This window comes from Trachypithecus francoisi, unplaced genomic scaffold (genome assembly GCF_009764315.1).
Source record: "Trachypithecus francoisi isolate TF-2019V2 unplaced genomic scaffold, Tfra_2.0 Contig01440, whole genome shotgun sequence".
NCBI classification, from domain to species: domain Eukaryota; kingdom Metazoa; phylum Chordata; class Mammalia; order Primates; family Cercopithecidae; genus Trachypithecus; species Trachypithecus francoisi.
Window position 1 is genome coordinate 29,437,407 of NW_022681431.1, and position 71,533 is coordinate 29,508,939.

The 71,533-nt window shown below is 48.2% G+C and overlaps 1 protein-coding gene and 1 non-coding gene across 2 annotated transcripts; one reads left to right on the forward strand and one right to left on the reverse strand.

The window, feature by feature from the left end:
• Positions 1–9,663: 9,663 nt before the first annotated feature.
• SFRP1 (secreted frizzled related protein 1) lies at positions 9,664–56,602 on the reverse strand. Its single transcript, XM_033232055.1, has 3 exons — positions 55,679–56,602; positions 50,695–50,772; positions 9,664–13,185 (listed from the first exon to the last, which is right to left on the reverse strand). The coding sequence occupies exons 1-3, from the start codon at positions 56,220–56,222 to the stop codon at positions 12,863–12,865; spliced, it is 945 nt and encodes a 314-aa protein (XP_033087946.1). The 5' UTR covers positions 56,223–56,602; the 3' UTR covers positions 9,664–12,862.
• Positions 45,302–45,406, forward strand: LOC117096045. Its single transcript, XR_004442325.1, has one exon. It is a non-coding gene; the product is annotated as a U6 spliceosomal RNA (small nuclear RNA).
• Positions 56,603–71,533: the final 14,931 nt, after the last annotated feature.

The window sequence follows — 71,533 nt, forward strand, 5'->3', positions numbered from 1 at the left end:
TGGCTCCCCCCAAGTCAAAGGCTGTCTGAACAAGGTGACAGAGAAATGCAAGGAGGACGGACAGCCTCATCTGGCTCTGCCTTGGAGGAGGAGACAGCCTGGCCTCCCACAGCCGGGCAGGTTCCCTGTGTGCAGCGCCGCCTGGGAGAGGGTCCCCAGCATGAACTCCTGCTGTGTCACCCCTCAAAACCGGAGTCCTGTGACAAGGATGATATCTTTAGCTATGAAGGGGAGTCAAGAAACACTCCTCATTTCTCCTTCCCCCAGCCCCTGGCAACCTTCAACCTATTTTCTGTCTCTTTGACTTTGACTAATGCAGATACCTCACATAAGTGTAATTATATAGTATTTGTCTTTTTGAGACTGGCTTATTTCACTTGAACCCAGGAGGCGGAGGTTGCAGTGAGCCGAGATCGTGCCACTGCACTCCAGCCTGGCAACAGAGCGAGACTCAGTCTCAAACAAACAAACAAACAAACAAAATGAGAAACAACAAGATAAAACCATGCCCTGATGACTATAAAGTGTGTGCACCCCTATCCACCAGTATTTCAGCCTAGCCTCACCGGAGCTCATTGACCAAGTTAGGACAAAATCCACCTCCTCTGTTACCTTCCCTATCAGAGTCTGTATGTGAGGTTCCCAGAAATTCCTTCTTTGCAGATCTATGGCTTTTTTGTTGTTTCGTTGTCTGGTTGGGTTTTGTTTTGATGTTGGTAGTGTTTTGGTTTGTATCTCTGCCTTCTGACTATGGTTTTTCAAGTCCTGCAGCAAGGAATCTTGCAGAATTAACTTCACATAAAAGATTCAAATGAACAACTTATTCAGAAGAAAACATCCCAGGTTTGCTGGCCAGCTCAGCTCTCCACACTTTGCACTGGCAGGGATCATTCTAAAAAGTGATCCCAAGGGGAGTGAGCCAGATGCAGACATTTAACTGTTCTGCAAGATAAGGACTTGAAAGCATCTTATAAGTGAGTGCTCAGCATTCAAGGTCCTGGCTCTAAGTTTTATGAGCCCTAATTCTGATCCAGTGTCAGCCGCTGGATTCTCTGCCAAAGAAATACTGGAAAACCAGCTTTTCTTCAGTTTCATTGGTATGTCAGCCGCTGATGGACATCGTCTGTGAAGCCAGACCAACCTTTAAAACATCCAAATATACTGGAATGAGTGCATCATTTTCCTTTCGTAATGGAAAAGCAAAGTTAGTTTAATGGAAGACGACGTCAACCCAATAGTGCCAACAGGGGGTGGGGGAGAGGCTCCCAGGCAGGGACAGGAAATGTCCTGGAGTGCTGTCCAACTCTCCCCACTTTAAAGTCACTTGCCTTTCCCCAGGGAGCCCCACCAGGCCATGCTCTGCCACACTCTGAAGTCCAATTGGTTCAATTCATTCCTCTTCTTTCTTAACCACCCCGTACAAGTTTCTTGAATTTAAGGCAAGTGCAAGGCACTGTACTGAGGGCAATGGCAGTGGGGAGGGAGACACAGAGCTCATATTACACATGGCAGCTGCCCTCATGGTGCTGACAGACAAGTGGAAGCAATGAAGGGACGTTCAAGAAAAAGAGTGATCAATACAAGCCGGGCAGGGGGTGGTTTACATCTGTAATCCCAGCACTTTGGGAGGCTGAGGCAGGCCTCACCTGAGGTCAGGAGTTCCAGACCAGCCTGGGCAACATGGTGAAAACTCGTCTCTACTAAAAATACAAAAAATTAGATGGGTGTGGTGGCGGGTGCCTGTAATCCCAGCTACTCTCAGGAGGCTGAGGCAGGAGAATCGCTTGAACCTGGGAGGCAGAGGTTGCAGTGAGCCGAGATCACACCACTGCACTCCAGCCTGGGCAACAGAGTGAGACTCCATCTCAAAAAAATAAAAATAAAAATAACAAAGGTGATCAATACAATGCAGACTTGGTACCACAGTTTAACATTCCACTCTACCCCAAGTATGGTAGGGGCTTCCAGCAGAGGGGCCAGTGAGGAGGGGCAGTCCCAGTGGTCTGGCATGAGAGCTACATTGTACACACAGACACCAACGTAAACACAAGCACACATCGCAATGCCAGCACCCACACACGCTGACACTGATATGCACCCACACGCATAAACACGCACCCTAAAACAGGGATGTGCTCTTCCCACACCAGTGCAGGGATACATTTTTTTGTTAACATTCCTCTCCTAAAAGAAACGATAAATGGTTTGGGCATGGTGGCTCGTAACTGAAATTCCAGTGCTTTGGGAGGCCAAGGCAGGAAGATTGCTTGAGTTGGAGACCAGCCTGGGCAACATAGCAAGATGCCATCTCTACAAAAAATACAAAAATTAGCCAGGCATGGTGATGCACTCCTGTAGCCTCAGCTATTCAGGAGGCTGAGCTGCGAGGACTGCTTGAGCCCAGGAGTTTGAGGCTGTAGTGAGCTATGATCATGCCACTGCACTCTAGCCCGGGGCAACAGGGCAAGACCTGTATCTAAAATAAGTAAATAAACAAATAAGAAATGATAAATGGACAAAAGCCCTGGGCTTCCTAAAACAGTTTGGAGGCCCAAGAAGACAGCACGGCTGAATTTATAACATATCACCGTCTTTTGCCCCACTCTAGACAGGTTTCACATGCACCTTATAAAAAGTACACCGCAAGTTCCTGGAAGGGGTGGGGTTTTTAAACGAGTAGATTAGTGTTCATGGGAGGTAGCTGCTAGAATTCCAGGTGAAGAAGAGAAGCACCAAGCTCAGAGTGTTTTTTGCAGAATTCCAAGTCCTCTCTGCAGATGTTCATTTATTCTTGTAAGTGGATGCTGGGCTTTTGTTTTATGTACCCTGGCTCAATTTCAGCACAGGTCAAGTTCAAATGCTTCATGCAGTGTGGACAGTGATGAGCCTTGAGGAAGTCCAGGTGGTTCTGATTAGGTCTGGAAGCACATAACTCGTCCAATAGAGAACCCAATCAATTGCAAAGGTCTGGGTCCCTGTTCCTGCCTGCTGGGTCCAAGTTTCATTCCTGTTGGAATGTAACTTCCCAATCAAAGACAAAATCTTTGATTCCTTCTTCCCACCTACGCTCCCCACAAAAAGTCACCAAGAAAGAAAAAAAAAAGCTGGCTTGGAATTGAGGCTCCAGAGGTTTATTTGGACACCACCCACCCTTTGTAAATCAACATTTTAACGAGTTAAGTGCACATGAATCAGAAACACAGGGTCACATTTCCTCTGAAATACTTGGGGGTGGGGGTGCAAAATGCACTCCAAATTTGGCCCAGTCCAGAATCAAGAGGCAGGCCAGGCCCTTGTCAAGATTCTGTCATCCCAGCGTTTGGCCCAGCTGCCAGGACCAGTACACCCAGCCGTCCTCAGCTGGGTCAGGACTGAGCAGAATGGTGTTTACATGCCCTGCCAGCCACACCACTAGGATAATCCATGCCAACCCCACAGAACGGGAGGCAAGCGATACTGAGAACAATGAAGGGGTCTGACATGGAAATTTCAGTAGGAAACAAGCAATTACATGAGAACAAACATTCCCAGTGCCACTTACAACAATTGGAACACAACAGTGATTATAAAAATGAGAGCAACATATTGAAAGCTGGGGCAGATTGCACCTTAAAACAAATTGTCCTCCTGGGGCAGAGCTACGACCCTCTCCCTGGGCAACTGTGTGACTGTGTGTGTGTGTGTGTGTGTGTGTGTGTATGTGTGTGTGTGTCTAACACATGAATTTTATTTGACTTGACTTAGAGGCTGGATCTTTTATCCCTGCATTAGAAACCACTTCTCCTGAGCAAACTGGTTTCCATCCACCAGGCAGGGAGGAAACAGTGAGAAAACTGGAGAGGATTTTCTCACTGTGGGAAAACATGCACAGCAGGGGAAAAGGCCTGTCTTCTCCAACTCAGGGCAGAGGCAGGTTTTCAATGAAGAGGGCCTAGGAAAGAAATATTTTGCGTGGAGCCAAATGTACCAGGACACACTGGCTTTCCTTGTTTTCTTCATCAAGATCCACAGAACAGTCAAGCTAGTTCCTAAGGTTCGAAAGGTAAATTATTTTCTTCCATCAGTTGAGTGAAAATTGGTGCAAGTCTCTGGGTCCTCGTGCACATCTACTCAGTCTTCATTATGGGATGACTTCCTTATCCAGCTCCAGCCTGTGTTTCTCATTCACAGCTGTTGGTTCTGGCACTGCAGGGAGGCGGCAGCCTGGGGAAGTCTGGAGAGAATGCAGGGAGTTTCTGCGTGGCAGTGGTTGGCAAGGGGTGAGCAGAGCTAGCAAGGCCTCACACTGACATACATTACAATTTACAGGCTGGTGCTTATTTTTTTCTCTAGGCAACTACTGGCTGCCTCTTGCTCCTCTTCTTCTGTAGGGCCCTTGGGGCCTCCCTCAAGCCTGGCCCAGTTCAGGGCCTGATTTGTGCAGCTAGGAATCATTGAGCAACCTGTCAAGACTAGCAGCCAAGTTTGGATTCCCATGGCCTTAACTGCTGGCCTTGGGAGGGAGCACTGACCCCAGAGGAATCCAGCTAAATCTGTGGAACCCACCCTGGTTGTCCTTGGGCCACACTGTAAAACAGGCATTTGGGTTGTGGGTTGGGTTGTGGCATGTGATCTCTTTATTCCTTCAGATGATGGGCCTACTCATCTAGGTGATGGGACAAGATTACCCAGATCTACATAAGCCCCCCCAGAGAACTAGGCAGCAAAAATGGAAACTGAGGCCCCTAAACCACCCTTCTACCCTCAATCCATTCCCGGGTACAAACAGTAACAGCAGATGCTAGTGTAAATCATTAAGAGGTGCAATAGATGGCCGAGCATGGTGGCTCATGCCTGTAATCCCAACACTTTGGGAGGTGGAGGCAGGAGGATTGCTTGCATCCAGGATTTCAAGACCAGCCTGAGCAACATAGTGAGACTTGTCTCTACAAAACATTTTGAAAATTAGCGCGGCTTGGTGGCTTATGCCTGTAGTACCAGTTAATCAGAAGGCTGAAATGGAAGGATTGTCTGAGCCTGGAAGGTTAAAGCTGCAGTAAGCCAAGATCACACCACTGAACTCCAGCCTGGGCGACAGAGCAAAACCCTGTCTCAAAATAAAAAAATAAAATTAAAATAAAATAAAAAGTGGAATAGAGATGGGGATCATGTGCAAAGCATTTTAGCAGAATCTCCTGTTTTCTTTCTAATTCTCTTCCTTATAAGGAAATTTACTGTGCAGTTCTGGTTTTTTTTTTTTTCTATTTCAATAAATTTAGGGGTACAGATTGCTTTTTATTACATGGATGAATTTTATAGTGCAGTCTGGGCTTTTAGTGTAACCATCACCTAAACAGTGTACCTGTCCCAATAGGTAATTTCTCATTCCTCACCCCACTCCCACCCTCTGCTCTTCTGTGTCTCCAATATCCATTATACCACTCTGGTGCCCCTGTATACCCACAGCATAGCTTCCACTTAAAAGTGAGAATATGCCAATATTTGGTTTTCCATTCCTGAGTTACTTCACTTAGGATAGTGGCCACTAGCTCCATGCAAGTTGCTGCAAAAGACATTATTTCATTTTCTATGGCTGAGTAGTATTCCATGGTGTATGTATACCACATTTCCAATATTCACCCATTGGTTGATGGGCACTTAGGTTGATTCCCTATCTTTGCAACTGTGAATTGTGCTGTAACAAACATACAAGTGTAGGTGTTTTTTGATATAATGACTTTTCTTCCTTTAGGTAGATACCCAGCAGTAAGATTGCTAGAGCTAATGGTATCTCTATTTTTAGTTCTTTGAGAAATCTCCATAGTGTTTTCCACAGCGGTTATACTAGCATTCCCATCAACAGTGTATAAGCATTTGCTTTTCACTGCATCCGTGCCAACAAGCTCTGGGTTCTGATTGCTTTATTTATATTTAAGCCTGACACCCAGGGGTCTCAGAGGAGCTGGATCCCTGGATCCTACCTGGCCAGCCAATGGGCAGGCTTCCTGAGGGTTCACAGCTGTAGGACTGTGGACTCAGGCACTCCAGGGAAGCAGGAGATAAGAACTTCTCCTTAGTGCTTAACTTACAATTGCCACATCAGAACTTAGCTGAAATCCCAGGGATCGGATCCTGAATCCTTCCTCACCAGTCCCCATCCACCAGTCCTGTTGCTCAGATGATAGGAAGGTCATCCTAATGATAACCATGTGGTGGGTTTCAGCTGTGGAAAATTCCTGGCCCCTTTCTTCTTCTTCTCACCTCCTCCTTCTCCCCTTAAGCACACACACATGCAGCTTTCCCTTCCTTTATTTAAGCAAACAACTCTCCATGATTAGGGACAGTGGACAGCCCCTTCTTATCTAAATAGTCTGCAGATATATGAAGACACAGGTGCTTTCTGTTCCTATTCGGAGCTTGTTTTGGTGCCAGTCTTCTCCAAACCTACAACAAGAGGCCTCCCTTAGACCCTGCTGACAGCAATTCCTACCACCTGCTCCCCTAATAAGTCAGCCCAGGAGGCAGGCTGTCCTCAGTGTATCAGGGGTGGGATTTTCCCTCCAAAGACTTCAATTTCCCCCCTCTTTATTGGCTCCTCCCATAACCTGAGGTTGAAACTGCCCGGACATGATCAAATGGAACAGGAAAAGTCCCAATTCTGTTGTCAAATTCCTATATAACTTTAGCTGTCCAGGTAAATACCACCAGTTGGTTAACTCCACCAATCCCTGGTGGGTCTGGGGATGGGGGTTGGGGACTGGGAAGTTTGGTAAAGGGCACAGTCCAGAATGCTAATGGGGGGGAAAATAGGAAGGGACCTGTTGAGTTTCCATAATGAGCCAAGTCTGAAGGAAAAGAATTAACTCTTAAGGTCTGGGACAAGAATGAAATCTAATGAGTGGGTTGAAAAGATAAGCCCCAGCTTTGGGTGATTCTCAAAGTGTGACTCTCTGGTTTGATTTTCTTCCCATTCCAAAGCATGGTTAATATTTTGAGTCCCTAGGAGATGGGCTGTGCTTATTATAGAGATGGTGATACTGTAACAGGGGGTGAGGACGCGCCTGAAACCATCAACCTGTTAGAGCTTCCCTACACAAAGTACACTCTGCACACTGACAGCTTCACAGCTTCAGCCTCACCCAGGTACTCAAGGAAACATGGTACATATACACTATGGAATAGTACACAGCCATAGAAAATAACAAAATCATGTCCTTTGCAGTCACATCCAAATGCCACATGTTCTTACTTATAAGAGGGAGCTAAACAATGGGTCCACATGGACATTAGGATAGAGAGAATTAACTCTGAAGACTCCAAAAGGAGGAAGGGCAGGGGTAAGAATTGGGAAATTTCCTGTTGGGTACTATGTCCATTATCTGAGTAACAGAGTCAATAGAAGCCCAAACCTCAGCATCAGGCAATATACCCTTGTAACAAAGCTGCACATGTGCCTCCAAATCCAAAATTTATATTTAAATTTTTTAAAGATTATTCAATTGTTAATATGGCCAACTAGTAGTTTGCAAAAAAAAAAAAAAAGGATAATTATATGAAGTAATCTTTGGATTAAGAAAAATAACCTCTTTTGATATTAAAAGCATTACGAGTCATGTGTGCTTTAGGTACTTATGGATTATTTGACAAAGCTCTATTGGATAGGCCATGTATGTCTTTATACAAATAAAACTGGGAAAAAATGAGGAAAAAAAAAAAGAAAGAAATGCAGAATTCAAGCCTGCCTCAGACCTACCCTTCAGAATTGGCATTTTAACACTGGTGCTCAAGTGACTCACATACATATTAAAATATGAGAAACACTCCTTGGACAGCCAAATGTACCCAGCTTTAAGGAAAGAGGGCTCATTTCCCCTTGCATTTAACTTCCCTCTATTAGCTGATGCCAGGTAAGATGAACTCACAGAGCTTCAGAAGGGACTGCAGCAATATGAAGTGTGGATGTGGGGAGAAGGAGATTACAAAATAATCTCCTGCCTCTCATCCCCAGGCCACGCAGGTCCTATGAGAATGTTTTGCAAAGATCCCGTGGACTGCTGCCATCAGAGAAACCTGGCACCTTGGTTCTAGAGCCCCTTTGCCAACCTTCCCAAACTTTCCCAATCAGAATGTCTGGGAGTAGGAGCCAAGACCCGCATATTAGCAAGCTCTCCTTGGTGATACTCACATAGGCTGAAATTTAAGAACAATTCTCCCTCTGCCCTTCAATTGCTATTGGATGATTAGTACAATGTCCCTCCGTCAGGAGCAAAAGTGAATTGCTAGCATTTCTGGACCCAAGGTGGGGAGACAGCTTTTGAAGTTAAGACCAGCCTACCTCTGTGTCCCTTGGTCTTTTATACCTCCTGCCTAGGGGAGTGCCGAAATTGTTCATTAAAGAGGTGCAGGTGCCATGCAGCTTGAGGACAAGCCTGTGGTTCCAAGTGCTGCCAGCGTCTCTGAGGCACAAGCCTCAAGCAGTCCTGACCCTTGGGTACCCCAAACTCCACCACAGTGACTCCAGCAGCTGGAGCTGAGATACCTTTGCACACACTTCATCATCCTTTTGCAGATTAACAAAAAATGGAAAGGGTGGGTCATGGTGGTGAGCTTCAGGGTGTGGGGGCGGGGGCTGGCAATGACATCTTCACCCAGCCTGAATAAATTTTCTTTCTTATTAACCACAGGGGAACTAAAAGGAAATATGGACATTTTTCGTAGCTGGGCTAGTATCTCACTATTTCACCAGTCAGATACATTAGTATGTGAGAATCTTTCTGGACTAGAGCATGACTTTGATAGAATGTTTACAAGTCCTCATACCACATCTTAAAAAAAGTTGTGTTTCTGTGCTTGGGCATGGATTTGGGTAACTTGGGAATATTTTATCACTTCTGGGTAAAACTGCCCATTGTCTGTGGTTTGGAGGTGACTTATTGATCAGAGAACTACGTCCATTGAAGTTGTCACTGTAATTGCTTGCAGAATTAGAAGTCACATGGAAGAATTCCTTAGTCAAGAAGCACATAACCTAACATGAAACAGCTTGGGCTGGGTGTGGTGCAGCACTCTGAGTCCAAAGGGAAGCTCGGCAGGGAGCACAGACATCACGCCTACGCAAGTGGGATGCAGGAGCCCTGGGTTATAATTCCAACCAGGTGAGTGACCTGGGAGTCCCAAACTAGCTGGGAAATCCCAGCTATAACCCCATCTTATTATTAAGGGTGCATATGTTCCTCTCCAAGGCCTCCTATGTGTCTAAGACCCCAGATACGAACAAGTTTTCCAATTCTAGTTGGTAATTCTAACATTGAGTTGAGCCGGAGGGGAAACAGCATGTTTCCATGAGAAACATGGAAAAGAAATTCAGGCAGGGCCGAAAGCTACATTCTTGTAGAGCAAGCATTTAACCTTCTCTCTGATCTGAAACACACACAGCCAGGAGAAACACTTCTGGAAGTTATTTCTAGGAGCAGATGGTAAATGGGAGAGGGGGGCGTGGGTAGCCTGTGGTGCCTCCCAAGTTCTCCTTCAGCCCACCCACACCCAGTTACCATTTGCAAGCTGTTGAACTGGGACCAGAAAGCATCACTGAAGAAACTCAAGAGGAGAAAGATACCTGTGCTTCACTGGAGAAGGTGAGAAGTGTATGGCTGAGTGGGAAAGAAAAAGTCACAGCTCACAGTATCATTGATTAATTGAATGATTTTAGTCAAGTGAATATTGATACATGGCTGAAAAAGCATGAAAATAAAATGAACACGTATGGGAATTACTATTAACATAAGCGATAACATCAAAACATCTGGTAAAATGCAGTTAATAAAACAACACAAGTGAAATGGAATGTAAAATATTTTCACAGTATTCAAAGCTTTTGTAGAGACTTAGGCTCTAAAAGAGGAGTACTACAGGAAGAAACCAGAGGAAACAGGAATTTCATCCATGTCCTGTGTATCTGCTGGTGACAGGTCAGAACGGCCAGTATGTTATTCCCTGCAGGCTGCCTAGGGTGCTCTCCTGAAACAGATCGCCTGAGCCTCCTGCAGCTATGCAGTTATGACACAGCAACCGGCTACTCGGAGTCTGATGAGAAAAACAGATTTTAGGTTTGGGAAATGGGATTGCTGTAATTCACACATCCAAATGCAAACTGGAGCTCTGATTGAATTCTGCCCTGGGGAGAACTTGGTGCTAACCCACAGGCACCAAGAGCCAAGTGTTACACAGGATATCTTAAAAAGAAAATGTTTTTGGAATCCTCACCCTCCATGCTATCTTCTAAGATAACTACAAATATTCTTCAAAGATTTAACTGAGTTCTGCCAAGGACCTCCCAGGACTCTATCCAGAATGATTATTGTAAAGCTTTACAAATCCCACCTTGGCCCTAGTGATAATTAGCAAATCACATGCAGACCTCCTCTCTCGGAAACCAATGACCAGGCCAATCAGTCTACACATTGGTTTTGTTAGATACTTTGTGGAGAAAAACCGAGGTTCGTGCGAGTGCAGCTCTGGGCCTACAGATAGCCTCCCTTTTGGTTCTGAAATTGCTGATGTGATAGAGACAAAGATGCTATGGGTCTAAAACCTTCAATAAAGTAACTAACGACACTCAAGGTCCTGGGACTCTGAGGAGGTGGTAAAACCTGCAGCTGCAATTCACATTTCCAATTCATTCTGAGCTATTTCTGAAGCTGTTGCTTCCTACCTGAGAATTCCCATTTAGAGAGCTGCACAGCACAGTCACCTGCTCTTCTGTATTCTGTGGTAACTGCTAATGTTCCAGGTAAACCCCTCCACTAAGGACACTGCTGCAGAGAGAGGGCCTGGTTGCATGAGGCACTTTGTCAAAATGAGCAGATACATATGAGCACTGAACTCTTGAGTGAATCAAACAGAACTAAGACCCATATCCATGCACTCAGGAACTTGCTCTGAATTTCAGTTTGACAACAGAAAAGTAGAATATTTCTAATTAGCTAATATATATACACATTGTTTAATCATCCAAAATTACAGGCAAATCACTTAAGGTCCCCAACACTTTACAACGAAAGGTCAGAGAGAACCCCACAAAAAAAGGTGTTAAAAGAATAGGATCACTAAGTGTGACAGGTTAATTATATCAGGATAACTCTCAGGTAGGTAACTAGGCAGGCATGCTGATTTTCATACTGGAATCTTCAAGAGTTAACAGAATCTACCATCCTTTCCTCTGGGTCAGGCTAGGGCCGCAGGGGCCCATTTACAGCCTCACTGCAGCATCCTCACTGGGTATAAGCATTGGCCCAGAGGGACAATCATAAAAGTCCTCAAAGTATTGCAGAGAATTGAGAATCCGGCTTTGGGGGAAGAAATTAATATGCATTTTTTAGAACTACTTCCTGTACATTGGACAAAAGAGGTAAGTTGTCTAAGTGAACTGGCTTATATACATCACTGATTAAACATAAAGGCTTTAAGAAATATCTCAGGGCACTTGCGAAAAACTGCAGAGATGTTTTGCTTTTGAAACTCTCTCACTGGATGGGGACACCCCACCCATGTCAACTTTCTGTCTGCAGAAATGAAAAAAATACATGTAAAAAGTGCAGGGGGACAGACAGGCAGACTGTTCTGAATTTCTTTGATCTATAGGCAATCAAGTTCAAAGGAACTGTTTCTTTACAGGAAAGAAAAGAACGGAAAGCTCTGTGAGTTTTGCTACGGGGTGTTAGGTTCTAGGGCAACCAAGGACTCTTCGGGAAGGAGAGCCGCACGGCTACACTACCAGGGAAATCCACCTCCCTTGGCAAATGCCTAGGGAGAGCTGCTCCTCTGGGAAGCAGCTTCCGACGGATCAGGAGACCTTGCTCTAGCACACCTTCTAAATGCTCAATGGAGACTGTTTTAAAACCTTGAAAAATAAGTGGATGTTTTTCATTGTTCTTTTAAAAATGCGAAAAGGAAAAAACATGAGATTAGAATCCTAAGCTCTTCACCCAGTTTCACAATTCACCCTGACTAGCAATTTGCTGGACTGTTCTAAAAATTTTTTTCATTTGTTTCTTTTTTAACTATGTGTTTTGAAAACTACAGCCTTCTCAGCCCGAAAATCGTCGTCTCTCTCAGGCTCACTGTGGTTTCCTTTTTCTGACACGAAGGCAGGTACAGGCTACCCCTCCACATGTCTTGGGGATAAGATCATACCCTGGGCTCATAGGAACCAAAACTTTGGGGCATCTGAGACTGGCTGATTCAGATCCAAAGGCAATCACACGGAAAGACTGGGCAAAGCCGGAGATGTCTCTCCCCCGGTCCCTTTGCTGTCACTATTACATAATGGACTTGCACTGTTCCTCCCTGCACTTACCACTTTCTGGGCTTGACCTTAATTGTAAGTGTGGTATGGGTCTGTTTCCATTTAAAGCAGACAGAAACTACTCTGGACCTGAAAGCAACGTGACTTGCCAATTATTAGAATTTTCTAGTTGAAAGGCATAGATCAGCCAGTAGATCCACACCAACAAGTTGCAAAATGCAGTTTTTGCTGCTGGCTCTCACTTTCTGCCCAATCCCCCTTTTAGTATTTTAGTGACTGCATCGCTGGTGGAAATGGTTTGTCACCTCCTCCTGTGCAGTGGCTGCTGCCCCATACTGTGGATCTTAAAAACCTTCCTAATCTAAATGACCCTTGCCTTACCTGGCCATGGCTACCCTGGGGTTTGGAGCGTGGCTATGGAGGGAAGGGAGCGGGAATGCTGCAAGAACAAGCCGACTGGATTACAATGTCCACTACTGACAGGCGCAGTGCGTGTGTGAGGCCCACAGGATTCCCGGGGCACTGTACCCCTGCCCCCACCCCACCCGAGGGTCCCTCCCCGCCCCGCCCCCGTGAGAATCACTTAAACACGGACTGAAAGGTGGGGCACTCGTGGTTTTTCATTTTCTTCATGAAGTTTTTGAACTCTTTGTTCTTCTTGTCCCACTTGTGGATGGCTGTCAGCAAGTACTGGCTCTTCACCTTGCGGCCCATGATGAGGAAGTGGTGGCTGAGGTTGTCCAGCTGGTGGCAGGGACAGTCGGCCCCATTTTTCAGGTACAGCACGAGCTTCTTCAGGTCCTTCTTCTTGATGGGCCCCAACTTCAGAGGCTTCTTCTTCTTGGGGACAATCTTCTTGTCACCATTTTCTTTTTTCACTTCTTTTATTTTCATCCTCAGTGCTAGAGATAGAGAGGACAGAAGAAAAGAGGAGAAGAGAAAGCATTTAGAACACAGCTTTTCTTTTTTTGAGCCTCCAAGTGATTGCGTTTTATCATTTTATTTTATTTTTTGCTTATACTTTCTTCCTTCAAATATATATATATTTAATTTTAGATTCAGGGGCACACGTGCAGAGTTGGTTGCATGGGGATATTGCATGATGCTGAGGTTTGGGCTTCTAATAATCCCATCGCCCAAGCAGCAATTACAGTGTCGGTCATCCTCCCTCACGTCTTTTGGACTCTCCAGTGTTTACTGTAGAACAAAGCTTTTCATCTAGAACAATGACCCAAGTGTACAGCTGAGGTGGAGGAGAAAACGAAAGGCAAGTAACAAGTCAAGAAACCGGCAGTTTTATCCATAAAAACCAAGGTCTGTAATCCCAGCACTTTGGGAGGCCAAAGCGGGTGTATCACCTGAGGGCAGGAGTTCAAGACCAACCTGGCCAGCATGGTGAAACCCCATCTCTACTAAACATACAAAAATTAGCCAGGCACGGTGGCAGGTGTCCATAATCCCAGCTACTAAGGAGGCTGAAGCAGTTGAATTGTTTGAACCTGGGGGGCAGAGATTGCAGTGAGCCAAGACTGCGCCACTGTACTCCAGCCTGAGGGACAGAGCAAGACTCCATCTCAAAAATAAAAATAACAATAAAGGTCTCAGTTACCCATTCTGCCACTGCCTCCACCCCCTATTCTGTGATATCCAGTGGTATCTCTCTGTAATGGCCATCGGTACCAGGAGATCCTCAAATAAACTTCAAAACTAAATCACATTGCTCTTTTTAAAAATACAGTGACTCAGAATATCATGCACTGCTTTAAGAGAAAAAAGGGTCCTATAACCCAATTTAATCCACACAATCTGATGCTATTGATCTCAATATTCAAAAACAAAAAACCCTGAGTGTTTTTGCTTTTTGTTGATGTCTTTGTGGAGGCAGGGTCTCACTCTATCGCCCAGGCTGGAGTGCAGTGTCTCGATCTTAGCTCACTGCAGCCCCAAACTCCCAGGCTCAAGCAATTCTTCCACCTCAGCCTCCCAAGTAGCTGGGATTACAGGCATGCACCATCATGTCTGGCTTTTTTTTTTTTTTTTTTTTTGAGACGGGTCTCACTATGTTGCCCAGAACTTCTGGACTCAAGAAATCCTCCCTCCTCAGTCTCCCAAAGTGTTGGGATTACAGGTATGAGCCACCATGCCTGACCATGAGGGTTTCTTTTTGTTTGGTTTTGTTTTAAAGAGCAAGTTACTGGTTTAGTATTTTAACACTGAAAGACCTACAATTCCTTGAAAATTGAGTCCTATAAAATGACAGGCAGAACTATGTGTGTGCACTCAGCAAGGGAAAGTTAAAGATTGCTTCAAATGGTCATGCTTCCTGCATTAAACATCAACGTCCAACCACAGCATGGGAGAAATCAGTTTCTACTACTGGGTCTCTATGATGGTAAGATAGCAGGTACTGCTAATATCAGTCAATCGCTAATCAACCACTAATCCCCACTGACAGGCAGTACTAATCTTCTGCCAACTGAGAAGACCTACACAAAATCCAAATCTACTTTGACTTCCTGGCTGATTAGAGCAAGCCCTGGTGAAGTCCTAATTGATAAATCCAGGTGATGAGCTCTCTTCAAATCCAATATGGTACCAGGGCTGCTTCTGTTCTCAACTCCCAGGAGAATGGGAAACCGGTCCATTCACCAGCTCTGCTTTCTCTTTTCTCTGTCCCAATGGACATTGAATTAACAGTGTTAACCTGTGAGCCACATCCTGTAGCAGTGGCTCCACAGGGGCTACTGATGAAGATAAATGAGCGTGGACGCGCTCTATAAACAAAGCAGACTGAACACACAGTGTCGCTGGTACAATCAACTCCCCTTTAAGACTGGCCAACCCCAGATATTCCCAAAAGAGTTGGAAATCACTTTCTAGGTGCCAGTTACCAGGTAATTTGCATCTCCTCTGAATTCTTTTTAATAGAAAATTACCAAGCCCCCTCTTTTTAATGACGCAAGGCTTCCACCCACACACCCTGTGGAAAGTCTTGAACCTGAACTAAATCACAGTGGCTAAGAATTATGAAAGCATGTGACCTGCCAGGACACATGCTAAGTATTTTCTGTGCATTTCCTCAAGTCAATTCTAACAATCCCAGGAGGAAGGCATAATTATTTTCCCATCTAATAGATGAGAAAACTGAGGCATAGGGGGTTAAGTTGGCTTGCCTAAAGTCACTAATCCTAAGTTGAAACCCATGTCTAAATGTGCACTTTTAATCTGGATGTTGTCCATGCTGACTCTATGGTTCCAAAATTCTTTAGAATGAATGGCAAACTTGGAGTACTGATTAAATAGACCAAGAAGATCATGGAGAGGAGTTCAGACCCTCTTCCCAGTTTCACCTACATTTCAAAATGACTTCACTTATGAAATGGCAAAAGAGTGCTTCCTGGTTGAAAGAGACTTCTCTGGCAAAGGAGAAACTGCACTTGTGAAAGCTTTATTATTTAATATTTTAATTTATTTTATTTATTAGAGATGGGACAAATCAATACACACTCCAGCTGACAAGGCAGGCACCCTCTTTTCTGCAGAGAAGTGAGCCATCATAGTACAGTACCCACCACGTGCTGGGCTCTGAAGATGAGAATGGGATATGTCTATCTATGATTCCTTGTTTAATACTCCCAGCAACCACGTTAAGAAGGCATCAATAGTACTTTATTACAATCAAGGACAAGGACTCAGGTTAAGTAACAACAGCATGAGGCCACAGTTTGTAAGATACAGAATCAGGATCAGAAGCCACACCTAACCCCAAAACCACTCTCTCCTGCCATACATACCACAACCCGGTTAGAAATGATATTGCTTCAGTGGAAACTACTTCACTCTTCTGATTGTGTTGCTTTCAATCACAATTCAAATCAAAAATTAATGTTCCTTTGCCATGACCATGTAAAGGAATGTAGTTTACATAGGTGGGGGAGCAGTGAGGGAGGAGAAATCAGAGTATGGGAATGTGTTACACATTAGATTTTACTTCTTGTCTTGCCACTTGGCCCCTTTCTTTTTTGAGGTGGGGAGAGCAGGGAAGAAGGCACATATGGCCAGAAATTACTAACATCTTTCTGTCTTTCAAGGGTTTGTCTTAGGGGTGCAGATCACCAACAATGTTGAAAAGATCATGAGCTGTCCCAGGTGGATTTTTCCTCGTGGGTGTGTGTGCAGACTCCCACCATGCTGCATCCCATGGCTGCTGGGGCGAGGGCAGGTGCTGGCTCAGGAGCAGCCCGGAACTGATCACCACCACCCCATCCCATCTTGCTCACAGGGCCCCAGTGATGTTGCCCATGGACTGAATTTGCAATGTAAATGGTGGTAGTGGACAAACAGAAGCCCAGAAGGTAACAGCTGGGGCAACCACTGGATACAGTCCCAGGTCCTGGGTTCTTCTTTGAGTTTCAGTTCTCTGTCTGTATGCAGGGCACCATACGACTGCAGGCCTGGTGGATCAACCATCTGAGGAGCCCCTGCTGGGTACTTCCGGGAGACGGCAAGGCTTATCTACAGCACTATCCCCACCCTGGGCTCCCTCCATGCTTCCCTCATTGGGCTAAACTACCACCTTGGGCCCTGGATCTCAGTTCCCTGTAACAGCTAGACCCTGATCTAAAACCAAACAACAAAATTTAAAAATTATGTGTTTTTTTTCTTAAGCAAAAATTTCAACATCCTCCAAGGATAAGACATGACTCCCACCTAGGCATCGCTGCCAGCAAGAATTCAGAGACCCAGAAACTTTGAAAACTCAAAATCTGAGGCTGCAACAAGGGCCTATCTGGGTCTTTCTCGGGAAATCTTAAAATAATCCATTACATTTGAGTAAGCCATTATGCTTTCATTCCACCTGCAGTCACACAAACCATTTTTGCTCACAACTTATACTTCCTTGGTAGGCTCCCCTAAGAAGCCTGGCCCTATTTGGGAAGCTGAAATGAGAATGAGGAAGTCATCACACACCATCCCAAACCTTCACATTCTTCAAAGTCGTCTCTTCCTCCTGACTCCCTGCTTCTACAAATGGTGCCTCCAACCCTCCCAAGCCTGAGACATCCTATCGATGACTTTGAACATAAGGCAACCATTGGCCCAGAGCCAGTCATTTCATAACCAGTCCTGTGGAATGGCTGTAGGAATCCAGGAAGGGTCTGTGGGGAAAGGTGGCATGGGGTTGCATTAGGAATCAATCTATAACTCATCTGAGTGCAGATGATAGTAGTAATGAAGGGTAAAGTACAGAGAGAAAGAAGGACACCAGGGAGCACCTTCGTCAGGTGAAAGGAAGAAGAGTTAATGTAAATGCCATGAGAGGCCCCGCTGGGAAACCAGTGTCATGAAAACCACAGGGTCCATTTAAATGGAGGAAACACCCGTCAACCCTAAGGGCCGAAGAGCTTAAGAATGAGTCTGAAACTAGACCACTTAACTGGGTGACTAGGGGGCTATGGCAACCCATAGGAGGCCAGGATCCAGAGTGGTGAGGGCAAATTCCAGAGAGCAAAAATCCAACGGGAAGGGAAAAGAAGACAGAAGCCATCCCACCAAGCTTCCGGACTGAGTGTGAAGGAGCATTCCCAGGCACACTAGCCACATGGATTAGACTGAGCACATGCAATCATTCCCACTCTTCTTGAACTCAGTTTAAAATTATAGTCAAAAAAACAAGTTACAAACACATGCAAGAAAGTGGTAAAGGAAACAAGATCGTATCAACAACATTTTGTATGATAGAAAGTAAATGGATGGTAGAATCTAGCTTAAAAGGGAGAAGAAAAGTTAAAATGCAGACAGGGATGCCAGTCAAGTACAGAGAAAAGAAGAAAAAGAGGGACAGACAGGGACGCCAGTAAGAAACAAGCCCATCTGCACAGCAGGTCCCACAAATGCTCCTGAACTGGGGCCCCTGGACACTCCTGGGATTGGCAGCAAGTTCACATAGGGACACTCAGACCCACTCCCCTGGGCCTTGAGTCCAGGTGGCTGCCCTCACCAACTCCAGCAATAGCCACGGGCTTCATTCCATACAGAAGGCCTGTAGTCCCAGCTGCTCGGGAGGCTGAGGTAGGAGAATCGCTTGAACCCAGGAGGTGGAGGTTGCAGTGAGCTGAGATTGCACCACTGCACTCCAGCCTGGGTGACAGAGCAAGACTCCATCTCAAAGGAGGCCTGAACCTGCAGACAGCCTGCAGCTGGGGTATACTAGACACAGAGGAGGACAGGACAGGGTGCTGCTGTGTGAACACCAAAGAGTTACATGAACGTCAGCAAAGTGAAGAATGAGACACTCAGGTCTTAGAACACTACATTTATATGCCTGTGTCAGAGGATTGGGTGGATTTTCTCTAAAGAAATTATTAGGCTGTTGCAAAAGTAGTCGCGGTCTTTGCCATTACTTTCAATTGCAAAAACCATAGTTACTTCTGCATCAACCTAAGAGTAGTTCAAAAGAAAAGGCCTATGGGCCCTCCACAAAATTCTCCAGTGAGGCCCAACAAATCACAGGCCCTGCATGTACACAAAGAGCTTCCAACTTCGTGTCTTGCTGTTAAATTCAAATGGACAGTCAAGGTCTGGCAGGTATTTGAGGAAAGCCTCCAAATGTGAATGGCAAAGACCGAACATTCAAAACAGAAAAGGAAGAAAAGGAATTCAGAGATAACAGAGACAATGCAGGGAGTATTAAAAAAAAAAAAAAAATCGCTTTTTCCCTTGTTGCACTCCTAAAAGCAAGATGGGTCACCAGTGGCTCTCCTGGAGTCACCCAAAAAAATCAGGCCAGGTTCTCGCTCTTATCATTACGGCCTCAACATGTGCTGCCAGTGTTTCCATCAGTATGCAGAGGAGGTAGGCTTCATTAAGTTAGACTAAGTGAGCTTCCTTGAATGGATTATCCAGCACATCCACCAAATGAAAGAAACCATAGTAGCTCTCTGTACATAAAATAAAAATAAAAATTAAAAAAAACTTAAAAAATTGATAATATGGCCAGGCATGGTGGCCCACACCTGTAATCTCAGCACTTAGGGAGGCTGAGACAAGCAGATCACTTGAACCCAAGAGTTAGAGACCAGCCTGGGCAACATAGTGAGACCCCATCTCTACCAAAAAAAAAAAAAACCATTAGCCAGGCATGGTGTTGCATGCCTGTAGTCCCAGCTACTTAGGAAGCCGAGGTGAGAAGATCACCTGAGTCTGGGAGATTGAGGCTGCAGTGAGCTATAATTGCACCCCTGCACTCCAGCCTGGGTGAGAGAGTGAGACCCTCCCTCAAAAAAATTGTTTTAAATGATAATAAATTAGATAAGACTTTTGTATTCCTAAAACAAGAACAGAAAGCTATTAAAAGGAATGTTCAGAGACTAGGAAAGATTACTCGGAAATTTAAAATATAAGAAGAAATGTAAAATTCAAGACAAGTAAAAAGATGTAAAAGAAAGGAAATAAATATGCAGTACACTACATGGCTCAGCTGCAAATAATATTTACACAATTCTAATAAATTAAACATTCAATATTAACCAAAAGTGTGATATAACTATATTGGAAAGATAGTATAAAAGAGATAAATCTTTAACTTCAATAACAGAAAATCAATAAATAATGGTTTTAAGATAAGGTTGAAGAGGCCAGGCATAGTGGCTCATGCCTATAATCCCAGCACTTTGGGAGGCCAAGGCAGGTCGATCACTTGGAGCCAAGAGTTCAAGACCAGACCAGACCAGCCAACATGGCAAAACCCCATCTCTACTGAAAATACAAAAATTAGCCTATGTGGTGGCATGTGCCTATAATTCCTGCTAATTGGGAGGCTGAGGTAGGAGAATCGCTTGAACTCAGGAGGCAGATGTTGCAGTGAGCTGAGATCACACCACTGCACTCTAGGCTAGGTCACAGAGCCCAACTGTCTAAAAAAATTTTTTTCAAGAATATTTTTAAAACGTTTTTTAAAAGATAAGGTTGAAGAAATTTCCTGAAAAGATGAACGAAATGACAAAGAGATGGGAAATAGAGGAAAGAAAAAGAGAATCAATCCAAGAGTTTCAACATCTGAGAAAAGGGTATTATATAGCAAGAGAGAACCAAGAAAACAAATGGGAGAAAATACCAAAGAAATAATGCAAGAAAACTTTCCAGAAATGAAGAACATGAGTCCTCAGGTTAAACAGCACCCAGCTCAAAGAATCATGACATTTAGAAATATGAAGGACAAAAAGAACTCTTAAAATCTTCAAGAGAAAAGAGTAGACATCTAATACAAAGGATCAGTATCCCAGTTGCACTGGATTTATCAATACAGACACTAGAAGCTGGAGGATAATGAATCAATGTCTTTAAAACTGCCAAAGTTTATATTGGGACAAGCTATCAATCAGCATGCAAGAGTAGAATAAAAACATCTTCAGGCATTAAAAAGTTTTAAAACATCATCTCCCATGTGTCTTTTCTTAGGAAACTACTCAATGATGTGCTCTACAAAAATGCAGAATTTTTAAATTTATAAGATGTATTATTAACCAGGCACAGTGGCTCACACCTGTAATCTTAGCACTTTGGGAGGCCAAGGCAGGCAGATTGCCTGAGTTCAGGAGTTCAAGACCAGCCTGGGCAACATGGCAAAACTCTGTCTCTACTAAAAATACAAAAACTTAGCCAGGCATGGTGGTGTGCACCTGTAGGCCCATCTACTCAGGAGGCTGAGGCAGAAGAATTGCTTAAACTCGGCAGGCAGAGACTGCAGTGAGCTGAGATCATGCCACTCCAGCCTAGGCAACAGAGTAAGACTCTGTCTCAAAAAAAAAAAAAAAAAAAGCATTATTAATGTTACTTTTGATTGAAAAGCAATAATTGTATACACTTATGGGTTACAATGTGATGTTTTGTATATAAGAAGGAATGATTAAATCAAGCTAATTAGCATGTCCATCATCTCACTTAACTATTTTTAAAAATGCAGAATTAAACAAGACACAGGATTCAGGACAAAGGTCTAACCTAAGAAAGGAAAAGGAAGGCTTAGGATGGTTTTTCCAGAACAACTGTGTGGCAGGCTGTGATGTGCTTAGATTGAGGGATGCTGAGAAGGCTGGAGACATGTGTGTGTCTGAGAGGGTGTTTCAGAGGAGACTGACACGTGAGTCAGTGGGCTGGAAGAGTAAGATTCAGACCTCAATGTGGGCTGGCACCACCCAATCAGCTGTGAGGGCAGTCAGAATAAAGAAGGGAGAAGAAGATGGGTATTCAGCTTGTGGAGTTTCCGCTGTCCCTCCCTTCCCAATAATGGCTGTTTCTCTCCTCCTGCCCTTGCACATCAGACTCCATGTTTTTCGGCTCTGGGACTTTGGAGCTTGCACCAGTGGCCTCCTGGGGGCTCTCAGGCTTTCAGCCTCAGACTGGGGGCTGCATTGTTCTGAGGCTTCTCTGGTTCTCCAGCTTGCAGACAGCCTATCGTGAGACTCTTCTGATCCTGTGAACCAATGCCCCTAATTAACTCCCTCTCCCATCTTCTGTTGGTTCTGTTTCTCTGAAGAATCCTGTCTAACAAACAGGCATAAAGCTCCATCAGCCCAGACCAATGGCAGGAAAGAGAACTCAGGCCGATTTCCTGATGCATATCTGCCAGAAAGGTTGGGGCTGAATTCATAAGATGAACATAAGTAACTGGGTGAATAAAATGGGGCAGTTACTATCTCCAGGAAAAACAAAACGATGTAAAAGAAAGGAAATAAATATGCAGTACACTACATGGCTCAGCTGCAAATAATATTTACATAATTATAATAAATTAAACACTGAATATTAACCAAAAATGTGATATAACTATACTGGAAAGACAGTGTAAGAGAGATAAATCTTTAACTTCAATAACAGAAAATCAATAAAGAATGTCTAAATATTAAAAATAAGAAATCAAATTATAAACATGTTATTTATTTGCTCCAGTTTGCTGAATATGAAGAAATCACTAAAATCCTTGAAAATTATTACTTCTAGGTCATAGGAACTAGAGGTGGGAAGGGAACTGCAGCTTTTGTTAAAAACCTTTGGTTCCAATTTAACCTTTTAAACTATATTTATTTTGAATCAAAAATTTAAAATTTAAAAAACTTACTCTCTAATAAAGAATGTCAGTATATATAAAATGTAAATGAACCACAAAATGTCAGATCATGAAGGAAATACAGAGATTTTACATCTCCAGACCCTTCACCCTCCATTCAGCTGGAGCAACTTGGCTATAGTTAGGACTTCTTAAGGGTTTTGAGTAAGAATTCTGCTTTCTCAACCAGCTTTTTGTTTCCTTTTTTTTTCTTTTTTGAGAAGGAGGAGGGAGGCAGTCCACTGATTTAGTCAATCCCCATCATTTTTCAGATAACAAAATCAACTGGGTTAGAATGCGATTATTTACTTAGAACTGGAAGATACATTAAATCTGGTTCAACCGATGCTCAAAAGTGAAGTCATTTGTTAGCTTTGCCTGGAACCTGCTCCCTGCCTCTCTGTCCAGAGCTTTGTGTTTTATACGGCAGTTCTTCCAGTAGGAGAGCAAGAGGGGATGAATCGGGGCCTAGCCATCTGGGATGACAGGGCAAGCAGTTGGATCAATTTTTTCCGAAAGGTGCTGATAGTAAAAAATCACCCAGAGGCAGATACCAGACCACACACTCTGATTCCTAAGAGACTTGCTTTTTCCCTAAATTGCCTTCTCTTTCAGAGGGGCCTAAAGTTCCCAAAGAGACAGATGACCTGAGAAGTAGAGGGCAAGTTAGTCACAGTGAGACTGGCAAACTCTTTTTTTTTTTTTTTTTAGACAGAGTTTTGCTCTTTCGCCCAGGCTGGAGTGTGGTGGCAGAATTTCGGCTCACTGCAACCTCCGTCTCCTGGGTTCAAGCAATTCTCCTGCCTCAGCCTCCCGAGTAACTGGGACGACAGGTGCACACTGCCATGCCCAGCTAATTTTTTGTATTTTTAGTAGAGATGGGGTTTCACCATGTTAGCTACAATGGTCTTGATCTCCTGACCTCGTGATCCGAGATGCAAACTCTTTAAGAGACAGGATCTCGCTCTGTTGCCCAGGCTGGAGTGCAGTGGCGCCATCACAGCTCACTGCAGCCTTGATATTCTGGGCTCAAGTGATCTTTCAACATCAGCCTCCTGAGTAGCTGTGACTACAAACATCCAGCATCACACCCGGCTATTTTTTTAATTTTTGTGTAGAAACAGGTTCTTGCCATCTTTCCCAGGGTGATCTCGAACTCCTGAGCTCAAGTGATCCTCCCACCTCAGCCTCTCAAAGTGCTCTCAAAGATGTGAGCCACCATACCATTCTGTAAAGTCTACAGAGTGGCTTAGCCCAGCTTGGTTGATTGGGAAGGGCCCATAGACAGGCACCCCAATGCACCAGTCCCGTGGGACTGCTCCACCCCTCCTACCCCACAGAGCCTCCAGGTGGAAAAGTCTGTTCATATACTAAAGCCTCACTAAACCGTAAAGACAGAGCACCGGTTTCTGCCTCCCAGCCCCAGATCACACATGTCTTGGGTAAGTAACCGAGGCCTGAGGCAGAAAGCACCCTCCCCAAGTCCAATTGTGCAAATGAGATTCAGTAACAGCATTTGGCTGAAAGCAACCACAACCTCCTTCCAACACTCAGCAGAGGTCTGGGCACCATGGCGAGCTGCCTTTGCGGCACTAGGGCCCAGATAAGTCCTACTGACAATGGCCTTGCAATGGCAGCTTAACAGACCCCTCTGTTCCCAGCAGGAGCCGATGTCTGGCATCATTAATTCGTTTAGCAGAGAAAGGGGCTTGTGCTTTGTCACAATAACTCAGCGTCTTTCCCCTGACCACAAGCCACATGCTGCATACTTAGATGCATTTGCTGACTACAAGACATACGTTACACACAAGAAAACAAAAAACTAAACTAAAAGAACAAGATCCAAAGCAGATTTTTTTTTCTCTCATCTCCAACAAACAAACAAACAAAAAATAGCAGATGTGGAAAATGCTCCTGAGTGGCTCATTTGGGACAAATTATTTAATTGAAGTTGTCCTGTTTTCTGGACCCCAGACACCTTGGGAAGGTGGCCAGGCAGGAGAGTAGAGATTGCAACTTTGCAGAGCCCTTTCCCCAATATTCACATATGAACACACACACGCAAGCTCGTGTACAGATGCGCACACACACGCCGGCATCATCAATGAATACACACCAGCAGAATCAGTGTCAGTCATCCAGAATCCTGCTGCTAACTGCTTGATTTCCTGGATTGTGTTAAATCCCCACTGAGTTCAGCTAATGGTGCAAAATGAAAACCCCATTTTGAGAGCAAAATGTTGCCTGATGTGGTTTCATCTGGGAAGCCACGCATCTTGGGGAGCAAGGGCTTGGGCCTCAGAGTGGATCAGAGAAGAACTGGGGCCCCTCCCCTTCCCAGTGTGCACCATAGCCTCTTCCACCCCCAGCCGCCCCCACCCCCCCACCCCCACCACCACCCTGCGCTGAAGGGAGAGAGAGAAGAATAGGAGAATCACGTAAATAAAGTCCATCACTAGGATTGATAGAATCTTGGCTCTGAGTCCAGCAAACCTGCCAAGGCAAACAGCTTTTCCTACCATGGGGTCACTGGCTTTTCATTCCTCTCCAATCTACCCCCTGGTGTTTGCCCAAACTGCAAGTTGAAATGTGGGATGGTCTCCTGGGAGGGAAAAGATAGGGAGTGGGCTTCAGAAAAGCCACAAACTATCCCTCGCTCTGAGAGATGCTGGAGTGAGCATCATCAGAATCACCTGGAGGATTGTTAAAAATGCAGACCGCTGGGCTCCACCCCTGGAGCTTCTGAGTCAGCAGCCATGAGATGGAGCCCAGGAATCTGCATTGCTTTTTATTTTTAGAGACCGCGTCTCACTCTATCGCCCAGGTCAGAGTACAGTGGTGCGATCACAGCTCACTGCAGCCTTGAGCTCCAGGGCTCAAGGGATCCTCCTGAGTAACTGGGACTATAGGCATGAGCCACCACACCACCTAATTAAAAAAAAAAAAAACTTTAGTTTTGTACAGATGGTGTCTCACTATGTTTCCAAGGCCGGTCTCAAACTTCTGGCCTCAAGAGATCCTCACCTTGGCCTCTCAAAGTGCTGGAATTACAGGCATGAGCCACTGTGCCTGGCCAGGAATGTGCATTTCTAACAAGTCCCCAAGTGATGTTAATGCTGCTAGTCTGGGGATCACACTTGAGAACCACTGGTTTAAAGAGTCTGAGGGTCGGGACAGGGTGCGTTGTTTGATTTGTCACTTTGGTTATTCACAGTGGTACATTTTAAGGACTCTTTCTTGGATGATGTCTAAATATCCTAGAGGCCCAGGACAGCCCCCCAAACCCACTGGAGCTCAGGTGGAAGCCAGCAAAATTGGCACAGGCCTGTCCAAGACACAGCGGAGCTAGGGCAAGGTGGTCAGCACTACTTACAGAATTGCTGAGGTCTATTCCAGAGCTGTGGGTACTTGCAAAGTCAAGAAAACAAGAGCTTGGATAGCAAGAAGCAGGACATTTCAGAGGAAAGGACCCCAAGTGGAGAGTCAGCAGACCCCAGCTGACCAACCCCACCACCCACGTTTTAGTGGATTAGACTCCACCATTAACCTTTAGCATAAACTTGGGTAAAATCATTTTACTTCTCTGGCTCCCAGCATAGCCATTTGCAAAATGAATATATTCATTCATTGAAATGGACCCATTCATCTCAGTCTCCCTTCCTGAAATGGCGATTTACAGCTGCATCTTCCTATTTCCTTTCCCTGTCTTTGAAATCCGGTAGAGAATCCCAGACCACACAATGGGAACATCCCACATCTCAGATGGCAACAATGCCCAAGCCGCTCCACCCCCAGAGGCCTTGCTGGTATATGCCTGAGGCCAGCCCTCCAGGGCACACAGCAGCACAAGAGCACCATCTTGGTCACAAAGTTGTCTAAACTCAAAGACAGCTCCCGAAAAACACCTGACACACTCCACACATAATAATCAGCAGGTCTTCGTGCCATCCCATTTGACAGATGGGGAGCAGAGGCCTAAGGGACTGCTGACCCCTTCCCTGAGAGACCCCTGACAAAGTTAGTCCAATGCCTCTGCAAAATGGCAGCAGGTGCACCTCACTCTTCTCCCTTTATCATGTTCTCGGTTTGTTCCCTCTGAAGGAAAGGGGTGCAGGTCACCTGTGCTTCAGGCTAAGATACAGACCATCTTCTCCCTGATGCCTCCCCAGCCCAGTCTAGCCTTGGTCTTCCTGGCTCTCCTTGCCTCAACATTGACGCAGCAGAGCTCTGCAGGAGAACGACCCAGGAGTGCTCCCACCTCTCCTCCTCCCCTCTGCGAGCTCATGTAGGACATGACCCACAACTCATCCACTCTCTGTTCAATGACTAGTGCAATGCCTGATGCATCAGGCGGCTCAGCTAAACACTCATGGGGCACACAAATGAACAGAGAGATGGAAAGAGCTCAGCCACTGCCTGGATGTTCATAGACTCACTCATGAGACCGGAACTCTCTGCACAGACCTCCACTTCAGCACTAACAACAACAGCAAGAGCCAGTGGTCACTGAGTGCTCGCCCAGGCCGGGGTCTGGTCTATGCACCTATCAGCAGACGCACTCTGGGACACCTCTAACAGCCTAGAAGGCAGATACTCCAATAATGACATCCAGTTTCTAGATGAAGAAACTGGTACAGAAAGGCTCAAGTCCCACAACTAGTCCATGGCAGAGCTGGACTTTGATCCCAGAAGCCTGACTCACAACATATAAATACTATCAGAAGCAAAATGAACCACATAAGCAGAACAGGAGACCTCTGTCTTGGGGGTCCCCTTTCTACTGGGGATAGCTGCTTTTCAGGCCTAGGGGCAGAGAAGGGTCTCACTGGCCCCTTTTCCCTCCAAGAGCTTTCTAGGTACAAAGGGATTTAGAGAGGGAAACATCCCTCTGATCCATCACAGACAGCTCCAAAATACAAAGCTAAGAAAGCACAAAAAATACCTATGTCCAAAATCCTTCATCCTCGCCATCACACGATTCTCTCCAAAGCAAAAATAGAGGCCTCGTCTCTCTGGACCTGATAGTGTCACAATCACAGTTCAAGTTTCTTGCTTATTCCCATTTCTGACCCCACCTATTTATCCAACTTTCTATACCTGAATAGTCTCTTTCTTTTTTTCAGCTTTCTAGGCTTTATGTCAACAGCAGGAAGGCTTGAAGACAGAGGCACCCTGGCGGCCTGCTCCGACTCCAGCCCTTGGTGGGCACGAGGTCCAGTCTGAGCCTGGGCCCAAGTTGCACACCTTCCCCAGCATAAGATGGGCAGCACCGGGCTTCCCTCCCAAGTCGGGGGGGTGCAGGGGGAGGGCTGACAGAGCTCATACAGTTTTTCTTTGTGGGGTGGAGGGTCGGGGGGCGGTGCAGTAAAGCCCTGCCAGAGGCACACAATCATCCAGTGAGATGGCAACGTACACCAAACAGGATGCAGAGGAACGCTGGCCTCTCAAAACTGAAAAGTGTCTTGGCCTGAGACAGGTCTGGCTGAAGCCAAGAATCTAAAAAGTTAAGAGGAATTGGCACCCAGTCCTATCTCAAAGCCGGCCTTACCTCTATTTTCTAGAATTTGCACTCCCTGCCCTACTCTGCTGGCATGCATTCAGGGCAGCCAGGTGGCATCAACCTCAAGCTGAATGCCCTGACTCCTGCTTCCAGGTCCTCGGACCCTCCCTGGGTCTTTCCTTTCTCTCAACCCATCTGGACCCTACACACAAGTCACAGGGCAGAGATTCTGAGAGCTGAAGGGAGCAAGCGGCAATAAAATCCCATAAGACCCCAACTCTGCACACCCTTTCTGCTTCTTCAGGAAGCCATTTCTTGAGAAGAAACAAATGAAAAACTTTCCCATGGCGGCAGGGGCTGCTGACCCACAGGGTCAAATTAGCACCCACAGAGGGACAAACAGCCCCAGCCCTAGAGGAGACCACAGAAGGCTACTGGATGGGCCAAGACTCAGGGCACACAGAGACAGAGCTTTGCAGGAACGAGTGCTCAGCCCGCAATCTGGAACACCTTCCCCAACTCCCAGATGCGCCCCTAGCATGCAGAAGGCAAGTGCTTTCTAAGTATCTCTACCAAGTGGCTTCACAACAGACAGATTCTTTTAATGTTCCAAGTAGTCTCCAGGGACCATGCTTCTCTTCCTACTGAAGACAGTCAACATCCAGGTTTGGGGGCCAAGGCTGAGTCCCGTGGGACAGGCCCATGAGCTCCCAGCAGGCATGACCACCTCTAATGTATACAGCTCCCTCTCCTCTATTTCCTTTTCCTGCCTCTCTTGCCGCCTGCCAAGTGCTCCTACCTCGTTCGTGGCCTTTCACCCTGTGCAGGGAGGGAGTGGGAGTCCTCTCTACTGCACCTCCTCCCCAAAGCCTCCAGTGTGCATCAGGGCTGCTATCACAGCCCACCTCACCAGCCTTCACCAGCAAGCTTTGCCCTGTTACGCAGCTGGACACACCCAGGGGGCCAGGCAGGCCCTTCAAGGATTTGCCAATGGAGTGGGAGTGCAGTGCCCCTCACTCCCTCAGCATTGGGGGATTGATGTTGCAGCCACAGACAGGGGAAAATAAAAGACAAATGTCAGCTCGCACACACCCATAGCTAGAGACAAAGTCCCTTTCAGAGCACAGAAGGGTTCAGCCCACGGCTGCCATCCAAAGAGTTCAGACACATTAAGGATGTGGAGGCAGCTAGTCAGTCCTCAGGAGCTATCCAGGCACCGTTGTGGCTCCTATCTCTTGTGGATGGATGTGTCTAAAGGGGCATAATATAAACAACAGTCACAGGGTCAATCAGTCATTGACTGAGGGCTCACTGTGAAGCCATCCCTCGCATACCGCCCACACCCTGGCTGAGCACGATCAGTAACCTGAGGAGGTGCGTGCTGTGCACAGGGGAAACCCCCACAGCCTACGGGGTGATAAATTTCATATACATGGCCAACTGGGAAAGGCACAGTCTCAAACTCTAGGATCCCCTTCCAACCTTGCTGACCGCTCTCTGGTGTTCTCACCTACCCTGACCATGATTTGCCCAGAGCACCTCTGGCAAATGCATATGTCGTGCCTCATGGTCAACAAATAAACAGCTTTCAAAGGGTCCTCATTTGTATGTAGAGCTTGAAATTAACTGCTAGGACAATTCACAAGACTTCTGGAGACCTTCAGAGCACTCAGGGCCAGGGGCACAAGAGGTGGCCCCTCCATTCCTCTCATCACCCTAGGACTGGGTTGCTAAGGGCCTTTTGGGTAGCTGGTTGGTTGCCTCCCACATCTGCCTCTCACTGTCCCTGGTTTGCCTGCATGGCAAAGGGACTCTCACCGAAGGTGTTCAGATGTGTGCACCTTGTAACTCTGTGCTTTGTAATGTTAAAAATTAGGTTTTGGCCATGCAGGGTGACTCAGGCCTATAATCCCAACACTCTGGGAGGCCAAGGTAGGGGGATGGCTTGAGCCCAGGAGTTTGAGACAAGCCTGGGCAACATAGCAAGACTCAGTCTCTACATTTTTTTTTAACTAGTCGGGTTTAGTCGTGTGGGTCTGTAGTCCCAGCTACTCAGAAGGCTGAGGTGGGAGGACTGCTTGAGCCCAGGAGGTCAGGCTATGATTGTGCCACTGCACTCCAACCTGGGAGGCAGAGCAAGACCCTGCCTCCAAAAACACAAAAGAAAAAAAAAAAATGCTTGTTTGGAAATCTGAAATAGAAATAAATAAATAAATTTTAAAATAAAATAAAAATAAGCTCAAGCATGGGAAAGCATTTTGAACATGGCAACATGTTCCTCTTACTTTTAATTCTGCATTATTTGGACATTTTTTATTTTATACAATGTGAATACATTGCCTTTTTGAAACTACATATTCAAAACTAAATTATATACACAAATACATGTACAGAGTTATATACATGTTTATCTATACTTTATTCATCCATTCATTTATTTTATTTTCCTAGCTTTCTGTCCAATTTTAAAGTACTGCCCTGCTTTCAGGAAAAGCCAGAGACATGCAAATAAAGTTTTTTTACACAGATCGGGCCAAAATAACTCCAGCTTTAGAAATTTTGATTCATTTCCCTATGTTCTTTCAAGAAGCTCTCTGTGGCGATCTATGATCTCATTCTTCTTCATTCCACTCCAAAAGAATGAAGATTCCAACGTATCTCACAGATAAGAGCACTGCTGAATTTAGATTCTTGCTTTTATTACATGACCTTGGACGACATGAGTCTCCATCCGGTTTCTTCCTTTCTTTCTAGATGTAGATTTCAATATCTTTCTTTATTAAGTTTCAAGTCAGTCATGTCTTTGTTTTTCCTTCCCTTTGCTACAGTAAAAAGCACTTTTCCCTGACAAGTGTCAGAATTAGACCACCAGGTAGGTGTCACATCTATCTCCTCCCCCAAGTCTCCTTCAGAGTGTGTGTGCCTCCCACAGAATGGGAGTAGGGTGATCTTTAGGCCTTGTCCTGCGAATAGGTCACGTTATCTGCATTAGACAGACCTGGTGGCCGGCTAAGAAACCCCATGAGACCATCTAGACAGAAAACGTGTAGGCCCCCGATTGCTGTTTCAGCCATGCTCAAGATTTACTTAAAGACAATTCAATGAAGTGATCAGAAGATCAGGCCAAAGTCAGCAGCTGAACTTGTAAAAATCATTCAGATCAACGCTATTTTTACAGAAACTAAAAAAAAATTAAACTCCTCCAACTTTCTTTTGTTTTTTTTTTTGAGACAGAGTTTCATTCTGTCACCCAGGCTGGAGTGCAGTGGCACAATATCGGCTCACTGTAACCTCTGCCTCCCAGGTTCAAGTGATTCTCCTGCCTCAGCCTCCCGAGAGTAGCTGGGATTACAGGCACCCGCCACCACATCTGCCTAATTTTTGTATTTTTAGTAGAGACAGGGTTTTGCCATGTTGGTCAAGCTGGTCTCTAACTCCTGACCTCAGGTGATCCACCCGCCTCGGCCTCCCAAAGTGCTGGGATTACAGGTGTGAGCCACCACGCCCGGCCAAACTCCTCCAATTTTCTTGTATCTATTGATGAGTTGGGCTAACACAAAGAGTTGATTAGAGCTTATTACTTTGCTCAGCCTGACTGTTCCATCCAACCTACTGCTGTACACAAGGTATCCTAGCTGGGCCAGGGGACCCTCTGGGGGATTGCCTACAGCCCCACCAGCATTACCTGTTTGCCATGGCAAACTTAAAGACTGTCAGCAAGTAGGATCCAAACCTAGGCAGGCACATCTAGAGTGGCTGACTGGAGCCTCATCACTGAATGAGGATGGGAAGCTAGATAATCCAAGAATAGTAAGAAAGAGTCTGGTTCATTAGCCCAGACTCAAATGGAAGAAGAGGAGGAGAACAGCAGCTCCAGGTGCAGCATAGTGGCTACTATGGAAACCAGCCACAACTGCAGGAAGAAAGTGCTGGGTAATCACACTGAAGAGCTCTTTCACTAGAGGCTGGGACACACCAGGGCCCAGAGAACATTGCTGGAGGGCCCCACCCACAGTGAACCCCATTCATGCGCTGGGCACAGTGCTCTGGCGGCACTGTGATGGCTGAGAGTGCTACAGGGACCCTCACGCTGGCAATGGAGCTACCGCTCAGGAGATGCTGGGCTGCAAATACCCAGGGACCTCCAGCATGGCTGACAGCAGCCAGGACAGCCGCTCAGGGCAGCAAATGAAGTGACCTGCAGGGACTGCACCTGCTCACTCCACAGAGCCCAGCCTGCAGGACCACACCTGCTCACTCTACAGAGCCCAGGGAGGGTGGCATAGGGGGAGGGGTCTCCCCTGCCTCCTCTGAAGAGCATTCTGGGGTGAGGCAGAGGCAAAGCCTCTGGGAGCAGCTAGAAAGTGCAGGCAAGTGCAGGCTGGCAGGCTGACATGGCCTGCCATCATGCGTACCCCCAGGCTGTGAGGCCAGGGCCGATGCCCCAGTCCAGGGAGAAAGTACAGATTCAGTGTCTCACTGAGTTCACTCTGCCCTTCTTCCCTGAGGTCAGACACTCACTCTTCCCCATGTCCCACAGATGTACCCCAAGAGTAAGTGGAGGCCAAGCCAGCCTGACACTTAGTCCCCTCTGCTTCCAACCTGGTGGCCTATGCTGCCTGGTTTTCCACAATGGAGTTCCAGGTGAGATTTCCTCTGAAGAAAAATTGTGCTTTGTGGCACATGAGTGTTTAAGGAACACGAGCCTCACATATAGATGCACAGAATATTAAAGCACAATGGGATTTAAGAGGCCATCTAACCAAAGTCTCATTTTACCGATTAGAAAACTAAGGCCCAGAGAGAAAATGAGGCCCCCAGCCCCTCAGCCGTCACCATCTGAGCTTGCACCAGAACCAGGACTCCCGACTCCCTGGAGCCACTGCTGTCCCCTGCCCCTCGTTCCCCACCCACTATTCCCTTCAGGCACACATTTCCGGAAGGGTGACACCCCAGCCCCTCGGGTTCCAGCCCCACAGGCTCAATCAGCCTCCCTCCTTTCTTCCACAAATGCAAGCAAGCCGCTCCCCACTTCCCTGCCAGAACAAAATGCCAAAAACCAGAGAACTAAGCCCCACTCCAGGCTGAAGAAGTGCATCCCCAGCTTACTATCAGATAAGTCATTTCCTGACAGAAATGCAACTGCAGTGAGGCAGGAAAGCCGGGAGCCAGGGACCCTGAGGTCAGCCCGCCTGGCCACACTCATCCCAGGACCACAGTCAGATACAGCAGCCGAGCTGTGGCCCAGCCCTCCAGCCCTTCCAAATCAGGAAGCACTGAACCCCTGCGAGTGTCAGGGAGTGCCCCTGCCCTGCCTCCTCTGAAGAGCATTCTGGGGTGAGGCAGGGACCTAGGACAGACAGGCGTGCTCCGTTAGCTCAAGCAGGATGGAGGCTCTACCGGATGGGATGGCCAGGTCCAGGCTGGGGTCGGGGGTGCCAATGATCCCTCCCAGCCGCCTCGGAAGTGGCCACCCTTTGGTGTTCTGTGTGGAGTTTTGGGGTGTGAGTCCCCAGGAACTCTCAGGCTGAGGGCTCCAGAGGAGGCACAGGTAACGTTTCCAGTCCAACTCAGGGTCCTCATTCTATGGAACCAGGCGGGGGAGGGCGTGGGTGGGTAAGGCAGAAGCGCAGAGTTTCCAGCTGGCCCAGACCTGATTCCTGGCACCACCCCACTCCCAAAGAGCATCGGGAATGGGGGGACAGGGATGGGGACGATGAACCCGAGAGAGAGAAACACTCTGTGTTCCTCCCTGGGCTTGCCTGTTCCCGACTTCGAGTAATCATCCAAAACAAGGAAACCTGCCAGGAGATACATTAAGTCTGTAAGCGAAGAAGGCTCCGGGCAAAGAGCTGTCAGTCACAGGGAAAACCCAGCACAATACATGGATTCTACTCCTGTTCCGAGGCAGGGGCGGTTCCCATTCAACCTTCCCACCGCCTCCCCCGCTGCACACACACGTGGACACAACTGTGAAGGCAAAAAAGGATTTGTTTTCCAAAGTCACCAGGAAAATCGACACCAAAGGAGGCAGAGCAAGTGTGGGGCCAGTGGCTCCTCCTTGGATGAAAGAAACAGCGGCAGGGGGAGGGGGTTCAGCCCCGGGCCTGGACTTCATTCCATGTCCACGGGGCCTCCTTGCTGGCAACTGGAGGTCCGTTCCCAAAGAGTCACGGCCACTAGAATGCTCCAGGCCATCTGGCCTTCCTCTCCAAGACACGCAACATGGAATGACTCAGGATTCTGTCTTTACATACCCTGGTATCATCTCTTTCTTCACTGAAGAGTGGGTCCACACACAAGGTCAGGGGCAGCTAGGAGCTAATTTCAAGGGTGGGATTGGTACACTGCTGGTGACCTAAAAAGATGGGGTCCCTAGTTGGCTCCTCCACCCTCCTCAGGAAGATCATCTTACACTCCACCAGAAGAAAGTTTCACCCACCAACACAGCCAACTTCTGGGGAGAAGTCACTAGCCAGAAAGCACATAGTGAGTGCCCTAAGTGTGGCATCTGAAGGGCTGAAGAAGAGTCCTGTGGGTCATGCCTCTGGCTTCCTGTCCAGTGCAGGCCTCCAGGTATCGCAGCTAAAAGGCCGCCAGGTCTCTGAATAACTTCCACAGTGGGACCCTACCAAGGAACAAGGCAGTCCGCCCCTCTACTGAACAAAGTTTCATTTCCTCAAGCCCAGTTCTGCCGGTGCCACACAGGAGTGTTCCCTTTGCGGGACTGCACAGCCTTGGCCCTCACAGCTGTTTTCCTCCTAACACCTGCAGTCCTAAGAGGTGGACATCCTGAAACACATGGGCCTGTCCATTTGAAGGGGGAACATGGGGAAGAGAATGGCCAGGCCCTGAGAAAGTGGGAAATGTGTAGGAATGACAGGCGTGCCAGCTCGTTTTCTCTCAGCTCACAGTTCCTCTTACACAAAATCTCTGCCATCGGCCGCCATGGCCGAAGCGATGCTGAGTGCCCATTCTAAATGCTGTCATCGGCTCAGAGGAACAGCATGGAGGGTAGGTAAGAGCACCAGGTCACGTACCACGGCAGGCTGGTGGCCCCGATGCATCCATCCCACCTGTACCAGGGCCTGCTCTGGGCTCCGTTCCCTCTTTGGGGGTGAGCCTGGCTCTACATCTCAAGCCTGGATTTTTCAAGCATCCTCTCTGATTTAATGCTTTCAATCTTGGGGTCTTCAGCTAATATTTGCTCTCCCTGTGAGTCCACAGAGAAGGTGAGGGGATAGATCGGTGTGTATTATAATAACCTCTGAAGTTCTTTTTAAACTTCTCTGAGAAATACATTACCTTTACTATCCTGGCTTCAATTTGGTATACCTATAAAATGCATTCACCTGTTATGGTTTAAGGAAAGTGCAGCATGTGTCACAAATGCTTTAAGGGAAGGAACCACAGGGCATCCTGACAGCCTTCTCATAAACAGGAAGCCCCTCCAGGGATGCCACATGGAGCTGTGAGAGGGCAGCTGGGACTGGCCGCCACGGGGTGAATGATGAGTTAGAGGAGAACTGCACTTTGTACACTGGACATGGTAGCTCATGCCTATAGGCAGGAGGATAACTTCAGGCCAGGAGTTCAAGACCAGCCTGGGCAACATAGGGAGAGCCCGTTTCTATTTTTAAAAATTAAAAATTTGGCAGGGCACAGAGGCTCATGCCTGTAATCTCAGCACTTTGGGAGGCTGAGGCAGGTGGATCACCTGAGGTCAGGAGTTCAAGACCAGCCTGGCCAACATGGTGAAACCCTGTATCTACTAAAAATACAAAAACTAGCCAGGTGTGGTGGTGGGTGCCTGTAATCCCAGCTACTCAGGAGGCTGAGGCAGGAGAATCACTTGAACCCGGGAGACGGAGGTTGCAGTGAGCCAAGATTGTACCATCGCACTCCAGCCTGGATGACAGAATGAGACTCTGTCTCCAAAAAAATAAAATAAAAATAAAAATTAGCCACGCATTGTGGTATGCACCTGTAGTCCCTGTACTTGGGAGGCAGAGGCAGGAAGATCATTTGAGCCCAGGAGTTCGAGGCTGTACTGAGCCGTGATTGTGCCACTGCAGTCCAGCCTGGGCTAACAGAGACCCTGTCCAATAAATAAAAACTACACTGCACTTTGTAGTTTCCAAGACTCTTCCATACACTCATGGGTCTACACACCAGCTCTGTGGGGGATGCATGACGGCCATCATTCGGCAAATGAGAAAACCGTGGTTCCAAGCACTGCCTTTGGCCAAAGCCATGTGACTAGTAAATTGTGGGCAGGAATGAAAACTCAGTTCTGAGTTTTAGAAAGTAACCGCTTCCAAACTGCTTCCCCAAAGGAGGCTCTCTCCTACCCTATGCAGGGGAAGGGGCTCCTATGACGTCTGTCGCTGGGTTTCTGAGAACACGGGAAGAAGCAGCAGCACAGAGACACATTCAGGAGAGAGGCTGCAAATGCGGGGACCAGCTCAAGAAGATGGCGCTAGGACCACGATGTCCAGTAGCTCCCAGCTCTGGTCAGAAACCACTGATTCACAGTTTATACAATGCACTGCCCTTTGCAGTGGTCCTATGCCCTCCACTGCAACCCCAACTCTACCCTTCAATGAATGCGTCCAACTCAGTTTTCATCTGCTCCACCCTCTCAGGCACATAGAGGCTTCTCTTCCCCATGCACTCAAGGTGAAGGCCGGTGTTCCCAGGGTCCTTGCCTGGGGAGCAGGAGGTGCCAACCAAGATTTTACACCTAGAGAGCAAGTCACAGAGTTTTTGCCACAGAACAAAACCACCCAACTGCAGAGCTGGAGGAGACTCACAGATCACCTATGGTGACCCCTTCAACGCGCTTAAGGAAACAGGCTCGGAGATTTGAGCTGACTGGCCAAAGTCATAAACAGTTCAGTAGCAGTGCAGAAACTAGGTGCCAGGACTCCAGAACTTGTGTTATTTTTTTCTTACTCCATATTTTATCTGCAGAAGTCTTTGTTTTTGTTTTTTAACGAGCGGGTAAACTGAGCCACAGAGTGCTTTGGTGACTTGCGGGCGCTGACACAGTAGGTGGTAGAACCAGGCACTGGGCTCATACCTGTACAACTCCTAAGGCTATACGTGTTCTTTCCAATGCACTCTTTAAATCCTAGGGATTACAGCACAGCCTTTATGCCAATCCCTGCTAACCGCTGGAATCAGCTAAGGAAGTGACTCCTGCCCAGAGAACCAGCAGTTCTAAATGGACTTGCTGCAAACACTGAAACCTAAATAAAAAAGGTCTATTTGGCACTCAAAGTAATAAACAAAATACCAAGACCATAGGAGTGTTCCCTAAACTTACAAAGATGGCACTCAGTTTGTATAATGGCATCACTGTAAAGAAACCCCTTCTGGGCTTCTCAGAAACTCTTCTGGAGGATGGTGGATTAGCAGCATGTTCTAGACAGTGTCTCTCTCAAGTGCTGGGGGATGAAGTGAGCCTCGGGCCTCACCAGTGGAAACCAAGTCCCTGGGAAGGTCAGGTCAGCTGGAAAAGGCAGCTGCTCGGCACAGCCAGGCTCACCAGGCAGATGTGCTATGCACACACAGACAGACGTGCAGGAGGGTACATGTGCACAGCCCATCACACCACACACTACCCACATCTGTCTACACCCACACTTCACAGACTGACCCATACACAGACAAACACACATGTGTGCACAGTAGGTGATCCCTTGTGTCCCCTGGCTACACACAGGCATCAACAGGCACCCACATCTCGCAGACATAGCCCCATGTACACAGAGGCATAAACACATACCACACACGCACCTCCCCTTGTCCCTTATTGTCACTGCAGCCTCTCCTGCCTCCCTCTTTCAGGGAAGCTCCAGACACCTGGGCTAACCCAGCCCCACAGGCCCTCATTCCCAGTGCAATGCTTTAGGGCTGGCTCCGGAGGCACTGTGCCTCCTGCCCCTGGTCAATAACAAGGTCTAGAGAGAAAAGCCCAGGCCATTTATGGATCCTAATGACCAACTGCTCTTGGTAACGGCCAGTTCTGCAGTGACCCATATATGAGTTGATTACAGGTTCTGACTCCCACACTGCACACGCAGAACGCAGGTGTCCCGGAGCACTGACCACTGCAGATGGCCCCTTCCCTGACAGCCAGGGCAGCTATGCTGACCTCATCAGCCACCTCCCGAGGGCTCCTTCAACTGGGTGGCCCTGAGCAGGCCCAGACCCAACAGGCACCACCCTGAGCCCTCTCCTCAGGGACATGGCTCCAGGGCTCCTCTCTCCCTCCCATCCTCACTCAGAGGCTCCCTGTCCAAAACGTCTCACCACTGGTGTCTGCAGTTCTGCCATTAGGACTTTATTATTTGTTTAATGAGGTCTTCCTCTTCTTGTCCTCCTCTTCCTCCTTCTTTTCTTTTCTTTCTTTTTTTTTTTTTTTTTGAGGTCTTTTTTAAAGATATAAGACAGTCATGTTTTAAAATAGGTTCCCAGTGTCTCTGTGTTGCCAACAAGGCCAAATCTCCATTCTGTAAGAAAGCAGTCAGATAGCTGCACAAGCTGTCTTTTGCCTGTTTTGTCATCATTTCTAGACACTCACCACCACAGCCTGATAAGCTAACCACAAAGAGATTCACCATTCCCCAGTGCAGCGTCGCAGCTCCTGGTCTGATCTCCGCTGGGATTATCTTCCTAGGCCCACCTTTGCTGCCTGACAAATGCCTACCAGGTCCATGGAGGACAGCACAGGGTCTCTCATCTCCGCAGCTCCCCTTTATCATTTCCTTGAAGACCAGCTCCCTGCTCTATGCTCCCGTGGCTCCCAGCTCTTCTCTATCACAGGCATCTGTGCATCTCCTGACCTCCCCTAGATGGTAAGTCCTGGCAGAGCAGAACTACTTCCCAGTCACACCCCATGACCATTTTCTGGACACTCACCAGCGTGGAGCCCAGCACGCACACCATGCAATTAGTCCTCTGACACTAACATGAGATTAGGTTAATCCAGGAGTTTCCTCCCCGAGGCAGGAAACACCATGAGGAGCAGCACAAAGGCATTGTGAGCCAGGGCGGGAGCATGGACAGAGGCACCTTGGCGAAGCCTGTGACAAACCCAAAGCTTCTGCCTCAAACAGGCCCCAGGAGTGCGGACAGCGAGGTACCCCAGTGTGGCCAAGGGACCCTCAATACAGACACCCTCAACCTCTCCTCCAAAACTCACCAGCCCCTGTCTGGCCAGCCCGAGGCTCACTGCAGGGCTTCACACTCATAACACACTTCAAAGGCAACACACCCCAGGCAGAATTACACCATTAAAAACCTCCGCTCCTGGACTCAGGTGTGCAGGTAAAAGCTATCTATGGCCAACAGAGTTTTCACCTTCCTTACCCAGGGCTTAACTCGGGTTCAGAGCACTTGGAGGGAGGAAACGGCTGCAGAATTCTTTGCAGCAAGGACCCCATAGCAGCCCTTTTTGGCTTTGATTATTGATATGGTTAGGATTTGTGTCCCCACCCAAATCTCTTCTTGAACTATAATCCCCAGGTGTTGAGGGAGAGACTTGGTGGGAGGTGACTGGATCACAGGGACAGTTTCCCCCATGCTGTTCTCGTGATAGTGAGTGAGTTCTCACAAGAGCTGATGGTTTTATAAGGGGCTCTTCCCCCTTCACTTCCTTCACACACTCTCACCTGCCACCATGTAAGATGTGCCTGCTCCCTCTTATGCCATGGCTGTAAGTTTCCTGAGGTCTCCCCAGCCATGTGGACCTGTGAGTCAATTAAGCCTCTTTTCTTTATAAAGTATCCAGAATGGTGTAGTATCTTTATAGCCGTATGAGAACAAACTAATACAATTATGGAGACTTCCCTCTTCCCAAGCCCTGGGAAGAAATGATATCAACACTTCTGTCTACACAGCTAAAATCTTTTTGGATGTGGATTCTAGTCAACAGATGTGGTATAGACTAAGCAGGACTCAGTAAAAGCCCAACGATTGTTGAATTATCTCTGCAAGAGTGCACACCTTCTGCAGGTGGTTAGATTTTCAAAAGAAAACACATGCACAAACACACATCATGAGCCTGTTTTTAAATGAATGTGTGTTAAGAGTAAAGACCCTGTAACCGCAGAGTTTGGGTGCCGGCTGGCATTTGACATTGTGCGGACATCTTGGCTTTTAGTGCCTCTACATCTCAGAACAAAGGTCAGGACTCTTTCCAGCCAGCCCTGCATCCTGTGAGTGGAAGCAGTGGCTGCGAGTTACGTGGAGATGAGAGGCCACTCTCAAGGCTCAAATCTTGCCTGTGCACTTCTCAGCACCTTGCCCAGGGCTGACAACAAGTACTTACCTGACTGAACTCCTTCCCCTCGCAGCTATGCACTCCCTGGGTGTCATCTCTGACTCGAGCCCATGGCCACAACCACAAGGGACCCCTGAAACACATGGGCCATTCATTCCAACTGCTGCATCCCAGGAGCAGGTGCAGTCTTGCTGGGACCTCTTCACCCTTTGAGCTGGGTACACAGACAGCTGCAAATCGGAAGAAGCAACTCCCCCTCCCATACCTCGATCCAGCCTTTGAGTCCCCACGCTGTGGGCCAGGGCTAACCAGAACACAGAACGGGAAGTGAGTTGTTATAACTGACAAATGACAAACCAACATTCTCCTCTGTATTTATTTACCAGCTTAGGTTTCATCAATTGAAGAATTACTACTTGCTTTGAGTCTTAACTCCCTTTCCCTGCCCTCATCTCCTGACACCAGGAATGCCCTCCTCTACTTTCTCCATTAATCTTCAGCCTGACAGTTAGATCCTCGTCTCCTCCAAGAAACTTCCCTGAATTTCTCCAGGCCCCACCGAAGACCCCTCCCTCCTTCAGGTCTGAGAGCTAGAACTACACACAAAGGCATCTGAAGATACCAAAGAACAGAGACAAACAAGCATGGCAAAGGCCTGTCTCACCCACCAGATTCTTGGGGGTTTTGTGGAGAGGTTTGTTTTTCTTTCTGTTTTGAGACAAGGTCTCGCCCTGTCTCAGACCCAGGCTGGAGTACAGTGTCCTGAACATAGCTCACTGCAACCTCGACCTTGCAGGCTCAAATGCATGTCCCACCAAGTAGCTGGGACCACCATGTGCCACCACATCTGGCTTTTTTTTTTATTTTTTATAGAGACAAGGTCTTGAACTCCTGGGCTCAATCTTCCTGCCTCAGCCTCCCAAAGCACTGGGATTACGGGCGTAAGCCACCACACCTGGCCTCCAGATTCTTAAATATGTCGAGGGCAAGAACAGGGTCCTCCATATGGTGCTGAGACCAAAGGTAAAGTGGAGGGTGCCCAGGCTATCTATGAGCCTGAGAGGCAAGTACAGCGGGCTGGCATGGCCACCCTATGGAGTACCGCAGGAGGGAACGCGCTCTCCAGGCACCAGCTGTTCTCAGGGTTTAAAGTGCTTATCCAGGCTTGTTTCTAGCTCTGGTGCCACCGACATACAGTTGGGGATTTCCTTCAGCCATAAGCCATTCCCCAAAGCTGAATGCACCCATTGCGGAAGACACCAGTGTGAAATAATTTTCAAAGAGCTCACAAAGAGAAGAGAACACATCTGAGGTAGTCCCAAAAGGAAATGTCCTGCGGAGAAAGCTGATGGAAGGGCTAGAGAAAACAAGAGAGAGAAAATCCCCCTCATAATCCTGCCTGAATGAGAAAGAACATCATTTAGGGAAGCTGGTTTCTCGTTTTCTCCCCACTGCCAAAGTACTATTTTGGCATCTCTTTACAACTCACAGACATCCTTTCAGAATTTGTAAATGATTTCCCTTAATTCCTGCCCTACAGAAAATACCTCTTTTATGCCTTCAAATAAATGCAAGTCAGTAAGCATCTACTACCTGCACATCAGTCCCTAAGAGCTGTCAAATAACCTCAACTCTCAAGCTCACAGCCCCCCAAACCTAACAGACCAACACCTTTTACATTTAAGACTCAAACATCTATATGGAAGCTCTGTACATGCACCAAGATCCCAACCCCAAAAGCCCAAACAGACACAAATGTCACCTTCTCTCAGGAGTCCCCAGTTCCTGCTCCTGCCCCTTTGAGGAGTTGGGATGAGAAGGACTCAGGGTGCAGCATGAGCTATGGGAGCTACCCCCAACCATCTTTAAACTCAGCCCTGCAGGAAGAACCCCAAGGCTAGTGGGACATGGAAACTCCAGCATCTGGGGCTGGCTGGGACTGTAAGAACAAGCAGTTTATAATCCAGCAGTCTCCCTGAAAAAACCACTATCATTCACTACAGGCCGGTGCAGTGGCTCACGCCTGGAATCCCAGCACTTTAGGAGGCCAAGGTGGGCGGATCATGAGGTCAGGAGTTCGAGACCAGCCTGGCCAACATGGTGAAACCCTGTCTCTACTAAAAATACAAAAGTTAGCCAGGCATGTCGGCACACGTCTGTAATCCCAGCTACTCAGGAAGCTGAGGCAGGAGAATTGCTTGAACCCAGGAAGCAGAGGTTTCAGTGAGCTGAGATCACGACACTGCATTCCAGCCTAGGCGAGAGAGAGACTCCATCTCAAAAAAAAAAAAGGAAAGGGAAAGAAAAAGAAAAAGAAAAAAAAATTAGCCGAGCATAGTGGTGGGTACCTGTAATCCCAGCTACTTGGGAGGCTGAAGTAGAAGAAACGCTTGAACCCAGGAGGCAGAGGTTGCAATGAGCTGAGATCACACCACTGCACACCAGCCTGGGCGACAAGAACAAGAGGCTGTCAAAAAAAAAAAAAAATCACTACAGTACCTTCCCTGGAAAGACCTGGAAGACTTCATTTCATTTCTTCCCCATCATCACCATTCATGTGTCCATCCACCCCCTCACTTAAATATGTGCTGCGGCACTCACAGAACTCGACTTACCTAATTCCCGAATGGGTCTCCCACAGCCACCCACTAGCAAAGCTAGAGACACTGGGGGAGTATCTGCAGCAATTTTTTTTTTTTTTTTTTTTGCCACTGTCATTAACACTCAGCAGAATCCAGAAGATGACTTCACTCCCTACCACCACGCCCTGGTCCTGGCTCCCAAATCAGTCAACATGTCCAGTCCCCTGCCAAGGTGGTTCAACAAATGTCTATTTTCAAAGAAACCTAAGCTGGCTGCTTCTGGTTCACTGTCCTCATAACTCATCACCAACTATTTGTGGGATGCGAAGGGGAACTGTCCTGAGCCTGCCCCCTCTGAATTAGGAAGTCCCCAGGTGCCAGCAGTAAGAGGCACTCAAACCCAGGGAGGCTCACGCTACAGGGGCAGCTCCTGCACACACTGACGATGGGGCAAGTCCCTCTTCTTAGTTGCCCAGACAGACAGACTGCGGTGCCAGGTCCTCTGAGCACGGTGGGAGTGACAAGCATGAGCGGCAGGCCAGACCCCATACACAGCAAAGCTGTAGTTCAAATATGTATTGTATGTGTCTGGTTTTCACACGGAGTTTGCAACCTGCCAGTTAGTAGTGTTTACCTTGGTAAAAATTCACGGGAAATCTTAGTCTGAACAGGCCCAGAGTTTATTTTACTGCCAGATAAACAACTTTCTTTGATAAATCATCCGTGTGACAGTGTTCCTGAAAGACTAAACAAAGATTTCAAGCACAATCTACAGGCCTTTGAGAAGCCTTCCAAAGCGAACGCATGTTTAATTGGCTGCCCTAAGGCCGAGGCAGGGCAATAGTCTGACATTTCCTTGGCCATTTGTTCTTCTTAAACACACACACACACACACACACACACACACAGAGATTGGGGCTTCCAGCACATTTCTGCAAAACTGGATGAAACTTACCAATATTTAAACGCTCATTCACCTTATAATGCATAGTCTATTTTTTAGTTAAAGGAAGTGAATATCATAAGGCAGGTGTTGGGGTTGGGGAAGGGAAAACTGCCCCAGAGATACTGCTGGGAAAAAAAGGAGGACAGAGGGAAGTAAAACAGCACAAAGGGGCTCTGAAGTCCCTCGTACATAAGTCCTGCTAAATTAGAAGGAGAACACGTTAGGTACAGGGTTTCTAAAAAACACACAAATGAAACTTCAGTGGCCCTATCCTGGAACACCAGGCAGTCACAGCTCCCACATTCAGCCCTCATCACTGTCTGGAGGCTTCCAGGTTTACCTTGACATAAGGATGTCATCTCACTAAAACCCAGCTCTCCTAACTTCTAGTTAGGGTTTGGCTTTCTGAGGGGGAGTTGTTTGTTATTGTTATTGTTAACTACAGCACCTTGAAGCTGCATAAAGCAGTTTTTTTGTGGGTTTTTTTTTTTTCTTTTGAGAAAGAGTTTCGCACTGTCGTCCAGACTGGAGTGCAGCAGCGCAGTCTCAACTCACTGCAACCTTGGTCTCTAGGTTCAAGCGATTCTTCTGCCTCAGCCTCCTGAGTAGCTGGGATTACAGGCGCCTGCCACCATGCCCGGCTAATTTTTGTATTTTTAGTAGAGATGGGGTTTTGCCATTTTGGCCAGGCTGGTCTTGAACTTCTGATCTCAGGTGATCCACCCACCTTGGCCTCCCAAAGTGCTGGGATTACAGGCATGAGCCACTGTGCCCGGCAGCCTAAAGCCATTAAAGGTCTTCCAAATGGGTTTTTAAAAACACTTCTTCAGTTGAATCCTCTGTTAACCAGAGAATTAACTAGCATATTCCATTCTTCTTCCTCAAAAACTTCTCCCCCAACAAGCTGATTTCATTAGTGCTAGAATTTTCCTTCCTAGGCTAAATTTCATCCTAAAACAATTCTTTCCAATAAGAAGACTTAATAATTATTACAGATTGAACAGCCACCATATTCCAGGAACTGTCCACACTTGATTAAATCCAATTCTCCCAACACAGTCATGTAGGAATTCTCATCCACAGTTGGCTGATGAGGAGCCAGGCTGAGGGAGGTTAAGAGACTTTCTGGTGGTCGCTTAGCTTAATGGGTTGGGATTTAATCCAAGTCTGTTTGGCCCAGAGCCTGTGTTCTTTCCATTCTGCTACACTGCCGGCTTTCCCACCAATAAGGGAGCCACTGATTGCTGAGCTCCTTCTGTGTGCTGGGCACAGACATCAGTCCATTTAAATTCTACAAACCCTGAGGGTAAAGGAGCACCTGATGCCCCTGCCCAGGAAGCTCCTCAACTACTGTCCACCGTGATGGGTGTGAGAGGCTGGGAAGGAGCAAGGGTGTGCAATCTGGCCTGGCTGCCAGGGAAGTGCTGGCGGGCAGTAACAGGGTTCCAGGTACAGTGCTCCTGGGTCATTGAATGCCTAACTCCTTTTTTTTTTTGTCTTATTTCCTTCAGTCAGTAAGGTGAGGGCATGGACTGGCTGATCTCTGATGTCCTAACCAACTCAACACTGCTCTACAATGGCAAAGTGGTAGCGGGGCTCGCTTCAGTAGCACACATGGTAAAACTGGAACAATACAGAGAAGATTCACATGGCCACCATGTAAGAAAAACGTGAGTTCGTGAAGCTTTCTGTACTTTCAAAGGATAAGATGTAGGATACAGTCTTCAGTAGTACAGCTAGGCAACTATAGCTAACGATCATTTACTGTATATTTCAAATTACCTAGAAGAGTAGATTTGGAACATTTCCAACACAAAGATCAGGATTTCAGGTAGTAGATATCCCAATTACTCAATTTTTTTTTTTTTTTTTTTGAGACAGAGTCCTGCTTTGTTGCCCAGGCTGGAGTACAGTGGTGTGATCATGGCTCACTGTAGCCTCAAATTCGTGGGTTCAAGCAATCCTCCCACCTCAGCCTCCCAAGTAGCTGGGACTACAGGTGTGTGCCACCGTACCCAGTTAATATTTAATTTGTAATGGGGATGGGGTTTCAGTATGTTTCCTGTGGTTTTGAGGCTGGTCTGGAACTCCTGACCTCAAGCAGTCCTTCTGCCTCACCCTCCCAAAGCACTGAGATTACAGATGTGAGACAGCATGCCCAGCCCCAATTACCCAGGTTTGATCATTACACATTGGATGCTTTTATCAAAATATCAAACGTACTCCATAAATATGTGCAACTATTTTATATCCATTAAAAAAATTTAAGTGGTACAGGTGAGCAACACAGCACCCAAAGAAATGGGCAGTTCGCATGAGCTGTAAACAGCCCCCTGGTCCCACTCATCCCTTGTCCCTTCTTCTCTACTCACCTCCAGAAAAGCTTCAGAAAATAAAGGTGAACTTGAGGGCAAATCCTTCTCTCCACTCCCCTTCTTATGAGAGTTTGTAATCATATCCAAAGATGAGAACATGATGCATAGTAAAATAAGCCAGATGCAAAAAGACAAACACTGGCTCGGCCTCCATCTCTTCACTGCCCGCCCACCCCCACCCCCCACCTCCCATGCACAAGAAGGCTGCTCAAAAAGAGACACAGGCTCTCAGCTGGGAGTCACCCCTCTAGTGCACTGAGCAATCGACCAATCTCAGGTTTTTACGCACATAAAACATCCTAACTGCTCCATTTCATACAGATCTGTGGATAGGATATGTATCTTCAGTAACAATAAAACTCAGTTGTTTTCCACTTACGAATTCCACTCCTGGGGTAACAATTCCTTCCATGTCTAATTTTATTTGACTGAATGAGATTCTGGATGCTTATATGCTCAGTCACCCAAAACAGGGCATGTAGTTTTCCCTGAACTTAATACACAAGTTGCCGATACCCACCTTGAAAAGAGCCTTCTCCTTTAAAAAAAAAAAAAAAGTCCATCATGCCTGTAATCCCAGCATTTTGGGAGGCCAAGGTCGGGGGATCACTTGGGGTCAGGAATTCAAGACCAGCCTGGCCAACATGGTGAAACCCCATCTCTACTAAAAACACAAAAATTAGCCAGGTGTGATGGTGGGCGTCTGTAGTCCCAGCTACTTGGGAGACTGAGGCAGGAGAATTGCTTGAGCCCGGTGGGGGCAGAGATTACAGTGAGCTGAGATCACGCCATTGCACTCCAGCCAGGGTAGAGCAAGACTCAGTCTCAAAAAAAAAAAAAAAAAAAAAATTCCATTCCACATCCAGTATCCCCTGTAAACACTCAGCTGACAAACTTTCATTTTATGTCCACCATGTATAAGACACTGTGCCGGGGACTATTTGAGTGCAAATAGGCCTTACTTTGTTCATTCCAAGACACAGGTTTTCTGCGCATTTCTGCAAGAAGCATGTTTTTTTGTTTTTCTGTTTTTTCTGTCAGTAGTGCAAACTGAATAGTGTGTCTCACAATTAACAGGCATCTCCCAGCAGGTAAAACATGGCATCAGACACAGAGCCTGCTCCCAGGCAGCCTGCAGGTGCTGCAGTGACTGTGCTAGCAGCCAGTTTGCTTCATCTTTGGGAGGAAACCCAAGATTTGCTTTGGAAAGGCTGAGCCTACTTTCTGCAAGAGCTCAAACTGCCCGTCAGACTAAAACACTGTCCCCCAAACAGCAGCACAGCCAAGACACCTTGAAAGAAGTTGGAGGCAGAGTGAGAACAGATTAGTGGAGGTACGTAGGTGCGGGAAACTCTGAAAATATTTCTACTAGGAAATACTCGCTAATGCTAACTGTGAAAGCTGATGTTCTTTTCCTTCCTATTTGACTAACCTTAATGTTGCATAGTACAGCTTTTCTCTTTATGAGGAAATATATAAATGGAAAAAAGAATCCTTCCAGACGGCAAGGAAAGTTTCTAGGGGCAAAGAAATCCTTTTCCATAAGGAGAAAATACTGGGCTGAAGAAATTGCCACCTGAACTCTCAAGCTCAAAACACTGAAGAAAGCAGTACAAGTGGAAGCTCTGAACTCTCCTAGCAGAAGTCTATCACCATGCAGATTTCCCCCACAAAAGCTTACGGGTGTTTACAGATACTGCAGAAGAAGCCAGAGAAAGTGGCCAGAGGCAGGAATTAACCTCACCGCAATTATAAATAAATCAGATCCTCATATCCCTGTAATAAACCAACCCAAAGGGAAGATGGCTGTGAGTGCTGAGCTGTTAACAGCAAGATGATTAGTGTGGTGGCTCGCAAATACTATATTGGGCTATTTAAGAGGCAAGAGTGGCACCCTGTTGTCACAGAGCAGGAAAAGCAGAGAGAGAACAAAAAACAGAGCCCTGCGAGCTGACAGAAGCCAGCAGGCAGGCTGGTTGCCATGTTCAATGCGGTGACTTTGCCCAGTCTAAGTCTTGGCTCCCACATCTGGTGCTTGATCCAGGCTGATCAGCTGCACTCCTGAGCATCAGCACCCAGGCTTTTCTGCTCATGTTTTTTCCTGTTGGGGAAAAAATGTGCCCTGAACTGAGGGGGCACAGTGCAGGGCTGGAGACACGAGTGACTAAGCAGATCTGCCAAGGGGTTTCAGCGCACTGCATGGGGAGAAGGTCAGGGATCAGACATGCCCAGCTCCACAGAGGCTGCCAGGGACCACAGATGCAGTGGCAGGGGGACAAGGGTGCTGCTTACCCAGGGAAATGCACCCCCTTATTCCCAGAGCTCACAGAGAGCCTTCCAGCAACCTGATGTCTTCCCACTGGGGATGTCAGGGCCACTTAATGCAAAGTTTGATCCCTGGAGGAGGGAGTCAAGCATTCTCTTTCTTCTCTGCTGTGTGTCAGCTTGCATTGTTCAATTTCTTTGTTTCCTAACTGAATCCCATCAGTGTGGCTGACTGCCTCACTTACTTGAAGTGAGCTGAGCTAGGAAACACGTTTCTCGACAAGGGTGCATTCTCTGAGGTGCTAAGAAGGGCAGAGCTAAGCTCAGCCCCTGCAGAGAGAGAGAGAAAAAAAATTCCTATATATTGTTTTATGAGAACATTACAGACAAAAAAACAAAAAGGTTTCTCCTGCAACCAGCTCAAAGAAGCCTGCCATACACCATATGCACACTAAGGAGGTCAGCGCCTCCGTGGCAAAGCTCAGAGGCTGTGCATCGACTCTTAAGTGAGGAGGCCAGGTGGCAGAGTGTAAAAGGACTCCAGTTGGGAAAGTCAAATTCCTTCTTTACCAAATAAGAGGACTGGATAAGATCTAGGTCTAGGAGGAACCCAAAAGTTCTGTGAACCCAAGAAGAAAACATTGTCAGGGCTAAAGGAACCCAATCCCAAACAGCTAATCACTCAGATTCCACAAACCCTGATTAGTTATCGACATGAGATCCTCCGTCCTCTTCTGTGTACAGGATGCTGGCTGATTTGGCAGTTGCCTGCTGCCATGGGAAGAAGATGTCCGTTCCAGGTGAGTTACCTGAGTGCCCCCTAGACCCCTGCCCTACACCTTAAGGTCAACCTTGCCAGATTCAAATTCTTTCCCAAGGCTTGCCTCTTCAGCCTATGTGGCAAAGGGTCTGAATCCTCCAATTTCTGTCTTTTTAAAAAAATAATACTCATGTATTACATTTACTTAGAGGAAGAGTTTCACCCTCAATCCGTATCTATAGAACTCAAAAAGCACTAGGTATACAGGGAATCCTCACTGACAAATTTGAGCTAATGCAGAAACAGACAAGTAACTCACACTGCTGCATCATAGAGAACACATCAATCTTCCCCATGCGTGGAAATAAGATACACGGTCTCCAGTTCAGCTCTGGTGGCCATCTACATCCAGTTTCCATCTTCATCCACAATTGCAATACCCTGAGAATGACTGTCATGAGGCATGATTCCCTCCGACTTGCGTGTGTCCTCCCACGTGTGTGCAGCTTACTTTGACAGGGCTCTTTGCAGGAACAAGACCCTTCCATGTACTTTATCATGTTTGATTAATGAAAACATGGCCCGGGATGCCTCCGAATGGACTCCCATCACCTATCTTGACACTTTTCCAGATAAGAATTCTGCAAGAAAGCCGATCTCAGGGACACAAGGCAGGAATTATGAGAAACACATTGTTCAGCATCACACTGATCCTTCCGAAAGTGTGGCTTGGCCAGAGCCACTTTTCTGCATTCATGTCAGATAGACATGCAAGAGAGGGAGCCGGCCCTCCAAAGGAATGCCGTATACATTTACTTGGCTCAGAGGAGAGACTCTCAGGGTGTGGTGAATTCAGGTCTTCTGCAGGTCAAACTATAACAGACCATCCCTGAAAGGCCCCAAGGCCCCTGGCATCTCTCCCACCTCCCCCTGATCCCCACCAGCTCCTCCTCCTCCTGGAGCTGAGAGTGCTGGTTCAGAATTCTCTTTTGATGGAGAGTGACGGGAAGAAGAGAGAAAAACCACACTACTGTGGGAATGTCCACTTTCTTTGCCTTGCAGAACCTGGTAAGGACCCTCCTCTGAATCCCCTAAGCATTGAAATCTCCCCTCCCTGGGAAGGCACCCGGAGGGCAGCCATTTAAATCCTGGACAGAGTCATGCTGACACCTAGGGGTAGATGTTAAAAAAAAAAAAAAGAGCCAGTCCGGAAAAAGCCGGGCTCAACCAGATGCAGGAACAGGTGGCAACTTGTACCTCCTGCAGCTTCCGAGAAGGAGCTGCTGTCCTTCCCTGCTCCTCTCGACCTGTCCCCAATTCAGACTCCCTGCATGCCCAGAGAAGATCCCCAAAAATCTGTCCAGCGATCCCCCACAAAGGAGGGCAAAGTATGGCCTTCATAAAAACTGGCTGGTTCTGGACCCTGTCTAGTCTCCCATCTGCCTGAGAAAAGCAGCTATTTGGAGAGGAATGAGGTAGAGAATGTAGAAAGCTGCAACGAGATACACCAGCAGGGCCTCCATCCGGCAGGGACACAGACCAGGAGGTTCCAAACCTTCCAGAGGCAGCTAGAAACTCTTTCTTACCAAACTCGCTGGCGCAGAGATGTTCAATGATGGCTTCGGATTTCAACTCATTGTCACAGGGAGGACATACCGTTGTGCCTGGGAAAGGAAGTAGGGAGAAATGGAACTGTAAGTTACAGAGCAGGAAGGGAGCAGCCCCTGGGGAAGAGATCGGCCCTGGGTCCAGGCTGAAAGTGACTAAAGGTCTTCTGGAACTTATGAAGGGGACCTGAGAATTGAAAAGAAGAAGCCTTGAGCCCAGGGTCTACAACCAGAGCAGGCACAGGTTTCTTGAAACATTTTGGCCCAGAGCTGCTAAATGTGACACAGTTATTTAAGCCAGCATGACCTGAGGCTGGGTGGGGGCAGGTCACGTGAATGATGACTTGTGGGACGCTGTGAGTGCCGGGAAAAGCTGGCTTACGAACTCACAGAGATCTCTTCCCGGTGTTTGTTTCCCATCCTCTCCCTTCTCCTTTCAATACCACCCTCTGATTCCTGCCCCCTTCCCATTTCCACACTCCCAGCTAGCCTGCTGATCCCTCTGACCAGATCTCCGGGAGCCAAGAGAGAAAGAAACTCAGCCAGACTCACAAACTCCAGCCCTCAGCCCCTGAACACCTCCTCTCCAAAAGGGCCACCGCAGCAGGAGGCCAGGGGCAGGCAGGCGGGGTGGGGCACTAGCAGGCACTGCCAAATGGGAGGACAGGGCTGGATAGGAAGGGGCCCTTCGGAGGCTCTTTCCTGGGCAACTGTGAAGTGCTTTGAAGAGGAGGTGTGTGGGGGCAGACGTGCATAACGCTGGGAGGCAGCTCCACTGCCTGGGAGGAGATATCTGAGGCCAGGGCAGAGGCCTCCTCCAAGCCAATATACTTCTGAAGTCGGAAGAGGTAAAGGACCCCTGCTTCCCAGGACAGAGGGAGAGCAGGACAGCACTTTCCTCCAAGAGCTGAAGTGGCTTATCATCATTGTCATCATCCTCACCTATCAAGCAGCCTGGAGCTTACTGACTGTCTAGGAAATATCATGAGCACATTCTAGGGGCACCCCACCCCCAGGCACAGCACAGGAGGCCAAGCCAGGCTGGAGCTGAAGAGCCCAGGAAAGTCACACCTGACACTGCACTCAGGGAGAGCAGGTGGGGCTTGGTGTGCTTGGAGCCCACTGTTCTTCATCCTCCTCCACCATGGCTTCCGTGGCAGCATCTCCCTCCCCATCAGCTTCCGCTATGGCTCAGACATCGAAATAGGCAAAGGCTCCACAAGTGGAAGAGAAGAGTGGACCTGCAGAGCACCCCCAGCTCAAGGCTGCCCTCAGGTCACAGGTGGCCCATAGACCACTCCCCACTTCCAAGCAGGGTCCCTGCAGGGCCCAGCAGAGACCCCATCCTTAGTTTTTATTGCCACATTCTTCTCCCACCTTTACTCTGCACCCAGGAGCAAACACCTTCCAGATTCTCAGTGCAGTTAAGAACCACGCTCCAAGCAGATGATGGCATGACTGTCCTTAGCCCAGATGCCGGAAATTTGCTTTGCACCCAGAACTTGAGATTGGGTTCTAGAGGTGGTAATTCTCACAAAGGAGACAAGAATTTTGCATTATGGTTTTTGCTTCCGCTTGGGGAAGAGGAAGTGTGACAACATGGAAAAGACCAGGTTACTTGCACAAGGAGAGGGAACTGTGCTTTTGGGTTTTCCTTGTTCAGGTTATTTTGAAAAAAGAAAAGTGGGATTTACACAAACACACATTGCAAGGTTCTGTGAATACCATCTTGACCAAATAGCGAAGTCACAGTGATCCGAATATAAAGGGCACATTTCTGCCCACTCCACACACTCACTGCATCTCCTCTGGACACTTGAAGTTTGCCTGACCCAACCGGCCAAGGATGGCACTGCACTTCTCAGGGACATTTTCCTCAGTCCAGTCAAATATGTTTTGACTTCAGTGCCTCTCAGAATGGCAGGAGCTCATTGGGGTGGGCTCTGTGTGTTTTTATCACGGCTTTCCCCTATCTCAGCTTTTCTAACGGCTGACTCTGGAGCAGCCTGATCCAGAGAGAGAAAGAGAAATGTGTGATGTGGTATTAATCTGCACCTCATTGGTGCACATTTATTAATATTTAAGGGGGTGTGGAGGAGACAGCCCAACAACTGAATCAGGATTAAGTGATTTTTGTAATATATCAATCCACACACACAAGTGCTCTCTCTCTCTCTCTCTCTCTCTCTCTCTCTCTCTCTCTCCTCTCTTTCCCTCTCTCACATACAACCCCCACAATCTTCCCTGGCCAGTTCCTGGGGGGACCAAAAAGGAGCCCTAAGGAAGGCTTTCTGGGGAACTGAGGGCTCTGTGGCCTCTGCCAGGCTGATTAAATGCACCACATGCCCAAACAACAACAAAATCAAACCCAGTGCGCTGGCTCATACAACTTCAACCAGCAAAACCAGGCAGAGAGGGAAACAACAGTGCATCAGCCTGGGAGTTCACAGTTCTAATGGAAGTGCCAGATTTAGAAATAACTTCCCTAGAAAAAGAACAAATGCCTCTTCCATAACAGAAGCTGCTATGGCTTGGGTATCAGCCTTTGTGGGGGGAAAAATGTCAAGTCATTTCTCATTATCAGGTTTCTCCTTAGTAACACATGACCATGGAGAGCTGGCCAATACCCCAAAACTGAATATGCTCAAGTGTGTGAAAAGAAACCAGTATGCAAAGATACAACACTGCTTTGAAAATGCATTTTAATTTTAAAGAATAAAAGCATAAAGAATAAATGAATAAAAGAGTAGGGCATGCGTACTTATTCTCATTGGAAAGTACCAGTTATTACCCCACAGCCACAAGCCATAAGGTTATGAGGATCAGTAGTCAGGTTTGTCTTGACCTGCCCTCTACACACCTACACACACACACACACACGCCCCACCCTCCCCTCCACAGGGACCTGGGAGGAAATCACGTGGGGCTCCCTTACACCAGGGATTGCAGTCCTGGGGAGGATGGTGTGCCCTCTCAGGGCAGAGCCCCCCCACCAAAACCACTGCGGGGAAAACCAGTCTCAAGCCCACTTCCGACCGGCCCTCTCTCCGCTTTTCTCTTTGTTCCTCAAAGACCTGTCTTGAGAGGGTGACTACCTGAGCGCTGCTGGGAGGAGAGTGAGGACGGTTCCCAGCCAGGCTGAGAAGGGCGCCGACTGGTGGAACTGCAGCCAAGGGGCAAAAGGTGTCCGGAAGACAGCGATTATGGGGTTTCCCCATCCCATCACAGCCTTTTGGGGGCTGGGGTGAGGATTCTTTCCTCTCTTCTGCAGGCAACCCGTCCAATCCCACCATGTTCCCTGTGGACTGCAGCACCTTTTCCGCAGCCAATCCCCCTAAGGTGTCTACTCACGTCTGCAGCCAGTCCCAGAAAGAGACCATCGGTGGCCACTGGGAATGGACTCCAGCTCAGGGCTGGGCACAGCCTCTCGGGGCAGGGCTGGGCTAATCCCCACTGGCTGAGGAAGGGGAGAAGGAAATTCCCGCAGGCTTCAGGGGATGGGTGCACGCCAACAGAACACAAGGCCCTTTGTTTGCTCCAGGTAACTGCTCAGTTCTCGCTCGCAAAGTGCAGATGTATCCGCTACCCTCACTCCACTCCCACCAGTTGACCCTGAGAGCAGCGGTGCCCAGACCTGGCCACTGCGGACAATCAGTGCCGTTTCCACCCAGCCATCCAACGTCAGTCACTGTGGACCCATCTCCTCCCTCCTTAGAATAAGCAAAAGCATCCAAAATTTGGGGTGTCCCTTTCCCCAACCTGCCCAAATCCTCACTCTGAGGAGCCAGGTGACTGTACGCCCCTCTTTTAGCATCAATAACAGAGGTTAAAGACACTTCAGGTGAGCTAAGTGTAGGCAACCGTTCTCCCCCACCCTAAAGGCCCTCCTCAAAAAGCCCTCAGGAAGCCTGTGTGTTGCTAAGCGCAGCTGGGGTACAGCTCCCCCATCCCTGACCCTCTCCACACCTCAGAGCCTAAACTTCGCTTCCAACGAATTCTGGGTTGAATTTACTGCTATCGAAGTCAGGCCTGTGATGTGTGTATTTTATATTTATATTTCTTTCATTTTGACTTCCCAGAATTTTTTTCTTCCCCCTCAAGAATAAGTGGGTTCTGAGAGGAACCTTGGGCCGGTCCCTCAGGCTGTTAGGCAAGTCTCCAATTTGCAGAGCTCCTCTCCCCGGGAGGAGATGAACAATGAGCTAATTACATTTTTATCTTTCTAATGAGCTGAGGATTTGTGTAAATGAGAGAAGCAGGGGGTACGCGAGAGGGAGGGAGAAAAGACTTTCCACCCCTAGCCCTGCGAGGGCAGAGCTGGTACCTGGAAGGGGTGGAGAAACAGAAGTCTCCATGGTTCCTAAACTTTCTCAGCCAGTTCTGCAGCAATCCCGAATCTACTTGACTGAATGACCAGTGAAGGAAAGGGCTTGGTTTTATTTTTTAAATCTTTGTCTAACCTATGAAAATAAACAAAAGCTGCGCCAAACATTCTCTCGGCCTTCCTGAACTTTCTACACTTTGGGTTTTGGTTTTTTCCTCCCGTCTAGGAGGTTAAAAACTTCGATAGGGTCTCGGAGTTCTCCCAGAGGAGAGGGAAGCTTCCCTGTTATTTAAAGCGCAAGGCTTTGTTTCAGGTATGGAAAAGGCGAAGCTGGATCTCAGGAAGAGTGGCTCCGGAGACCACAGCTAGTCCCTGCGAGGCCGAGGCGCAGATCCGCCGCTCCCGGGCCAGCCCCGCCGTGCACCTGGGTCGCGAGGGGCGCTGAGCCGATACCTGGGACAGACCAGACGCGCTTAGGAATCACGTGCACAGCATGCGAGCAACCTCGGGCCGTCAGTCCCCAGCGCCTGGACCCAGCGGCTGGCAGGCGTAGGATGGCGCGGGTTCTCCTGCAGCCCCGGCCGGGGGAGTGGGGGGGAGGCGGGGGCGGCTCGCGCACGTGGGAGAGGGCAGCCTTACCTTGGGGCTTGGAGGCTTCGGTGGCATTGGGTGGCGTCATGGCGATGCAGACGTCCCCCTCGGGGAACTTGTCACACTTGAGCATCTCGGGCCAGTAGAAGCCGAAGAACTGCATGACCGGCTCGCACGAGTCGCGCACGGCCTCGCAGAGCCAGCGGCACGGGTAGATGGGCCGATCCAGGCAGACGGGCGCGAACAGCGAGCAGAGGAAGACCTGAGTGCCGGCGTGGCAGTTCTTGTTGAGCAGGGGTACCCAGCTGCTGGCCTGCTGCTTCACCTCCGCCATGGTCTCGTGCTCCAGCAGGTTGGGCAGCACCATCTTCTTGTAGCCTACGTTGTGGCACAGCCGCAGATCCGCGGGGATGTCCACGCACTGCGGCGGCTTGGTGTAGAAGCGCCCGCTCTGGTACGGGCCGATGTCCGACTGGAAGCTCACGTAGTCGTACTCGCTGGCCAAGCCCACGGCCAGGAGCGCGGCGCCCAGCGCCAGCAGCACTCCCAGGCCTGCCCCCCGGCAGCCCCCCGCGCTGCGCCCACTGCCCATGCCGGCTCTGCTCCCTGTCCCCCGCGACGTCGGGGCTGCCTCAGCCGCCTCCCCGCGCGCGTCCCGCCGCAAACTTCCAGGGACCTCCTGGGACAAAAGGCGCCGTCCCCAGCGCTGTCCAGCTGTGCGGCCGCAAGCTGCTGCCCGGTCCCCCGGCCGGTGGCGGCCCTCGGCCTGCGGTCGGAGGCGGCGCGGGCGGGGAGGCGGCCCTGCGGCTGGGTGCGCCCAGGCTCCAGGAGGCACAGCAAGCAGGAAAGCGCGGGGCGGCGGGCGTGCGGCACCGACTAGCGAGGCTGCAGGGCTGGAGTGCGCGGGGCTCCTACGGCCGAGCCCTCGGAGCCGCCCCGCGCAGCCAATCAGCTCCCGGCGGGGCGAGCCGCACTGGTTACCACGTCCGTCACCGGCGCGGGAGCCAATCGCCTCCCTCGCGAGCGGGTTCGGTTTACTAGAACCAGACACAGTTCAACATCCCTTAAAAAACAAAACCAAAAATACATAAATAAAAGGGGGAGGAGGAAAGAGACAAGGGGGAAAAAAGAGGGGGAATAGATCGCAGCGTGGGGTGGAGAGAGACCAGGGCAGACCCTGTAATTAACTCGCACTGGCTTGCAGAGAAGCAAGGAGCCTGGATCATACTTGCAAACCCATGACATTATGAAGGCTTTTTTTTTTTTTTTTTTTTTTTTTGAGACGGAGTTTCGCTGTTGTTGCCCAAGTTGGAGTGCAGTGGCACGATCTCGGCTCATTGCAACCTCCGCCTCCCGGGTTCAAGCGATTCTCCTGCCTCAGCCTCCCGAGCAGCTGGGATTACAGCCGCGCGCCACCATGCCGGCTCATTTTTTGTATTTTTAGTAGAGACGGGGTTTCACCATGTTAGCCAGGCTGGTCTCGAAACTCCTGACCTCAGGTGATCCGCCTGCCCTCGGCCTCCCACATTTTTTTCTTTTTTCTTTTTTCTTTTTTACGCTGTTTCCTAATTTCAACCAACAGCCCTTTAGACTAGAGGCTCCTCTCCTCGGTTCTCTAGCTGCGGTGCAGACAGGTCGTTTCCCAACTAACCGGGGGTCAGGAACGCTGAAGCGAGGGAGGTCTGCTTGTAAATCTCCAGCGGGCCTGGCTGGACTCGCTGGAAGGCGAGGCGAGGGCGCAGTTGGAGTTGTTTGCTGTGAGCACCACCTTTCCAGGTGGGGCCGCCCATGGTGGCCCTCAACACTGGGGCAGTGAGTGGACTTTGCCCGGTGTGGCGGGAAGTCCTGCTAGCAACGGTATTAGCTTTGGAAGGACACTTTTTTAGATAGATAGATAGATAGATAGATAGATAGATAGATAGATAGATTTAAATAGAAAAACTCTACTCAAGTCCTACCCCAGGCGACAGTACATCTGTGTGTTTGTGGTGTGGAAAGCCAAAACATTAAAAACACATGTGCCCTTATCAGCGTGGCTGGTGTGAATACCAAGTCCATCACTCAGACACATATGCTAAGGTCAGACCCAGTCCAGGAACGTCAAGTCAGAACCAAGGGGCCCCACTAGGGCAGACGCCAAGAGGACAGCATCAGCACAAACAGCTCGGCCCCCAGGAACAGAAGTCTCTCTGCCATCCTCTACCTCGAATTCCTGAGAATTCTTCGTAGATTTCAAACATTCCCCTGAGAGGGAGGGTTAAGCTCCGGAGAGCTGGGAGTGAGACCCGGACTATCCCGGGACAGAAGACCACAGCAAACAGTTCATGAAGTTCCTGGAGTCTCCACACCTTCTGTCCCTAAGTACGGGTGGAGAGAGGCCGATATGTTCATAACCGAATCTGAGCGCACACCCCATGTGGCAAAGGGGCCACACATCTTAGTGCTCCACAGAGACCGTAGGAGGCGCTGCCCTGCCGGCCAGCTTGTTTGTGAAGCTCCAGGGAGCTTGCTTTGGACTCTGCAGACCTAATTTCTTGATGGACAGATTCCAAGTGAAATGACTAGAGTTTGTGAAGAAGCAGGGCTGTTTTCTTAAAGCAATCGTGCCCACACAGACACAGTGATTCCACGATGCACACAGGAGGCTTCTGCAGAGGGATGACTTCTCTGTCATTTCATGGCCAATGGAAGATGCCTTGACACCCAAGAGGTGACTTGGGGGCTGGGAGGAAGACACAGAGAAGAGAAAGCAAGATTTGGATGGCCAAGGGTTAATCCCAAGACAATTGGTGAGGCCAGCCTGTGGAGCTGAGGAAGACATTCCTCACAGAGAATAGACCGTAGGAGACCCGGCAACTGTGTCTCAATTCAAGGGGCATTTAGAGAAAAATGCTGTTTGGTAGGGGGTCTTTTTGTCTCCTAGAGCCAGGTCCTCTGCCTCAAGCCAAATGTGTCTGTTTGCTCACTGAAAAGATGGGTGTTTGCAGATAACATCCTCTCACCTCTGAACCCAGGCTTAGCCACCGCTCACTCACATTTCAGTTTTCCCGAATGGCGGGAGGGCTTGTGTCTGTCCACCGTTAAATGCTGGAAATTCATCTAGGTGACTGCCCTGGAAGTCCCAAGTCAAGAGTAAATCTCACAAATCCATTCAGGGGAAGACCTCGCTTGTGTCTGTTCACTCCGAGTAGACTTTGATCACCTCCAGTTGCCACATCCCCCACCCACCCCTAGTGGTCCTACTGCTTTACTGACCCCTGCTGGGAACACAATTGTCTCTCTGTGGAAAAGGGAGTGATGGGAGAAGACCCCAGAATCCTATATCCAGTGCACTCCTGACTCCTCCCAGACCCAGCTGGAAAGGAAAGACCCTAGACCTCAGTCCCACCGAGAGACTTTAATCTATTCCTGGGATGTGGGAGAGGGACCGCCCGCCCCCCACCCTTCCAGGCAATTCCCATGCTGCATAACAGCGTCAGGCAGAACAACCTGAAGACTCTGTATTGCAGAGGTACATACAGTACTTTTGCCCTTTTACTTATTGTCAAATGTTTGCACTTCAAAATCCAGTCCCCCGTTTCCTAATGGCAAGTGTGTATGTGTTTGTGTGTGCATGCACTCCTGTGTGTACAGGGGAAGATTCTGGAACAAAGGTCCTTTAAACATGCAACTAACATAACGAGCTCCCAGATATGAGGGTTCCTGAGTATGAGAACTGTGGTCCAGGAGACATATCCTCCCTTCTTGAATGGCTTAAATAAATAGAGGCAAAATGCAGCTTTAACTTACGTTTCTCATTTCCCAAATTTTCCCACACTGCTAGATGCCCATGCATGAAGCCTGGAAGTACGTCCTCTGTTGCTTCAAAATACCAGCTTGAGGAGGCATTCTCAGTTCTTCAGCCTCCACAGAGGGTCACAGAGGGCCCCCCCAGGTGCCTCCCAGGTGGCCTCTTCCCACACACAGAGCTTTTTCCTGGCTTCTCCTGGAAAAGCTGGGAAGGGAGCCTTCCCAGCCATAGCTCCCATTGTGTTCCACTATCATATCATCAGTGATTTCTGCCATCCTCTCCAAAGATACACTCACCTCAGTCTCCCTCAGCCAGCAGCACTGGGGAGGGAGCTCCGCTTGAAGTTGGGTGTCCGTGGGTCAGGGGCAATGCCAAGGAAAGCATGCTGGCCCACAGTCAGGGGACACAGGCTACAGCCTCAGCTCTGCTCCTAAATGGCTGGGTTGACTCATGGGAATCGCACTTCCTCTTTCTGACCTTAGTGTTCTCATCTGTGAAATGGAGCTATTAATGCCTGCCCAGCTGCCCTGCTAGCTCACAAGTGTGAATTCTCAGCATGTAGGGTCACTCGAGGCACATCCTTAGAATTTCAGGCAAGTCTGAAAGGGCCAAAATGGTATTCGATGTCAGATGCCATGAAACCTGGTCATGCTCTGACTTGGACAAGCTGCTTCTGCATTCTGCCTCTGTAGATGTGTAATCCTGAACCTTTCTAACTCTTTCAAGAACTGGCCTGACCTGCTACCTGAACTCTGGGAATGTCTGGGAAGCATCTTAAAAATTCAGAGTTGAAGGCAAATTCCAGCCCCATCTCTTCTTAGAGTAAGCACCCCTCCCTCTTCATCTTTTTTTTTTTTCCGATACGGGGTCTCACTCTGTTCCCCAGGCTGGAGTGCAGTGGCAGGATCTTGGCTCACTGCAGCCTTGACCTCCTGGGCTCAGGCAATCCTCCCACCTCAGCCTCCCAAGTAGCTGGGACTACAGACGCAGGCCACCACACCCAGCTATTTTTTATTTTTATTTTTATTTATTATTTTTTTTTGGAGCGATGGGATTTTGCTGTTATTCAGGCTGGTTTTGAACTCCTAGCCCCAAGTAATCCTCCTGCCTCGGCCTCCCAGAGTGCTGGGATTACAGGCGTGAGCCACCACACCTAGTCCTCTGCACCATTCTTGACAGAAGCTAATGGAGCATCCCTTTTACTTGTTTGAGATATAGTCACCAAGTTCAAACAGTCCACTAGAATGTTCTTCCTTCCTTGAAGGGAAACTCTGCTCCCTATAATTTCTTACTAGGCCATCGTAGGATGAGTTCCTATCATAAGCAGCCAGGAAGACACCCTCAGCCGGCCCCAAACTGGGAGGCCAAGGTCACTGTCCCTGCCCCTGTGTTCAGATGGTGACAACTGCCCACTCTCCAGGTGAGGCTCTGTCAAACTGGGCTTGACAATTTTTGTTCATTTATTATTACATTAATTAATTTATAATTTATATTATAAATATATTTATGCCTATAATTTATATACATATGCCTATGTATATAAATAAATGAAGATTTGCATACCACCTCCTAGAAAGAAGAGAACGAAAAATAAAAGGCATATTTTAAGATGACTTTTTAAATAGAAATAAAAATATCAAATGGACTATTTCTCTGATTAAAATTTTCACACACTCTTTGTCCATAGGAAAAAGCCCAAGCTCCAGGATAATATCAGGACCCAGCCCTGACCCCCATGACCTCTCCAGCGTCACCTCCCCAGCACCCCGCACCAGCCTAGTTTCTAGTCTCCAGAAGTACTTGTACTTTCCCACCCAACGGCTTCTCGCTTGCCTCTCATCCTGGGCTCATGCTGTGTGCACATGCTGTTTTCTCTATCTGTAATGCCCTTCACTACTTTTGTACAAACTACTACTCATAGGGTTCCCAGATTTACAAATAGAAATACAGGACACCCATGGCCAGGCATCGTGGCTCCTACCTGTAATCCCAGAACTTTGGGAAAGTAAGGCAGGAGGATTGCTTGAGGCCAGGAGTTTGAGACCAGCCTGGGCAACATAGCAAGACCCTGTTTCTACAAATAATAATAATTTTTAAGAATTAGCTGATTAGGCACAATTTTAAGAATTTTAAGAATTAGCTGATTAAGAATTAGCTACAGGCACAGTGGTGCATGCCTGTAGTCCCAACTACTTAGGAAGCTGAGGCAGGAGGATTGCTTGAGCCCAGGAGTTCGAGGCTGCAGTGAGCTATGATCACACCAATGGACTCCAGTTTGGGTGACAGAATGGTACCCTGTCTTTAAAAATAAAAATTAAATGTAAATATTAAAAAATAGAACATCCAGTAAAATTTGAATTCCAGATCAACAAGAAAAAACTTATTAAGTCTGTCTCAAATGTTGCATGAGGCATACATATACAATAAATTATTCATTGTTGAACTGAAATTCAGTTTACTGGACATCCTATATTTTATCTGGCAAATCCACCCGCTTATCCTAATAGTGTTGCCTCCTCCAGGAAGCCAGGCCTGACCTCCTCCATTCCTAGTCATATTCACCCCACTCTGTGCCTGCAGACACTCCCGTCTACATTTATAACTGGTCCCTTCTGGGTACCTTGTACGGTGCAGTGAGCTCTTAGAGGCCAGGACCTTGTCTTATTTTGTCTCACCCATTCCGCATCTCCAGCATCTAGTACAAAGCCATGCATATACAGAATGCTCAGTAATTACCCCTACCCCAACAAACAAAGGGGAGACAGACGTGTGAAATACTCAGGTTCTTAGGGGTGCTACCCTTGCACATTGATTTTGTGCCACGTTTTCTGAGAACAAAGGCCATACGCCAGCATGAATAGCTCCCATAGTTCTCTTTGTCTTTGGAAAAGGAAAATCTTTTCTAGATTTGAATCCTAAGGGAATTGATCATCAGTTCCTTATACAAGGACAGCAAACAGATTGTGGGACTTCTCTATTGGATCTCTTCCCATCCCAGAGCTGACCCTGTGGACAAATGCCACATCCGATTCACTCCTCTCTGCCCAGGGCCTGCACCGAGCAGGTCGCTCCATGGAGGGTGGGAGGCGACTGGGTTGGTCGATGCAGTGGCCCATTCCCACAAATCCCCACGCTATGCTGTATAAGAACAGGGGCTGGCTTCTGGGAGGCTGGAGTTTCTGGAAGCCTTGTATGCCAAGTGGGGGTGGGGACTGGGGAGCAAGAGAAGGTAGAAGGGGGCTCCACAGTGTGACACCTGGGGTCGGATCCTGACGAAGGGGCTCAAGGCTTGGCTGGGACATCACAGAGCACCAGACACAGGTCTTTAGGAAACCCCTACCCCTCTGGAAATCCCAGGGAAGTGAAAGTGAAGTGGCACATGCTTCGGTGACCTGAAGCCCATAAATCTGTCGGGATGGCTGTGGGGAGGGCAGTGACCCATGCCCGGACACATTCCCCAAGGAGCCATGTGCTTATTTACCTAACCCTTCACGGCAGTGGAGCCAGACGGTGCATTGCCTTCCTCGGGAGGTTGAGCCAGGAACAAGCTGGATATAAATGAGGTGCTGGCGAGAGGAACGGGGGGGCACCCATCATCTCACTTCTTCCTCGCAGGAAAGCCTTCCCTGCTCCCAAGATCAGGTGACCTCAGCTGGGGAAGCCTCGCCTCCAAATCTCCATCCAGGGAAGCCTCCTCCCCACAGTTTCTCTCAGCCTGAATAACGCATCTGCCATTTGCCATTTAAGGGGCATTACTCACCTGGGCAAAGGCAGAATCCTCTGTTGCCTAGTAAGATGCCTTGCTGCAGTCTTTTCCGAATTGCTCTCTATGTGCATTATTCCATATGGGCCTCACCAAAAGCCTCTGAGCTGGCTGAGAAGTTCATTACTTTCATTTGACAGAAGAAGACACAGAAACTCAGAGTAGTGGGACCCTGGCTAGCAGTCCAGCCACCAAAGCACTGTGGTGGGGACCAGTCGCAGGTCAGGAAGCACAGATCTTTAGACTCCAAATCCTGCTGGCTTTGCACTAGATCTGGCTTTGCTGAAGGCCAGTCCCTGGGGAGAGAAATCTGGAGAGGCTTTGCAGTCAGCAACATCTGATTGTCCATTCATCTACCAAGCTCTCTGCCTGGACCTCCACCAGAGACCGTGCACAAAAACATGAGCCACGCATGTCAGACCCGTGATCACTACAAGAATGTGGCCTGAGACCTGGCCCAGGAATTGAAGAAAGATACTTTCAGTTTTCAGAGAGAGAGATCCTTTTCTATGAGAAAATGGCCCAGGAAGGCTGGATGGCCACTGAGCCTACTGAGAGAGGGCTGCAGGTACTCCAGAAAGAAAATGATCACAGCAGGCAGAAGCCAACTGACTCCAAGGCCATTTCAGCCTTTCCTGAGTGGCCCTTTGGCCCCTAGGGCTCCACCCACAGCGCACAGGGGCCTGGAAGTGCCAGGGGGATTGTGGGTGTTCAGGGATCCCAGGAGAGAGGTGGGTCACAATGCCAGGGTTTGGGTCCAGAGCACCTGCCAGTTTGATTCTGTTTTCCTGTAGCCAGGTCCTGAATGCCCAGAGACTTGGCACATCAGCTGGTGCTCCTCCCTTTAAAGCACTTTTGATGGATCCCCTGTTAGTTTAGCTACTGTTCATTAGTTCCTGCTGAAATTGCTGTCATTGATGTTTGATAGCTAGCATTAGGACTGTAAGGTACTATTTTCCAAATAAAGATTGTTTAATATAAAATATATATGTATTTTATATTATATATGTTTTATAATATTATATATTATATACAATATATATTATATATTCTATATATTTTATATTATATATATTTAATATAAAATATATATGTGTATATAGAAAACCCAATATGGCATGGTACCTACCAATCAGATTGCATGCAGACAAAACAACGTCCTTTGCAGCCTGACAGGTGCATGCCAGTGGGGCCCCAGCATGGGGGAATTCTTAGCCTCCAGCCTCTGGGCAGAGCTCGTGCTGCCCCTGCAAGCTGGGCCATCTTCCCAGCGCACATCCCAGGTGCAGCTAACGGGCTTCATCTGCCTGGTCTCTCGCCAGTCTCCCTGTACATCATGGCTGTCAGAGCACCACTCTTCAAACACTCTTTTGCTTGTTTGCATGTCAGGAGTTCTAGAAGCTTCTTGAACACAGAATCTGTATCTTTTTGTATTTGTATCTCCAGTGCCTGCCACATGGTAGGTGTGCAGTAGACATGTGATTGCTGAGCAAACCACTGTCTCAAGATTCATCTTTTTCATTTGATTGTCTCAATACTCTGTACTTACGGCATCTGAGGAACCACTCTGTGACTCTGTCTCCTCTTCTAAAAAGTAGGAGTTCTGCCAGGCGTGGTGGCTCACGCCTGTAATCCCAACACTTTGGGAGGCTGAGGCAGGTGGATCACTGAAGGTCAGGAGTTCGAGACCAGCCTGGGAAATATGGCAAAACCCCGTCTCTACTAAAAATACAAAAATTATCCAGGTGCGCCTGTAATCCCAACTCAGAAGGCTGAAGCAGGAGAATCACTTGAACCTGGGACGCATAGGTTGCAATGAGCCGAGATCACACCATTGCACTCCAGCCTGGGCAACAGAGCAAGATTCCCTCTAAAACAAAAAATAAATAAATAAAAATAAATAGAGAAAATGGGGGTTTATAGGACCCTTCCAGTGGGAAGCTAAACAGAGGGATGCAGAGCAATGTGGGTGCATGGGTGAGACAAATTGGGGCCTCCTGGAGAAAGGGTGTCCGCAGCCATAGGAACTGAACCGGAGGAAGGTGTCAAACTTCCTGGTATGTGGAAGAGTTGCTCAAGATGGGTTTCCTCAGTCTTAAATAGGCATCGGATTCACCTGGGAATCTTGTTAAAATGCAAATTATGATTGAGTAGGTCCGATGGGGGCTACTAAAAATTAGAGCCTCCATGACAGATCATTCTAATTTTTACTGTCTCCTACAACTTTGCTTCTCCAAGTGTGGTCCACAGACCAGCAGCACCAGTATCTTCTGGGAACTTGTTAGAAATGCAAATCTCAAGCCAGCTCTGGCCAGTGAGAAGGAGGTAGAAGTCGGTAAGTGGGGCACCCTGGAGCGCATCATAAGACCTTATTCGCCTCTTCCCTCTGCTTCCCACCTGGAATTTAGCTGTGATGCCTGAGGTACAGCAGCTCTCTGGCAACCATGAGGATGAATGCCAGCAGACCAGGATGGTGGAACAGAAGGAAAGAGCCTGGGTCTCAGGGAATCCCTGCACCAGCCCTGCACCGCCCACCCTGGGATTCTCACTGGGAAGACCTACAATCTGTCTCCCTCACTCGCTTAAATCCAAAGTCATTTGGATTTTCTCTTTCATGCAGCTAAAACCAAACCTCACTGGCACAGGTATATAATTCTCACAGGAAGCTCAAAGACTGCAGGTTCTAATTTTTACTGTCTCCTAAGACTTGCTACTCAAAGTGTGGTCCCCAGACCAGGAGCATCAGCATCTTCTAGGACCTTGACAGAAATGCAGACACTCAGCCCTCCCCCCGCCCACCCCAGGCATAATAATCAGTGTTTGCATTTTATGAGACTCCTAGGTGAACCCGATGCCTGTTTAAGACTGAGAAACCCCATCTTCAGAAACTCCTCCATGAGCCTGGAAGTTTGCATATCTTCCTCCTGTTCCAATTCCTATGGCTGCGGAGCACCCTTTTTTCAGTTGTCCCGATTTGTGCTCTGTCTCACCCATGCACCTGCACTGCTCTGTAGCCCTCTGTTTAGCCTCCCACTGGACGGGTCCTAAGAGGAGACCGAGTCACAGAGAGGTTCCTCAGATGCCCCAAGGGCAGAGCATTGAGACAATCTAATGAAATCAAGTTCTCAGGCAGAAAGAGTGGACAAAGCAACTCTCTTAAGGACACAGGCGCCAGGAGGGTGGGGGCAGGTCACAAAGTAAAAGTGCAGGCAGTGAGGAAGCGCTGCCCCCTGGCCCCTCAGAGGCTGACGACAGCAGCAGAACAGACTCTGCTTTCTTCCCCACACATGGTGGCACCAGCAGCTGTATATCTGGAGGCTTCTGTAATCTTCCAGCAGTTTCTCACTCGATCATATTTAATATCTGTCCCTATAAAACATCGCCTTTTATCAAATTCTTCTAACACAGCATTACAAGACAGCCATGGCTCCCCCACCCAAAAAAGCACAATTTGCCCATCGAACCCGTTTGTTCTTTATTTTTTAACAGCAGTCTAGGCCACCGAATTGCTTAATGCATGGTAGGACAGTCCATAAACAACAGCTTCCTATGGCGATCCACTCAGCCTCGGAGTGCTTTCCAAGTTCTGCATTAAGTCCTCGAATGTGAAGGGTTTTCCAGCCATTTAGGTCCATAAATATATATAACCGGCTGCTTCCTAAATTGCTGCATAATCCTTACCACCATCACTTATGTTTTCTTTTATTGCCATTATCATTGGCCTCTTGACAGGAGAATAAAATATTCTTTCTGGAAGATGAAATGCTCTGCATCCTGTACATTTTAACTCATCCAGATTCTTTTTGGTTTTATTTCTGTCCCCACCCCAAGGAAATCAACTCCTCACAATTAACGGGGATTTCAGATTGGAGTTTAATTGCATCCTGTCTCTGCTGCCGACACAGCCTTGGCCAGTGGCAGGCACTGTCTGAGCTGTGTTCTCCCAATTCCAGAAGCCAATGAATCAACAGGTGTCTATCAATCAATTGCTCTCTGCAGGTTCTGTGCTGGGTCACGTGAGGAAGAGAGGCCATCAAAGGTAGAATCCCAACCCCACAAAGCACAAAAGTGGGAAGGAAAGAGAACATAAAGGATAGTAGGGAAGATAACAGAGCCCATGGCTGGGGAGAGTGGAGGTAGGAAGAGTTTGGACTGAGGGAATGCCACAGCCAGTCAGGACAGCGTGCTTCTTCTTAGTAGATCTATCTGCCTACCCTCTGTATGGCAACCCAGAGAAACCAACAGACACGTTAGGGACATGGCCCTAGAACCAGCCCACCAGGACCCCACCTCAATCCCTCTGTGCAGTATGATGCCCGTACTGCATAGGACAGAGTGGGTGATAGCACTCACTCTCTCTCCCTCTCCCTTTCTCTCCCTCCCTCTCTCTTCCCCCACCTCTCTCTCCCTCTTTCTCTTCCTCTCCCTCCTTGTTCTTCTCTCTCTCCCTTTCTACCCCTCCGTCTCCTTCTCTCCCTCACTCTTTCCCTCCTTCTCTCCCCTAACTCCCTCTCTCTTCCCCCACCTCTCTCTCCCCCTTTCTCTTCCTCTCCCTCCTTGTTCTTCTCTCTCTCCCTTTCTACCCCATCTCCTTCTGTCCCTCACTCTTTCCCTCCTTCTCTCCCCTACCTCCCTCTCTTCCTCTCTCCGCCACCTCCCTGTCTTCCTCTCCCTCTCCCTCTCTCCCCTCATCTCCTTCTCGCCCCACTCCTTCTTACCTCCTCTCTCTTCCTCTCTCTCTCCCTCTCTCTCTTCCTCTCTCCTTTTCTCTCCCCTACCCCACCTCTATCACTTTGTTTATGCCCCACAAACTATTCTGAACAAGCAGGCTTTAAACCTTCTGATATTTCTCCCCAAGTCTGGGTGGGGGTTGTTAATGAGAGGAAACACACTTGTAATCAGTGAGCAGTGGAGCCAGGCAGCCCTAACACCCAAGAAAGGAGAGAGCACTCTGAAGAATGAGCTCACGCAGTCCTGGGACCAGGACAGTCATACTTGCAAATCTCTGTCTTGTTAGAAAAGACATCTGAGCCAGGACAGCTGCACCCTGCCTTCCCTCCTTCCTCCCCTTCAGCCTCTCTAAGGTGAAGGGCAGTCCTGGATGGAGATCTTGCTTTGCAAAACACAGGAACCAGAAGTAGGGACCCAGAGACTCACACAAACCCCTGCTCCCTACTTAAAAGGGCACTGATGATGAATGCCTGCACGCAGTCTCTCTGTCTGCAAGCCCCTCTCCCACTTGTCTCTCACACGTCATATTTCTTAAGGTCTGGGCATCACTGACCCCAGAATGAGAGATCTGCAGACTGCTCAAAACAAGTCCCATGACCCCACGTCCTCTGGAGGAGACTGTTCCTTCCGTGAAGGGGTTGCAGAGTAGAAGGAGCTGCAGACACAGGTGGGACAACCAATGCAGGAGGCAGGGGTAGCGGTCCCTGTTGCAGAGAAGTCGCAGAGAAGTCGCAGACCACCTCTGGCCTTCCCCTAGCCTCCAGGCTGCCCCTCGTCACCATGGTCCTCATGCCCCGTTTCCACTGCTGGCCCTCTCTGGGGACTCTTGGTCACCCTCAACTTCTCTCCCACCCACACTGGGTGCCAGATGGGGTGCCTTCCCATGGCTGGCTTCAGGAACCCTTCTCCCCTCTGAGGTGGGGACTGGCAGGGCTGGAGAGCAGAGGGCTTAGTGGGGAGGCGGGGCGGGGCGGGGGGCACTGTGGTCTATGGAATGCAGACCTCTGCCCACACTCAGGGGCCAGCCCAAGGGGCATAATAGAATACATTAGTCCCCAGGGCCATTCAACCCTGCCTCTTAAAAACAATGGTGGCAACTGAGCTAATTTTTGCCAAATGACTGGCTTCCGTCCACTGGGAGCAGAGTGGAGCCCACCAGACAAAGTCCATATTCAGGTTTCAAGAGGATTTGGCTAGTCGGCACTGGGGCACCGGGCTACTTCCCAGGACCAGCAACCAGAGCATCCCAGTGCCCAGGAAAGGGCCTGAAGCTGACACCAGTCACTCAGGCCGTCTGTCCTGGGGCATGGGGATGAAGCTGCCACTGAAAACGGAAGCATAGCCTTCGTTTTCAAGACAAGAGGGCCTTGGTGCAGTGGTTGACTACAGAACAGTCTTTATTATTTGGAGTTTCACTTAGGAAAAACTAACTTGGCTGCTGGAAGGGAAGGATGCTCACATCAACCTATGTGAGGCACCTGCGATCAGAGAACGAGCACTGGGCTGGGAGTCTGGTTTCCAGCCTCAGTGACCTTCCACAATCTCTTCCCCTCTCTGAGTAACAGGTCCTAAACATGTAAGGGATTGGGCTAGATAGGTCCTTTGTAACTTTGATATTTTGTGTAAAAAGAAAAGTCAGACCATGCTTCCTCTGCTGTCTCATAGTACATTGCTAAGCACTCAATAAATAAAGGCTTCTGGAAGGAAGGAAGGAAGGAAGGAAGGAAGGAAGAAGGAAGGAAGGAAGGAAGGAGGAAGGAAAGAAGGAGGGAGGGGAGGGACGGCGGGCAGGGGAGGGAGGAGGAGGGAGGGGAGGGGAGGGGGAGGGGGAAGGGGGGGAGGGGAGGGGAGGGAAAGGGAGGGGAGGGGGAGGGGGGGAGGGAATATTTATGGAGAATATGGGGTAGAAATATATAGTATGAATCCAATTTTGCAGGAAGAACAGAATGATAAGAAAGAGAAAGGAGGGAGGAAGGGAAGGAAGGAAAGAAGAAAAAAAGTTAAAAATCCTGGAAATAGGTACACTGAAATGTTAGCTATCTCTGGGTGTTGAGATTATAGGTGCTTTACACTGTCTTCTTTTTGTTTTTCTTCATTTTCAAAAATTTCCACAGTGACCATATATCATCTTTGCAAAAAAATAAAGATTATTAATTTTAAAGAAAAAGAGATAGATACATAGAACAGCATCAGTCTTCTTTTGGGTGGATGAAACAATGTGCGTCTCTGGTGTTAACCTCTGTGACGTAGGTTCTTAAAAATCCTACTTCATCTGACATGTCAGGTAATGATTGCAAAAGATTCAGGGTGGGGGGTGCAGGATGGCTCACATTTTCTGGATAATTGCCCCCATTGTCCAGCTTGTGATGCATGTGGAGTCATATTCTCTATCTTTCTTCCAGACCACACAGACACCAACGAGAGAGTGAGAACTTTCAGGCCAACAATCAATCAGCAAATATTTAATGAGCTCCTACTATGTGCAAGGTTCTGTGCTCAGAACGTGTCCTCTCGTGCTCTCGCTCCCTCTCACCAACTGGCTCATACACATGCCCTCCTCTATGCTCCGTCTTCCTCTCACCATCGCAGTCAGCTTTCCCTGGACCTCCTGCACACACACCCTGAGCATCTATTCATTGAACCACGTGCCCTACCAAAGAGAAGAGAATCAGAGCCTTTTCATCTGCCCTACCTCTGGACAGCGATGTAGAGGAGGGTTGAAACTGGCATAGAGAAGTTGAACAGCCCACCCCAGGTCTCACAGTAAGTCACAGGTGGACACCAGTCCTCCAGACCTCCTCCCAGCTGGCTCTCTGGGCTCCTCCACCCTCCTGGCCCTCCTCAGCATAGAACAAGCACTGCCTGAGGCAGCCGGGCCAGGAGGAGAGCTTGAAAGGTCATATACCTGTCATTCTGGGAGAGCGCTTGGCAGTTGCTCCTTCCGGGCTGCAGGAATTCATCCTGCAATAACTTGCCACACAAAACACACCGTTCCCGTTTGGACTGGACGCTGTCCCAGGACAGGAGGGAGGTAGAAGGCTGCCTTGGGTGCTGCAGAGAGCACCCGAGCTCCTCCCTGCAGATGCCTAGACGTGTTTGTTCTCAGGAAATGCTGGTCAAGCTGTGTGTCACCCGACAAGAGAGGAGAGACAGAGAGCTGGGTGGTTCAGACGTAGGAGAGTGTGTGGGGACATGAGGCAGGATCCGGCAGGGCTGGATTTCTTGCAAAGTTAACAGGTGTCAGGGCAGAAGTGCAGCAACCATGAGGAGTCCTGGCTCCAAGTCGGATGCAGCCTCAGCTCACGAGGAGGGCATCAGCATGCAAGTGCTGAGCCTAGTTCCACAGAGACTTCTCTGTCCCATCCCAGGCCCTGTGGTTCTGCTTCTAGCTCCTCTTCCTTCCTCTTCCCCTGTGTCAAAATCCTTTTTGATGTCCCCATCAGCACCATTCCCAGGAAATGTCAGCCTAAGCAGAGATGGCCAGATGAGACCAGTGTCTTTCCTTCTTTACAGCTCCACCTGTGTGCTTCAGGTCTTTGCACCAATGAATCTCTGTGCAGCCCATCTCTTGGAGTTCTGATGAGGAACCCTCCAACCATGCATGGTGCTTCCCATCTCT

What these genes read in the sequence shown, in the direction of transcription:
- SFRP1 (XM_033232055.1), bottom strand. Translation starts at nt 56,222, where the DNA reads ATGGGCAGTGGGCGCAGCGCGGGGGGCTGCCGGGGGGCAGGCCTGGGA. An exon ending in CGAAGCCTCCAAGCCCCAAG is followed by an intron (nt 50,773 to 55,678) that starts GTAAGGCTGCCC and finishes TTCCTTTCCCAG; the next exon opens with GCACAACGGTATGTCCTCCC. An exon ending in TCTCTGCGCCAGCGAGTTTG is followed by an intron (nt 13,186 to 50,694) that starts GTAAGAAAGAGT and finishes CTCTATCTCTAG; the next exon opens with CACTGAGGATGAAAATAAAA.